We start from the raw sequence: 72,089 nt of genomic DNA, 5'->3' as shown, positions 1-72,089 counted from the left end.
TATGATTATGTGATCAATTTAAAAAGGACAAATTCTCCCTTTAAACTCACATGATGATTGAAGAGTCTGTGATTTGTGTCTTGTGTTCAGTTTCAGTTTCAGTGTCTCCATCATCATCATCATCATCATCCTCACAGACTGAGATCAGTCCAGGTCGCTCTGTGACTCTCTCCTGTCATTTGTATTCATATGATGGATTCTCCTGTGATTCTGAGGGACTTCATCTGTTGTGGATGAATCAGACTGGTGTTGATCTGAAGACAGACTCCAGATATCAGATATTATTCTCATCAGATCACTGTATCATCACTCTGACTACAACACTCCTGAATGAAGATGACAACAGAGAGTGGAGATGTCAGCTTACTCTCAGAAATCAACTCCAGACCTCAGTCAGATACACTGTCAAGTATTCAGGTGAGAAACAACTATTACTACTGTAAAATATGATGTTAATGTCCTACAGATGAACATCTGAACATTCATCTTCTGATTTCAGTCAGCAGCTCAAACTCTGAGAAGAAATCAAGCCAAACTACAGCAGCAGCTCCTACACAAGGTTCATGATCACATGATCACTGTCACACTGATATGAAGCTGATCTAGTTTGTAAAGAAACGTCTTGATGTTGTGCTCATGCACTAAAGTATGATTTTTGTGTTTCCATTTTGTTTTTAATAGATGTAACATCAACTACATCAACACTGACTCCAGATGTCACACCAATCTCTCTGAATCAAGGTGTGTATGAACACACTCATTTCTGAATCAGTATCTAAATGAACTGAATCTTCATCTGATCACAAGCTTTCAATCGAGACGTTTAATTTGTAATCCACATCACGAAAACGAATGTGAAAAGAAACTATGTTGACGTTGTGTTCATGCATTCAAATATGATCTTGTTTTTAATAGTTGTACCATCAACTACAGCAACAACACTGACTCCAACCTCTCTAGGTGTGTATGAAGATCATCCTCATTTCAGTGCTTGTTTTCACACTCTGGAGTTTTTCTAGAATCAGGATCTAAATGAACTCATTGTAGTGAAAATGAGCTCAGTGGACATCAGTATTAATATGACTGTAATATCGTCTCTCTCTCTCAGTGATTGTGATTGTTGTCGCTTCATTCGCTGTTCTCCTTCCTGCTCTTATTCTCTGGATGATTTGCAGAAAAAGAGACGGTGAGTATAGATTGTGTCAAGAACTAATACAACGCAGGATGTAGTTGTAAACCAGAACATGTGGTTTATTCTTCACTCTGTGCACTTCTCTTCTATCTATGTCTGTGTTCCCTGCACCTAACACTCGAACTCCCCGCCCTCTCACGCATAGCAGCAACCTTAAAGGGCTATGCAACATTTAACAACTCTACATCCCTTCCCTTAAGCTAACACTCACTAACTGAGCATACAAAACATAATGTTCAAAACTAGCTGGGAAATAAGTACAACATGTAACATTGTGGTTTATAAAAAAACTAAAGAGTAGGTGTCCTTAACCAGTTACATACTCCTGATAACGTGGGTTGGGGTGACTGACTCTCCCTGAACGAGTCACTATAGGCTGGGCAGTCTGGGCAGCAGCGCCAGTGCTGGATGCTTCACTCTGAGATGGCAACACTGCAGATGACTGGACGGTTGTATGAGGTGAAGCTGGTGAAAGGGGGCTATAATCATCCTCTCCACATTCTGCAGGTGCAGGCTCTTGAACACGGAGAAGGAGATGTCGGTTTCTTGTGTACCTGTCTGCCCTGAGATGTTACCACATAGCGGTTAGGCTGAGAAGCAGGGCCCTGTACAACCACCAATTTGTGGAAACCCTGAGCTGTTCTGCATCCTTACTGTCTGTCCCTGTTGTAAGGGTAAAAGGGTGTGGGCTTTGTGGTCATAGTATGCTTTGCTCTCCTTTCTCCTCCTGGTAAACACAAGCCTTGACATGACGGCATACAGAGGGCTTCAGTCCTGTCTTTCAGCACTGGAAGAAAAGTTCTTGTACACCTGGAGAAGAGGAGCTGGGCAGGAGATGGCAAGTCAGCTCGTGAAAGATTATGCAGATGGAGTAAGGCAGCCTGTATGAAACATTTCTCAAGCAGATGTTTGGCGGATCACACTGCAGTGTTCTGCAAGGTCTATTGGACTGCAGGTAATGAGGGCTGCTCCGAATGTGCTCGAAATCCCACGTATGTGTAAAATCAGAAAAGTTGCTACAGACAAACTGCCTGTGCATTAGTCTGTTCATGAGCGTCTGGGGAATGCCATGGACTGCAAAGTGTCTCTCGAGTTTCACAATTATGGTGACACTCCTCGTGTCAGGTAGATGGTCAAGCTCAAACCAACCAGAAAATGAGTCTACTAGAACCAGGTGAATTTTGCCATGCCATTCAAATATGTCGGCAGCAGTGAACATCCAGGGAAGGTCAGGAACATTGAGCAGATGCATGGGTTCTCTTGAGTGATGGGGACTTGAGGGCATTGGAAGGAGCACAACGAGAGAGTGCTCTCTCTATATCACCATACATTGTCGGCCAGGTACATTGTTTCTTTTGCCCTGCGTTTTGTGGCTTCCAAACCTGGATGGCCTTGATGTAGCTGAGTCACATAGTAACTTTGTATTGATGATGGTATCAGAATTCTCTGTCCTCTAAAAATTCCAATTCACAAATTCCTCTCTCATTGCAAAGAATGGGCGGAGATCATGTGATAGCTCTTTGAAAGAGCTTGGCCATTATCATGTCAACAAGTCTTTGGCATGTAGGATCAGATTTAATTACAGATTGGAGTTCTTCTGTCCATTGCAACAAGAGGACTTGAAGCGTCATTACCTCTAGCAAGTCGTCAGAGAGAGGAGGCTCAGTGGAGGAGAGATGAGCACGTGATAGAGCATCAGCAATGAAGAGTTCCTTGACCCGTTTGTAAATCACATTGAGACTTGAGCATCATGCTTTGAAGACGTGCCGAGGCAGTGTGCAGTGGCTTTTTGAGGATTGTAATGAGAGGTTGGTGATCCGTTTCCACGGTGACGGGTCGGCCGTAGATAAAGTCATGAAACTTCTTTGTCGCAAATACTAATTCTAATATTTCTTTCTCGATTTGGGCATACCGAGATTCGGTGGGTGTTAAGCCACGTAAGGCAAAGACTACAGGATCACCCTGCTGAAGACACACAGCACCTAGTCCATGTTGAGAAGCATCAGCTGAGAGGACAACGGGTTTAGTATCATCGAAGTATTGCAGAACTGGGGGACTGGATACAACACCTTTCAACTTTTAGAAGGCAAGAATCCTGCAGCTCGAGCCATGATGACCATTCTGCATCTTGTGGGCCAAAGTGGGCCTGTAATTTCACTATAGTGTGGAATGAACTTTGATAAATGGTTTGTCATGCCAAGAAACCGTTTCAAGGCCTGTTTGTCCTCAGGTTTTGGCATTTGGTGGACAGCTGTAGTCTTGTCAGTGTCAGGTTTCATGCCGTCAGCAGTCAGGAGGTGGCCTACATAAGAAATTGAGGTGACAGGAAATTTGCACTTATTAGGGTTTAATTTCATGTTGCATGCACAGATTTTGGTTCAGTCGCTCATCATGTTCTTGTAGTGACAAGGATGTCATCTACCACAATTTGACATGGCTGTCCGTCAAAGAGATGTTCCATGGTTCGCTGGAATACTTCACTACTGGTAGAGATCCCATAAGGCATACACAAGAGTCTGTACCTGCCAAAAGGCATCATGAATGTGGTCAGCTTAGATGATGCCTCATCTAAAGGGATTTGCCAAATTCCGCATTTTGCATCAAGGATGCTGAAAACCTTGGCCCCGGCATGTCAGCAATAACCTGTTCAATAGTTTTTATTGGATGATGTGGCCTCAGGAGTGCTGGATCTATACATATCCTTACAGAGCCTTCTTTCTTTTTGGCAGCGACCGTTGCAGACACCCTTTCCATGGCATCGGTTTCAGGGGCGATGATGCCCAATTTAGTCATTCTCTCGAGTTCTGACATGACTTTCTCCTTCATTGCAATGGGCACTTTTTTTGGGTGCACATCATAGACTGTAAGAAAATATGGACGTAGTGTCCGTGACGTCACCCATAGAGTTCTGAACAGCAGTTTTGACGCGTAAATGAGGCCGCGGCCATCTTAGCTGCACGTGACCGCACGTCACTCACGGATAACTGAAAATGGGCAAAGAGGCGGGACGAAGTTGGAGCCCATGCGACTTGTTGCTGAAACCACGCCCGCCCTAGCTATCTATCTTAGATACTATCTAAAATATTAATAAAGATAGCAATATCATTAGAAAGTACTAAAGGATTTACTGTCAATCTACGGTGCTTTTTTTACGATAACGTTATAGATGCACCAACACCAATAGGCTAATTAATTTGTGTGGGGTGTGCAAATAACACAAATCAAATGGGATTTCATACCTTTATAATGAAATAGAGATCGCGAGATGAATCCAATCCGTCCTTGGGTAAATATATATATATATATATATATAATCCGTGGTTATATCTCTAAAATGTTCTCTCAAACATGGTATCCAAAGTATAATTTTTCAAAATAATGCAGCATATATATCCAAGCAGTGCTGTATGTATCCTCCAGATGTATCTCAGAATAAAACTTTTAGCCAATGCCACGACGATCCAACAACGTGTGTTCTGCGAGCACTACACAAAATGTTCGAGTATGCAGCAAGCCATATATTGTATAAAATAATCCAGAAAAAAGCACAAACATGCCAAATTCAGCTGAAATGACGTAACATGACGGCTCACAGACAGCAGCGGAGTCACTCAAGTGACCACGGCCTTAATTATGCAGAACTTTAAGGCTTAATATAATTTAAACAGATGAGCTATAAAAAAATTCACCCCCCTCAGAATTGTCATGAAGGGCAAAATTCGCAGTATAGACCAAAACCACAATATGAACCAGACTGTAAACTTGTTTTTTTCTGCTGTAAACTTGGCTAATTTAACATGATGGTCAATGAGATTCTGCTCACTTCTGCAGCCTGTCCCTAGCGGCCAGTCGATGAATTGCAGTTTAATTCACTTCCGTATTGGCTTCACGAGAAACAGGGGGAGGTTGCCGCTTGGTGCACATACAGTGGGCGATACGGACTCGTCTAATCGCATGTGATAAACAGGCAGTTTACCAAGTGCTGTGGTGTCAAACAAGTTGCTAAATTCCTGTACCTCTGGCTCTTGGTGTTGGACTGCATGCACATGTGGTCCTTACTGTATCAGGCCCATTGCTAAGCTGTCTTGCAGTGTGAGACAACTGCTCGGATTGCAATCTACAACGTGGAATTTGAGCTGGCCTTGTTCACAGTCTAATATTGTGGTGCCTTCAGTCTTGATAGTTTGCCCACCGTATGCAATGAGGTTCACTTTTTCATTAGTTTTTATGTGAGCTGAGGGTACAATGAGGTGTAGCTGTTGGGCAGATATAACGTTGCATTTGGCACCTGTGTCCACTTTCAGTCGAAAATTAGCGGATCAGTGCGGCGGATACCCTGACCCACGTTTAGACTCTTCTGACACCACGTAGATTGTCAAGAACTGATACAACGCAGGATGTAGTTGCAACATCAAATAAATATTCTTCAAAGTTTTACTTGTTTTTACATGTGAACATGTGGTTTATTCTTAACTCCGTGCACTTCTCTCTACCTATGTCTGTGTCGCTGCACCTAACACTCAAACTCCCCGCCCACTCACGCATAGCACAAACCTTAAAGGGCTATGCAACATTTAACAACTCTACACAGAGTTTTTACAGTTTCTTATATCATGTAACAATAAGAATTATATTATGCACTAGAATTCTTCTAAAATCAGTGTAATTGGAGACTGTATTATGTGTTTGATCATCAATATTCTCTTGACGTTATGTTTCAGATAACAGAAGAGGAACTGATGACTCTGAGGTGAGTATTGTAGGTCGATCCATGAGTTATTAGTGTTTATAAGCTCTGATCCTGAAATATGACACTCGTATTAGTCAGATTATATAATGACAGGTTAGTGTATTTGAACTGTTTCTGCTCTAACACTCACAGATAAGAATAAATATGATGAACCAACGACACAATCAACATTTACATTCATCTACTGCCAGTGAACAATATGATTCATCTTCAATAATCTGTGTATGTTTGTGTATATTTGACACTGTGGTGATTTTCCTGTAACATCCATTCATGTCACAAGGATCTGTCATCATAACGTCATTGTGGAAACTTGGCATCAATAAACCACACAAGAGAGGAGAATGCAGGAGGAGGATTTTACTAATAACTGCTCTTTTTACAGGATCAAACACGACCTGTCTATCCAACAGGACAGAACACTCTTCCTCAACAGGTAAATTCACACTCAACATAAGCACATACACCCCCTAGAGGACACAACTGGAACTGCCAGAATTGAACTCAGTCTACTGCAGTCATGTCTGAATAATAGATTTAATCTAAACTTGTAGATGAAGTTGTCACATGATGCTCGTTTTACACATATTTTACCTGAAACATTGGCACCTGTGTAAAGTGATGGAACAGCCTTCAATATCTTGGTTTGCCATATTTCCATTGGTGTCTAGGAGCAGACAGATGATCATGTGACTTATTCTGAGGTCACTGCGTACAGTAAAAACCAAGACCAAAAGAAGAAGGTGAGAAACACTTCCTTGATGTTGTCCAGCTTCTCTCAACATGATAGTTTGTGTTTTCTTCTGAATTTGTGTCATGAATTGAGCTCAAACATCATGCTGTAATAATTGTGTGTTGAAACAATAACTGTGATGTTCATTCAGGTTCGCTGTGATGATAAAGTGACTTATGCTTCCATCAGAGGAGCAAAAGCTGGATCTCAGGAAAACTGCAGTGAACTTTATGCCTCTGTGAACAAGAACCATCACAAATCAGTCAAATAATGACACAAAAACCACATGAGCAGAAGAATATGAATCTAATAGAACTGAGTCCTAATGGTGTCATTCAGTGCCATTATAAATACTTTCAATGTCTTTTACATGTTCACAAACAAACCCAAGTGATGCTCTGATTTATTTGTAGTTACTGCTTATTTTTCTCAGTTCAGCATGTTTTTTGTATAGTTTCTGTCTGCTTGTTGATCAGTTAATGCTAGTGTCTTTATTATTCATTCAGAGCTGCAGGTTTGAACAAAGTCTAGAAAATGACGACACTTTTACTCCCTCACATCATTCTCACTTTCATGTCAATTCTCACTTTCAAATAAATATTCTTCAAAGTATTTCTTGTTTTTTACTTCTTGTTTTGTTTTTCTCCTGCTGTCCACCTTCATAACTTGAATTATTACAATATCTGACACTTTAGTATAAATACAAACCAAAAAAAAAAAAAAAAATGGTCAAAATGAAAAGTAAAAATGCTACAATTTTACCAAAAAAATATTTTATAATGTATAAATATATACCTGAATGCATACCGAAAGAAAAAAAAAAAATGGAAAAACTGTCTTCAGGACCCAGAGGAACAGTTTGTTTGCTCCATATAGAGCTAAAAGCCATCTAGTGGCAAAAGTCATGAACTATCATGTTATATATATTTTTTTCCACGAGAGGTCAGCAAAGACACCCAGTGTGACTTTATGAGTTGTTTTAGCAAGTTTTCTTTACGAGTTATTTTGTATTTATATGAAACAATGTGCTGAAATTATATTAATAGTGCTGCAGGAATGACTTATTTTTGTAGGCAAACCTGGAAGTTACAGTACCATCACCGTGGTTACCTTGTAAACATCCGAATAGGATTTTTCCAATAGGCTTTTCAGAAAATAAGGTCTTTGATTCCAACACATTTTGTCCATCATGGTAATCTTCACAAATTAACACAACTTTTATGAATTTTGAAGTGTAAATACAATCGGCAGAAGTCAAAAGCTAAATGTAAGTAATTAACAAACACAGAGGCTGCGTCTGAAAACTGGAAAATGCTGCCTTCAGAGGACACATTTCAAGGTAGGAAGGCACTTCGAAAAATAGAAGATGGCATCCAAAAGTTGTGTTTTCTGGCCAGTTTGTGAGTAAATGTAATTTTTGACTATTAATAAAAAAAATCATTATCAGAGATGGCTGTTTAGTGTAAATTGACCAAGTGATAGTGTCGTAACTATGACAAGTTTGACAACCAGGGTGGACCTGCCAAATGAACATAGTTTCAACAGAAAAACAAAAACAAACAAAATTTAAACTGAGTTTTGCATGAATTCAGTGCCAAGGTGGACATTTTTTTTTCCATATCTCTAGATGATATTCCAACCTGATAACCTTTTGTTAGTGGTAGCTTTGTCACAGAAATCAGCCTTCAATGACACTAACCGTCGAGCCAAAGAATGAGAAAATCTTGTAACTTTATTTGAACAGAACATGTCATACAAAATAATTCTACCTTGTTCATGAACTTATTTGGTCATTGTAAACTGTTTCTGTTAAATCATCATCATCATCATCATCATCATCATCATCATCATCATCATATTCATATGAAATTTCAGCTGTCTTAATCTACTTCCATCTCTGCATCTCCACACAAGCATCAATCTTTTTTTAATTACTCACAAAGTTGTTATTGTAGAAAAAAAAGTATCAAATGAAAGAGTGGACCTTCTGCTTCACAGTGACACTAGTACCTTGCTTGTAGAACACAGATGGTAAGAGTAATCTTGATTTGAAAATTCATCAAATTAAACAAAGTTGCAATCATCTGTCATTTCTTCACTCATTTCCACACATTTCCAAGTGCTTGTAGCCTGCAAGGGTAACACATATCAAAATAAACTGCAGGAGTCACCTTTTCAGATGATGTTATTGGCTTATCTGTACAATGAATTACACTATATTGCCAAAAGTATTTGGACACCCCTCCAAATCATTGAATTCAGGTGTTTCAATCACTTCCATGGCCACAGGTGTATAAAATCAAGCACCTAGTCATGCAGACTGCTTCTACAAACATTTGTGAAAGAATGGGTCGCTCTCAGGAGCTCAGTGAACTCAAGCGTGGTACCGTGATAGGTTGAAACCTGTGCAATAAGTCCATTTGTGAAATTTCCTCACTACTAAATATTCCACGGTCAGCTGTTAGTGGTATCATAACAAAGTGGAAGCAGTTGGGAACAACAGCAACTCAGCCATGAAGTGGTAGGCCACGTAAAATCACAGAGCGGGGTCAGTGATGCTGAGGCACACAGTGTGCAGAAGTCACCAACTTTCTGCAGAGTCAATATCTACAGACCTCCAAACTTCATGTGGCCTTCAGATTAGCTCAGGAACAGTGCATAGAGAACTTCATGGAATGGGTTTCCATGGCCGAGCAGCTACATCCAAGCCTTACATCAAGTGCAATACAAAGTGTAGGATGCAGTGGTGTAAAGCACACTGCCACTGGACTCTAGAGCAGTGGAGACGTGTTCTCTGGAGTGACCAATCACGCTTCTCTGTCTGGCAATCCGATGGACGAGTCTGGGTTTGGCTGTTGCCAGGAGAACGGTACATGCCTGACTGCATTGTGCCAAGTGTAAAGTTTGGTGGAGGGGGATTATGGTGTGGGGTTGTTTTTCAGGGGTTGGGCTTGACCCCTTAGTTCCAGTGAAAGGAACTCTTAATGTTTGTTAATGGAACTTTGCTGCCGTACCATGGGTGCAGCAGGTACAATGATATTACGCAGCGTGTCTCGCAAATGTCTCCATGGTTGCAAGGCACGGGTGCAAGCAGGGGTCACAGGCGGTGCGTAATATCATTGCACCTGCTGCACTCATGGTACGGCAGCAAAGTTCCTTGATTATTACGCCAGAATGAGAGTATAGTTCCTAGCTATATCGGCCTAGAAAATCACAACTTTTCATTTTCCGTCGGTCTTAGTACACGATGTAACTACAGAAGAGTCAAGTTTTAAATAGGAAAAATATCGAAATTCTTTGGTCATTTTTGAGCGAGATGCTAACGGTCTAATCAGATTCAATGATCTATGCTAAGCTATTCTAAAAGTGGTACTGCCAGACCCGGAGACCGGCTGAATGGATTCGAAAACGGTAAAACTCAACTGTTTAACTCTAGGGGAGTTGGAAAATGAGCCTATTTTCAAAAAAGTGGAGTGTTCCTTTAAAATCTGGAAATAAAATCATTGAATTATGAGTGATAAAATTGTTTTGTTACTGAAAGGTATCCACTCATGTTTCTGAACTGTCCTCTGGAGATGGACATGAGCTGATCCCAGACCCTCTCACTTTCCTCAATATGGTTTACAGCTGGAACTTCAGATGACTGACCTGACCAGGGAAACAGGGCCGGTTGGTAATCGAGTATGCACTGAAATCATGGTGTTAACCCTTTTAAAATGCTTGTGTCATCGTCAACACGTCCAACCAAGCTGTCTTCATGTTACCGTAACTCTTCAGGCGTTTGCGGTTGCAATGCCTTCCGTCAGCAAATGGCAGCTGCTTTCAGGGAGATAGGGTGAAGGAGGATTTGAACCGAGAGATATGGAGCGCTGCAGTTTAGGGAGTTTTGGATCGCATAAATAATAGAAGAAACAAACAAAAACATGATTAGGCCTGAGTTCAATTAGGACATTTAAGTAGCTTTTATAAAGGAGCCTTATAAAAATAAATAAATAAATAAATAAATAAATAAATAAAACATTACTGGTGTGAATCTTGAGACAAAACAATGTCTCTGACATATATTAAGATTTCAGTTAAAACAGCTCAAACTGGGACTAACTTAAGCCTTGTCTGTGAAACCGGGCATTTAAATACTAGTTTATTAACTTAAATGGCAGCTGGCCAATATAAGGCAAGGCAAGGCAATTTTATTTGTATAGCACATTTCATACACAATGGGGAAGATCCATTTAGATCTGCTCTGATGGATAGATCCGTTTAGATCCACACTGACGGACAACAACAACAACAATAACAAAAAAAAAACCTCCCTAAGACTTCCTAGCTCATCCATCCAGATAGCAAAATTCTCTGTTTTTACTGTTATTTCTATTCCTAATGTTCTATTTTTATCATTCTTCTTTATGTAAAGCACTTTGAATTACCACACAACAGGACTGCTACCTGTTAAGCCACTTCAAACTGATAAACAAAGTTTCAATCTCCCTTTTTACCAAGACACCTCAAACTGCACCACACAGCCCTAATCCCCCTTCCGGAGATATCTTATCTACGCAACGCAGTTCAAATTTCCCCTTTGGAAAATTCCCCCTTTGGAAAGTGTCCTGACTGTAATCCAGAGATATCTTAACCATGCACCACAGCTCAAACTTCCCCATGGTTTGTCCCTCAAATTTTAACCTAATCACTTTCTTCCTAATTCTCCCAGCTCTTTCAACCAGACAGCAATATTTAAAATGCATTAAAAGTAAGAAATAACAAGATGATACATAAAAGATATAAAATACATTAAAAATGAAATAAAAACAGGAAAAGGAATTAAAAGAATAAAAAGATAATACGTATAATATAAAATGCAAACAGTTCGGACATAGCACAGTGCTCAATCAGCAAATGCATAGGTAAAAATATATGTTTTGAGTCTGGATTTGAATGTGGCTACTGTTGGAGCACACCTGATCTCTTCTGGAAGCTGGTTCCAGCTGCGGCTGGCGTAACAGCTAAAAGCAGACTATCCTTGCTTTGAGTGAACCCTTGGTATTTCTAACTGATGTGATGCTATTGATCTGAGTGATCTGTTAGGTTTATATTCTATGAGCATATATGCAATGTATTGAGGTCCTAGGCCATTGAGTGATTTATAAACAAGTAACAATACTTTAAAATCAATTCTAAATCCAACTGGAAGCCAGTGCAAGGACCTGAGGACTGGTGTGATGTGTTCATGTTTTCTGGTTCTGCTCAGAATCCTGGCAGCAGCGTTCTGTACGAGCTGCAGCTGTCTTATGGTCTTTTTGGGAAGACCAGTGAGGGGCCCATTACAATAATCCACCCTGCTGGTGATGAAAGCATGAACAAGTTTCTCTAAGTCTTGACTGGAGACAAAACATCTAATTCTTGTAATATTTTTGAGATGATAATATGCTGATTTAGCTACTGTCTTTACATGGCTACTGAAACTCAGGTCTGATTCCAAAATCACACCAAGATTCCTGACTTGATTTTTAGTTGTTTGACCCCTAGAGTGAAGGTACGTGTTCACTTTGAGAACTTCATCTTTGTTTCCAAATGCAATGACTTCAGTTTTGTCTTTGTTTAACTGAAGGAAGTTTAGGCACATCCAATTTTTAATTTCATCAATGCATTGGCACAGGGAGTCAATGGGGCTGTAGTCGTTAGGTGATAGGGCTAGGTAAATCTGGGTGTCATCTGCATAGCTGTGATATGCAATTTGGTTCTTTCTCATTATTTGGCTCAGTGGCAGCATATATAGGTTGAACAGGAGGGGTGCGAGTATTGAACCTTGAGGGACTCCGCATGTCATGGATATCCACTCAGACTCAAGTGGAGTACTGCCTCTTTTTGGGTGATTTCAGTCTGGCCGAGAATTGCCCCGAGTGCTCCCATAGACTTCCATTCAAAGAACTTTTTTTTCGAACTGCAATGCAATCTCTATGGGTTCCGGAGGGCTAGCACTAATCTGCCGTCATCATATGTAACCTTAACTTGTGCAGCGATTGGTGGAAACAAACATTTCTCTATTAATACCTTTTTAAGCTAAAGTGACATCCAATAATTTCCTCAGTGCATAACTTACATTTCACAGACATATTCTCCATCTATAAATGTTAGAAAGTCGAGGAAATATTATCATTTTGCAGTCAGGAGTGGACGAGCCTTCAGCAAGCACAAACTTCCGTGAACGAGCGCTGCCGCGCGCAGGCGCGCCTAACAGACGGAGTTTAATTGAATAGGAGTGCAATGATTCTGACTAAAATATACATTTTGCTAAAAATATTTGTTGTTGAAAATTTTTTGTGTGTGTGTGTGGCTAACATAATTATGCCATATTTCGAACCTACAACTAGCCTAAGTGTATTTTTTTATGAGAGCTGTAAAGTGACTATTGCAGGGTAATCAAAATAGCCTAATAATTAGTCTGTGCTTTTTTAATTTATTTTCTTTAGTGTATTTAACTTCTGCTTTAAAAAACATTTTGTTTTTAAATTGTAATGTTACAATGTTAGAATGCAGGCCTAATGTGATTTGACCCATTTTTTGCACATAATATAGCATTGGCCTATACTAAACGGTTACATTCATGTTTGTTTTCATAGCCTTCAATATGAACATTGTTTGTAGGACAATATAGGGAAGGATGTAAAATAACATTTTTATTATTAAATACAGATTTTATTTTATTTTTTATTTTTTTTTTAGATCCCAGCCCTTTGGCATGCTTTAAATACTGAATTTTTCCTGTTTTAGATAAGCAGTAATGATACGTTTTATCACTTAAATGGTTATTTAACAATTAGCCTACATTCATTCCTACATTCAATTGAGAGGCCTACCTGAAGGACATTGCAAGGGTCCAGTAGTATGCTTATCGAGTGAACAGGTCAGTGGATGATGCAGTCAACATGGGACTGCACTACATTCGGCACTCCATCTGTCAGTGGATCACCAGCTTCTTGACAGACAACTACAGTGACCGGGAGGGGACATGTTCAGTTTACTTAGTTTTGTCTGGCCACGAGAGGGAACGTGATAAACGTCGTGGCCACCACGAAATCATTCTGTTGAGGTTACCACATCCTTATGTCGTGGCCACCTGATGTAAAGTCGTGGCTTCGAGATTATATGGTGAGGGAACGATCATTTTTTCTCGTGGCCACGAGTTTAATGTGTAAACCTGCATGACCATAGCAACCTGGAATTATTAGTTATGGATTTTAATTAAGAAAGATAAAATAAGAGAATTAAGAAATTATTATATTAATATATTACTTGAATGTTGTCTATATAGTCAACATCGCGCGCAATGTAAGCTATAAATAGCCCATTGAGCGGGTTGTTGCCACTATAGCATTCAAATGAAGTTTGTTATTATAAATTTGATAACTTCATTTAATGATAAAAAATAGGTAAGAACATTAAATATTAAAGGCCTAGAAGAAAACATTTATCCATCCCATCTCACAGCCTTTTAAACTGATCGTGTCTTTATTAATAATAATAATAATAATAATATGCCTATAAATCTAAATAAAATGAATAAAATGATGAACAAAATTAAGTTTTTGTCTAGGTTATATCATTGAATGGATTCTTGTAAATATTCTTGTAACATATAACCAATTAATAATAATACATTTTTCACGGGCACGAGGGGCTACAAATGCTAACAGATCCTAATTTAGCCTATCTTCACGGCTACAGTCATAAAGTCACATTTTTATTGGCATGATCTGGCATTTAAAGTATTTACAAAATATAGCTAACATAATATAGACCTACAGAAATGATACGGGAAATGAAGGAGAAAATAAAGCAAATAGGGCTAACAATGAATAAGAAAAAATTAACCAATAATAGCCTAATAATATTAATAAATAATATAAAAATATGAAATAAAAAAAATAACAATCAGTGAAATGATTTAAAAGACTGTTGGATGTGATAAAAATATACACGGCATATTCTATTATTTATTGATAAACTTTATTCGAATGCTGCTGTAGGCATCGCACACAACACAATATGCAACATGTTAATATAATCATTACTTAATTATGCGCTTAATAATATAAATATTATTGTAATTTCTGATAATTCCAGATGCTATGTTAGTGCAGGTTGTTTACACATTTAACTCGTGGCCATAAGAAATAGATGTCATTCCCTCAAAATAATGAAGTCGTGACCATGAGAAAAATATATCCCTCACCATATGATCTCGAGGCCAGGACGTGACATCACGTGGCCACGACATAAGGATGTGGTTACCTAAACAAAATGATCTCTTGGCCACAACATATTATCACGTTCAAAACTAAGTGAACCGAACAAAACTAAGTGAACCGAACATGTCCCCTCCCGGTCACCGTAGACAACAGCTAGTGAGGCTGGGGAAAATCTCATACAACACCACTGGTCAGCACTGGCACCCCTCAAGGGTGAGTTCTCTGGCCACCCTCTACACCAACAACTGCTACGAATGGCTGTGAGAAGTCAGGAAATGCGAGAACAGGAGGCTCACAGTCTATCAGTCCCTCCAGTATCTCTTGGTGCTTGTCTGTCCACACGATTGGCATCTGAGAAGGCACTCCCCTTTTCTTTCCTTTCCACGGTCGGTTCTTTATCTCTTTGCACTGCTCTTCGTTTGTCTCAGTTTGTTTCAGCAGGTCGTACAAGGGTCCCGCGATTCTGGAGAAATCTTTTATATACTGTCGATAGTAGCTGAACAGGCCCATGACTGCTCTCAGTTGCCCAACTGTACTACAGTAGGTCTCTTCTCTTTCAGGTCTGTCACAGCAGCTGTATCGGCCGGATCCATCTTACTCCCTTCTGCAGACACAATCCTCCCAAGGTACCGCACTTCACGCTTAAATAATTCACATTTACTAGGCTTTAACTTTATTCCATACTGCCTCAATCTTTGCAAGACTTTTCTCACATCCTCTACGTGATTTTCAAAGGTGTTGCTGAAAACTAATGTGTCATCCAGATAGGGAACGCAGATGTTATCCCTCAGCTCATCCAGGCACTCCTCCATGCAGCGCTGAAAAGCCGAAGGAGCATTCATCAGGCCCAAAGGTATCCGGAGCCACTCATACAAGCCCCACGGTGTTATAAAGGCTGTTAATGGTCGACTCTCCTTGGCCATGAAGCCCTGATGATATGCTTTTCCTTGGTCAAGAAGTGAAAACCAGGAGTTCCCTCCCAAACTGTCCATTATGTCTTGTACACGGGGGATGGGTTGTCGATCAGGATGAGTTTTACGATTTAACTGTCTGTAATCGATACACAGACGTAAGATGCCATCTTTTTTTCGGATGCATACAACAGGTGAGGCATATGGTGAGTTTGATTTCTGCACCCATCCTTGTGCAATGAGATCATGCAGGTAGTTTTTCATTTCTTTCAGGGGTTTAGGCACTGACTGGTAAGTGTGTGCAACGGGAGTCACACTTACAAATGTCTTTCACATTAGCAATCAGTAATCAACATATATACCCAGTCAACATGAGTGAAAGCATATATATATATATAGACACAGTTGACTCACACATATTCCTCGACAGGTTTACAGCATCCCTCCACCACCCCGTCTCCTCACACTTCCCTGGTTACTTTCCTAACCAGAATATGGGTTCAGGCCAAATACCGAGCTCAGAGCCCTCTCTTCGGACAGCACGCCAAATACGCATACTATTTACTGTCTGAGTATTTGTAAGTGTGAACTCGTGAAATGCGGATAGTGGGTGAACACAGAGTGAATTTTATACATGTGACTTACTGGCTTTTGAGTCAAAATGGACGCTACAGTGGTTTTTCCTTTTTATTTTATCTGTTCAAACATCAGTGTTTCTGGTTTGATCTGTCTGGTGAATAAACAGCTTCTGCTGGATGTTTGTGGTTGATGCTCGTGTCAGCAGTTTGTGGCTGAAGCATTACTTCATTTTCTCTCCTGCTAATAAGATCACAATCTTCCACTCCACACAAAACCCACAAAAATCTTTACACTGAAATAAAGTGAATCCATCAACAGTCAAATAAGAGTCACAGGTCAAATATGATTGACAGATCACAGCACTAAATAACACACCAGTAGATTTAGATATCTAGTCCAATATTTCACTCTTCTGCTGTTAGTTTTCATTCAGGCCCAGAATTCATTTGAAAATGTAAAATCAGCAAAAGCTTGTTGATTTTCGTGATGTTAAAGCAAATGAACGTGTGAACGGAAACTAACTGAGGATGGGGGAGGATTCACACACACCCAGATAAATATCACAGTTCAGTGTGTTTCAGATCAATCTTAGTGTTTTCAGACATTTTAGTTACTATTGATGGCTTTTCAGTGAATTGATGAAGAAAATGTTTCTTAAGTTAGTTTTGCTCTGTTTGTGGCGTCTGGATGGTGAGTTTTAAATGTGTTTTTATGGCTTCAGTTTAGGGATGCACGATTATGACAAATAACTGTCGATTATTCCCTTGCTCATGTTTTGCTTGGTCTGCTCAAAGTTGCGCTGGATTTTCTCCTCAGCGTAAGGTCGAGAGGTCCATCTATCCCTCTTTTCCATGTTTGTAGAGTTAGTTCGTGGAGTAAATATATAGGCTGTGGTGTTGTCATGGTACTGCAATTTCTAACTTCAATAAGATATCTTGAAAAGAACCAATATGATACCATTTTCAATACCATGGAGAAAACAAAAACAATGTATATACGGTCATATAGATATTTTTAATATATATATTTTTTGTCCATCTATTGAAATAGGCAATCAAAAATTTCTTCTGAAGAGATCGCTTTATATGATAAAACTTTTAAGCTTTTTTCATATATATATATATATATATATATATGTTGATCAGTTACCATTACAATTATCTCAGATATTTGCTAACTCAATGTATTTGTTTTTACAATTAGGTAATTTTGTTACACACAGCACAAAGAAGCTTGATTTCAAATGGTAAATTGAATTAAAAAAAGACAAGTAAACAGTAATAAAATAAGAACAAATGAACAAATTACTAACAATAGCACAAATAAATACAATAGAATAAAGATAGAAATTAAATAGACTGCTTTCTTTTTTCAGGTAGGTCTAACAGTAGTAATCAAGAAATTGAATAAAGAAACAAAGTCAGTGGCGTAGCGTCTGGATATACACGTACATATGAGCCCGGGCGGATTGGGGGCCGCTATTACGGGCTTAACCCCAAAGTATACTTTGGGCATCTGTAGCACCGTCCGCATCGCGAAATTTTCGTCATTAGGAGGGTTTGCGGACGTCCACGTGCAGCCCAATTGTTGTGATGGCACGGACAGTGTGTGCTGAAAACAGCTTATGCGAGAGTGAACTGACTGCTTGAAAACAAAAGTCCACTAGTGCGCAGTGCACACGCCGAACGCGTCTTTCTGCAGCCAAATGCCCTCAAAGGCTGTGCGCGCGTCTGTGCGCGAGACAGAACCTGTGTAGATATGTTCAAAAAATTAAGTATAATAGAAATAATGTTGTCAATAACTTGCTATATGAAAATCATTAAGAATCTGAATAACTGGACCATAAAATAGTCCATGCTGTCTTAGCGATGATCTATTGTATTTGACGGGTATTCGCTTTTCTGGCATTTTTAAAGTGGGTTTCTGAAACGTATGCATGCAGTAATGTAAGTAGTACATAATTTTAAATGAGTCATATTGATTTTCTCAAAAAACTACTATGTCTGCACATTTTAAGATACTGCACAAGATGTGAACAAAGTAGCGCAATCTTTGTTTAAGGCAGCAATTTGGTATAAGCACAGCACAAGACACTGTATGCGTGAAAAATCAAACAAGATTTTATTGAACTAAATCTACTAAAACACAAACTAATCTAACGAAAAACATACACACACACACACGCACACATTCAGTTACAGGGAAATGGTAAGGTTATTGTCTGGAGATGAATGGATTCCCCAGTTGTTTAGCTTTTAACAAGTTTCTTTGACCGTAACCTGAGAGAATTAATACACTAGCAATTCAACCATAGTTTAATTTGCTTAATATAATTGCACCAGCTCAGCTTAGGAGACCTGTGTTACTTGCTTGGGCTGCTCCTGTAAGCGTGTGTTCCCTTCGTGACGGAGTTGAAGGAAGCGGCATTGTTCGGTCAAGAGTTCTGAAGGACGACGTCCCGTGAGTGTATTTGACCTTTAATAAACTGAAAAAAAGAGCTTATTTTGGTGGCTTTATTATGTGTCTGCGCTTCGTGTGAGTGCGAAATCTGCAGGAATGAATAGAATTTATCATCAGCGTAACAGTGAAAACTAACGCCATGCTTCCTAATGATATCTCCCAAGGGTAGCATGTACAGAGTGAAAAGCAACGGTCCTAGTACTGAGCCTTGCGGTACTCCATACTGAACTTGTGATCGATATGACATCTCTTCCTTTACTACTACAAAGAATATTTATATCAGCCAATAAATACGTGGATCGGCAAGCATTAGGCTACTAGATTGTCCTGATGGACTAGTTGCAGAATTTTTGTTCAGTGCCAGAGGTTCTGGGTTCTAATCCGTCCTCGTGTAATTCATTTAATTTTTTTCTAATTAAAACCAAAGCTGTTCATCAGTGATTGTATATCAAGAGCAGGGACACGTTTATGTGCATTTTGTTTTGTGATTTCACCGGAACGAATAGAGTCTCCGGCCGCAGCAGCGTTAAGTGGTGGGGACGTCCCACCCGCAAAAAAACATAATACTTTAAACATAAAACATAATATTTTGTGCAATTTGTATTTGTATTTATTCCCAGTTCATAAGGTGCTTACTTCAGCTGACCATTCTATGATAATTTTCGTTTATTTTGATAATATGCCTATTAGCCTATTTTACAGCTCTAAACTCAGTTATTATGGATTGATTAAATAAAATAATATACATATGAAGCTCAGATACTCAACAGCATTAGTTTTAGTGTGACATTAAACGTTAAAGTAAAAGTGTCTTTTTTAATTATTGATCCATATATAAATGTATTTCTCTTTTCATTCATCATCTTTTGTCTTTGTGCTGCTGCAGAATATTATTCACGTCACATTTACATGATTAAACGTATTTCAGTGAAGCTTCATCAAACCAACATCAAGTGATTTAAAGCTTTAATCTGTGAAAAACTCTGTTCTTCAGGAGTGTTTGGTGAAGAGAGGAGAGTGAAGGAGGGAGATTCAGTCACTCTAAACTCTGATCTTACTGAAATGAAGGATGATGATGTGATTCAGTGGAGGTTTGGAAACACTTTAATAGCTGAAATCAATGTAACGGCCGACAGATTCACTGTATATGATGATGTTCTTGATGGGAGATTCAGAGACAGACTGAAGCTGGACAATCAAACTGGATCTCTGACCATCACAAACACCACAATGAAACACACTGGAAGTTATCAACTACAGATCAACTCTAAGTGGTATAGTTTCTATCTTGTTGTTATTGGTGAGTTCAAAAATGTTTTCACCTGTTTTAATGATGAAGTTGAAATGAATTCATACATCATTTTGTTTCTTTTTGCTGTTTTACGCTATTGTTTATTTTAAATTTAAATGTTAAACTATTTAATTTAATAAACTATTATAATCTGTTTATCTGTGACAAACCCTGTTTCAGTGTCAGTGACGGAGGGAGATTCAGTCACTCTAAACTCTGTTCTTACTGAAATGAAGGATGATGATCTGATTCAGTGGTGGTTTGGATTGACTGTAACTGTCACGGTTGCTGATCCGCTGTCTCATTCTGTTGTCTTGTGTGCGTGTGGTTTGTCACGTAATCTGTTCGTGTGGGCGTCGCCGCTGATTGTTTGATCAGCGGCAGCTGTATCTCATCACCTCAGCCTACTTAATGCCCTGTCTTTCGTCTCTTGTTGTCAGATCGTTGTTTGGAGTCCCGCTTGTGTTTTCCCCTCGTGTTCCTCGTGAGTTTACCTGTGAGTGGAGTCTTCGTGTCTTCGTGTTCCTGTTTCCACGCACCCACGCTGGATTACACTCTCCCCGGACTTCCACTGATCTGCATCACCACGGACCTGTTTCACCACCTCATCTCACCTGCTTCACGGCCCATCGAAGTCCCTGTGATCACCCCTCTCCTGCTGCCAGCCCATTGTATCTTGTGTTAACTTTCTGGAGTGAAGCTCAATAAATGAGATTGTACTTGCATTTGCATCCGCCTTATTATTCCGTGACAGAACGATCTGACCATCATGGATGCAGCAAGTTCAGCGGCGCTGACTGAATTCATCAACCACAGTATTTCACGGATGGATCAGCAGCAGGAGAGTATCTCATCCACCGGCCGTGCTGTACAAGCCCTGGTGACACAGGTGTCCGAGCTCTCTCAGCAGCTACAAGAACTACGCAATCCCACTGCGCCACCCACGCCGCCCGTTCCCCCCTCACCACCGGATCGAGGAGACCATCCTGAGCCTCGACTGCCTGTCCCTCAACCATACTCGGGTGAGCCGAATTTCTGCAGAGCCTTTCTTAATCGTTGTTCTATGCATTTCTCTCTTCAGCCTCGCACCTTTGAGAGAGAGGAGACCAAGGTGGCATTCGTGCTCACCCTGCTCACGGGACAGGCAGCTTTATGGGGGACGGCGGTGTGGGAGAATCGGGATCCCTGCTGTTCCTCGTTCCAGGCACTCGCCGCGGAGATGAAGAGGGTCTTTGACCGTGCGGTCGCGGGCAAGGAAGCGGCTCGCCAACTCACGGAACTTAAACAAGGTCGTCGCACTGTGGCCGAGTATTCCATTGAATTCCGCACCCTCGCGGCGGAGTGCCGATGGAACGAGGAGGCGCAGTGGGACGTCTTCCTGCATGGGCTGGCTGACCGTGTCCACAAGGAGATCTACGCTTTGGACCTACCACCGGATCTCAACGGCCTCATTGAACTGGCGCTACGGGTGGATTCCCGGCTCAATCGTTTAGAGCGCCTCTCCCGGCCAGACGGCGGAGCTAGTGGCTCGGAGGTTCGGACAGGCGGCGTAAGAGACACGGTCAGTCCCGCTTTCGATCCGGAGCCCATGCAGGTTGGGAGAGCTCGGCTTTCCCGGGAGGAGAGAGAGCGGCGGAGGTCCCAAGGACTGTGTATTTACTGTGGTGGTTCCGGGCACTTCCTGAATGCGTGCCCGGTAAAAGACCGAGCCCAGTAGTAAAGACGAGGCTACTATCGGGCGGGATCTCTGCGGAAAAGTCCTCTCCATCCACTCTCCTTCCGGTAAGACTTAGATGGGCCAATCACTCAGTCACCTGTCAAGCCTTGCTGGATTCAGGAGCAGAAGGTAATTTCATGGACACTCAGTTTGCACTCAAGTTTCATTTATCCACTGTTCCACTCACTAAACAGATTACTGTCAACGCACTCAACGGCCAGAGTCTACCGGACATTTCATTCTCCACCGAGAAGATAACCATGGTCACTTCCGGCAACCACACTGAACGCATTCATTTCCTTCTCATGGACTCACCACTAGCACCCATTGTTCTCGGACACCCGTGGCTCACCCAGCACAATCCCAAGGTGGACTGGCGGCAGCACACCATTCTGGAATGGAGCACTCAGTGTCATGAGTCCTGTCTTGTGTCTGCTTGTCCGTCTGTTTCTGTTTCTGTGTTACAGGAGAAGGCAGCGGATTTGTCAAACGTGCCTGTGGAGTACCTGGACCTGAAGGAGGTGTTCAGTAAGTCCCGGGCTGCTTCTCTCCCTCCGCATCGTCCCTATGACTGTGCTATAGATTTAGTGCCCGGTAAGTCTCCGCCTAAAGGCAAATTATACTCTCTTTCTGTTCCTGAGAGGGAGGCCATGGAGAAATACATTTCTGATTCTCTAGCAGCGGGGTTCATCCGTCCTTCCTCTTCTCCAGCGGGGGCGGGGTTCTTTTTTGTGGGGAAGAAGGATGGTTCCTTGCGACCTTGTATTGACTACCGAGGGCTGAATAACATCACGGTAAAGAATACCTACCCTTTGCCGTTGATGGCTTCAGCCTTCGAGAGGTTGCAGGGAGCATCCGTTTTCACAAAACTGGATTTACGTAACGCTTATCATTTGGTCCGCATCAGGAAGGGGGATGAATGGAAGACTGCCTTTAACACCCCCAGGGGGCACTTTGAATACTTGGTCATGCCCTTCGGGCTGTCCAACTCCCCGGCGGTCTTCCAAGCACTCGTCAATGACGTGTTGAGAGATATGGTTGACCAGTTCATATATGTCTACCTGGACGACATATTGATTTTCTCCTCGTCTCTCCAGGAACATGTTCAACATGTCAGGCGAGTGCTTCAACGACTGCTAGAGAATGGGCTTTTTGTCAAGGCGGAGAAATGCGATTTTCATGCACAGTCTGTTTCTTTTTTAGGGTACATCGTCTCGTCTGAGGGAGTTCGCATGGACCCTGACAAGGTTAAGGCTGTGGTGGATTGGCCAACTCCAGATTCCCGTAAGGCCCTACAGAGGTTCCTGGGGTTTGCCAATTTTTACCGGCGTTTTATTCGCAATTTCAGCCAACTAGCCGCGCCTCTGACCGCCTTGACCTCCCCCAGAACGGCGTTCAGGTGGTCTGACGCAGCTCAGGCTGCGTTCTCCAAACTGAAAGGCCGCTTCGTTTCGGCTCCCATTCTGATTGCCCCTGATTCCACACGTCAGTTCGTGGTGGAGGTCGATGCGTCAGAGGTGGGGGTAGGTGCAGTTCTATCTCAGCGTTCTCCCACAGACGATAAGATTCACCCTTGCGCGTTTTATTCTCATCGCTTATCTCCAGCCGAACGCAATTACGACATTGGTAACAGAGAGTTGCTGGCGGTCAAGTTAGCATTGGAAGAATGGCGTCATTGGTTGGAAGGTTCGGGGGTACCTTTTATCGTTTGGACTGATCACAAGAACTTAGAATATATCAGATCTGCCAAAAGACTCAACTCCAGGCAGGCTCGGTGGGCACTTTTTTTCTGACGTTTTGACTTTTCTCTCTCGTACCGCCCGGGTTCAAAAAACATCAAACCCGATTCTTTATCTCGTATTTTTGATCCATCCGAACGCCCGTCTACTCCCGAGTGTATTTTTCCCGAGACATTAGTGGTCTCCACTCTGACATGGGAGATCGAATCGAGGGTCAAATCGGCCTTAGAAGGGGTAACGCCTCCGACCGGGTGTCCACCGAATCGGTTATTTGTGCCGGAGGAGTTAAGGTCCAATGTTATCAAGTGGGGGCATTGTTCCAACGTGGCCTGTCATCCAGGGGTTCATCGTACCATTTTTCTGGTCAAGCAACGATTCTGGTGGCCTGCCATGGCTCGTGACGTTCGCAGTTTTGTTTTGGCTTGCTCGGTTTGTGCCACTGGTAAGACTTCCAATCGACCTCCAGATGGGTTACTCCAACCGCTGTCTGTCCCTTCGAGACCCTGGTCCCACATTTCGCTAGATTTTATCACCGCCCTCCCACCCTCCCAGGGTAACACGGTCGTTTTGACCGTAGTGGACCGATTCTCGAAGGCGACTCATTTCATCCCTTTGCCCAAATTACCCTCTGCTAAGGAGACAGCGGTAACTGTCGTAGACCAGGTCTTTCGGTTACATGGCCTCCCGATGGATGTGGTCTCCGACAGGGGTCCCCAATTTGTGTCCAAATTTTGGCAAGAATTTTGTAAGTTGCTGGGGGCGACGGTCAGTCTTTCCTCTGGGTTTCATCCCCAGAGCAATGGTCAAACCGAGAGAGCCAACCAAGATCTGGAAAGAGCGTTGCGATGTTTGGTCTCCAAGAATCCTTCCTCCTGGAGCCAGCAACTCTCTATGATTGAGTACGCACATAATTCGTTACCAGTGTCTTCCACGGGCCTCTCGCCGTTCGAATGTAGTTTAGGTTACCAGCCACCTATTTTTCCCAGTATGGAATCCGAAGTCGCGGTCCCCTCCGCTCACGCCTTCGTCCAGAGGTGCCGCCGCACCTGGAGTAGAGCCCGTGAGACTCTACTCCGGGTGAGGGCGCGCACCAAGGCTAAGACCGATCGCCACCGGTCGAGGCCTCCCGTATACGTCGTGGGTCAAAAAGTGTGGCTTTCTACCAAGAACATTCCTCTCCGCTCCGTCTCTAATAAACTTGCTCCTAAATTTATTGGCCCATTTCCTGTCACCAAGATCATTAGTCCGGTGGCAGTCCGCCTTAAACTTCCTCCAGCGTACAGGAGAATTCATCCCGCTTTCCATGTGTCCAAAATTAAACCTGTGTTTCATTCACACTTTAATCCGCCCACTCCGGTTCCCCCACCGCCGCGACTCGTAGACGGGGAACCCACTTATTCGGTTAATCGTATTCTGGACTCGAGAAGGAGGGGACGCGGTTTCCAGTACTTGGTGGACTGGGAAGGTTACGGTCCGGAGGAGAGAAGTTGGGTTCCTGCTAGGGACATTCTGGATCACACCCTTATCGATGATTACAATCGACAGGTAGGTGCTCCTGGGAACACCGTGAGGCGTTCTTAGGAGGGGGGGTACTGTCACGGTTGCTGATCCGCTGTCTCATTCTGTTGTCTTGTGTGCGTGTGGTTTGTCACGTAATCTGTTCGTGTGGGCGTCGCCGCTGATTGTTTGATCAGCGGCAGCTGTATCTCATCACCTCAGCCTACTTAATGCCCTGTCTTTCGTCTCTTGTTGTCAGATCGTTGTTTGGAGTCCCGCTTGTGTTTTCCCCTCGTGTTCCTCGTGAGTTTACCTGTGAGTGGAGTCTTCGTGTCTTTGTGTTCCTGTTTCCACGCACCCACGCTGGATTACACTCTCCCCGGACTTCCACTGATCTGCGTCACCACGGACCTGTTTCACCACCTCATCTCACCTGCCTTCACGGCCCATCGAAGTCCCTGTGATCACCCCTCTCCTGCTGCCAGCCCATTGTATCTTGTGTTAACTTTCTGGAGTGAAGCTCAATAAATGAGATTGTACTTGCATTTGCATCCGCCTTATTATTCCGTGACAGTAATAGCTGAAATCAATAAACGGGACGACAGATTCACTGTATATGATGATGATCTTGATGGGAGATTCAGAGACAGACTGAAGCTGGACAATCAAACTGGATCTCTGACCATCACAAACATCACAATGAAACACTCTGGAGAATATAAAAATGATATCCACTTTTTAGTAGCACCCATTACTTACATCATTCGTTCTTCTTCTATTCATCTCATTGTCTACGGTGAGTTAAATATCAGTTTCACGTGTTTTATTTATTACAGCTAGATCTAAAGAAGTATCTTATCATGACTAATGAGTTCAAATGACTAATTCTCTTACTTTCACATGAACAGCAGGTTTATATTTAACTTTCTATTCAATAGTTTTAAATGCTCTACTTTTGATCATCTTGGTTCCTCTGGATGTTTCTTGAATCTCTTCATTCATCCTCATTTCTCTTTATTCTCTCATGTTTTCAGCTCGTCGTCTGCCTGTTCCTGTCATCAGCAGTAACTCTTCACAATGTTCTTCATCATCATCATCATCATGTTCATTGGTGTGTTCAGTGGTGAATGTGAGTCATGTGACTCTCTCCTGGTACAAAGGAAACAGTTCATTGTCCAGCATCAGTGTTTCTGATCTCAGCATCAGTCTCTCTCTACCTCTGGAGGTGGAATATCAGGATAAAAACACCTACAGCTGTGTGCTGAACAATCCCATCAGCCACCAGACTCAACATCTGAACATCACTCAACTCTGTCACACATGTTCAGGTACGGCAGCGCTGATGATATTAACGTTTATTGACTGAGCTGATCTCACTTTGATGTTTTTATTCCTCAGTCCACTGTTGTGGTCCTACTGAAGCTGTGATCCGATTGGTCCTCTCTGCTCTGGTGGGCGTGGCTACTGTCATTCTTGTGCTTTATCACATCAGATCCAGAAGAGCTGAAGGAGATCAAGCACATATTCACACATCAGGTACATGATTGATGATGACTGATTCAGCATATATTAATATTGGTGAGATTGATTCATTTATGGCTTTACATGTTCATCTTTTTCAGGAAGTGCTTAAATCTAAAGCAGAACGCTGAACTTTAAAGGTTCTTCAAGTGTGTTTTTGTCATAATAAATACTGATGATTATTTGAGCTTCTCTTTCAGTGTCAGATTTGTAAAACTCTTATTTGTAAGGCTTTATTGTTTATATTTCTCTCAGAGACACAGATCTCACTTTACTACTACTGCTGTATATTTGTCATGTGTATTTTACACTGTTGTTGATGATCAAATTAAAATAGCATCTTTTTAATGTGTCTGACGGAGTTGACACAAATTAAGTTCTGAAGTACATTTTTAGAAGAAAACATTTTCAGAAAAACCTGTTCATTAGCTGAGACCTTTGTCTACAAATATATCAGTTTATAATAATGTGTTATGAAATAATAAAAACTAACATCTAAAACATGTTTTGTCTCTTCTCTCAAGAATCAGTGAGATTAAGTTCAGACTTCTATTCTTGCCATAACTCTGATATCATTTCATGATCACTACATTCACTTGCGTCTTGTGTTTTGGTTCACTAACATCCTCCTGTCAGAGTCTCTGTAACAATTGTAGTCACACATTTATTTCAATAATAATTCCAGATTCTATAGAAATGCTCTCTGTTGCAGTTATTTGTGTGCATGTTTGTTCCAAATGTCATTTGTGCTCTAGTACCAGGCCTTAGTTTCTGTGTGGAAATTTCCTGATTTTCAGATTTCTAAAGTGTGACAAAATCTCATGAGAGGAACCATGTTTTGTATGAAGGAAAGTTCAAATGTGGGTCCAACAGACCCCAAATACTCAACGTACTTGTACTTTTTATTATGTATAAAACATTCTTTATGAACTCCTACACTATACGTTAATACTTTTAATGCCCTCTTATTCAGGTGGTTGTTACAATACTATTTTTGCATTTTGTATTGGGATATAAATGCTTTCTGCACACAAGATGTAGTCTCATGCTCTTTTATTAGTAATTTTTCCATCACATCATGGACAACAATTATTTAAATGGATATTTCACCAAGAATTCAAACTGCCACACGCGCTTAAAGTAGGCATGAAATCAGTATTGACCCTATTTACTTTGTTAGCGCATATTACTAGTCTTGTGGTGAACAATTAATCCATGCAAGTTAATACACAGAAAAAATGTGTTTGTCGTGGTAATCTTTAATCAAAATCTGAAAAGTTACTTCCGGTCTGGAATGGCGTTCCTTCTCTGATGACGTCAGTGTGACGGCTTGGGTTGTAACACTTAAACCACTCCCCTCCAACCGTTAGTCTGCTATTAGCGAGAGAAGGAGAGGAGGAGCGTTAAAATAAAACCCTGAAACAAAACAGTTCCCTTTCGATACTTCACTCGTACTGCATATGGGGAAAAGTCTCCCTCCCGAAAGCGCTCCTCCTTCCCGAAACGCCAGGGACCCCGGCCCAAGATTGTGCTGGACCCGGTGACTCCGAAGTCATCCTGATCCACCAGGGAGGAAGAGGATTGGGGAATGTCTCGTTGCGACCGGACCACCCCTAAAGCTCCTTTGTGTAGTCTCCCCTCCGCCTCGTTCAAATCCGGGCGTGGGAGAAATGCTCTGTGTTGCAAATGGGCCCACAAATGCTGCGTCCACACAAACCGCCGTTTTCACGGTGAACAATATTTTACCTTCTCAAATAGAGAGCAAATTTCCTCTTCCACTCCCCTCGGTGCACGGCCCCCCTTTAGGCGGCCTGTCATCCGACACCATTCAACCTCTTGCCACTCGGGCCGAGGCCTGGCGGGCCATCCCCGGGTTGTCAGATTGGATACTAGGGACCATAAGTCAGGGCTACTCGCTCCAGTTCGCCCGAAGACCCCCACGCTTCGGCGGGGTGCTTCAGACCTCAGTGAACTCGGACGACGCTCACGTCCTCCGGGCTGAGGTCATGACTTTACTCAGGAAGGGAGCTATAGAAATAGTCTCCCCCCCGGAGAGCGAGTCGGGCTTTTACAGCCGTTACTTCCTGGTCCCCAAGAAAGATGGCGGTCTCAGACCCATCTTAGATCTCAGACTCTTGAACCGCTCCCTCATGAGACGGAAGTTCAAGATGTTAACGCTGAAGCAGATCCTAGCACAGATTTGTCACGAGGACTGGTTCTGCTCACTGGACCTGAAAGATGCATACTTTCATATCCAGATAGCCCCCCACCACAGGCTATTCTTGAGATTCGCATTTGAGGGCGTGGCTTACCAATATACAGTCCTACCCTTTGGGCTGTCTCTGGCTCCTCGCACTTTTATCAAGTGCATGAACGCGGCGCTTTCCCTACTGAGACAGATGAGAATCCGGGTTCTGAATTATCTCGACGACTGGCTCATTCTGGCCCACTCGCGAGCCGAGCTGGAACACCACAGATCCGTGCTCCTCAGCCACCTAGAGTGCCTGGGACTCAGGGTCAACCTATCCAAGAGCTCGCTGCTTCCCAGCCAACGTATCTCGTTCCTGGGAGCAGTTTTCAACTCGGCCCGCATGACTGCAGTAGTCTCGCTCTGGCCATTCAGCAGCTCGCAGCTTCCGTTAGGAACAAAGCCTACCTCCCTCTGAAGCTTTTCCAGAGGTTGTTAGGGCTGATGGCTTCCGCCTCCCCAGTTCTGCAGCTCGGCCTTCTTCGGATGCGGCCTCTACGGTACTGGCTGAAGTTTCGGGTCCCTCCTCACGCCTGGCGGCATGGCCGCCTGTGTCTCAAGGTCAATCAAGCCTGCCTCTCAGCCTTGAAACCTAGGTTGAACCCAGAGTGGTTCAGTTGTGGAGTACCCCTTCAGGAGGTGTCACGAAGGTCAGAGCTCTCGACAGACGCATCCAACTCGGGTTGGGGCGCTCTTTGCGAGGGCAGACCGGCTTTCGGCTTGTGGTCTCACGAGGAGTGCCATCTACACATCAACTGCCTTGAGATGTTGGCAGTAATACGAGCCCTTCATTCTTTTCAGGCTCACCTGGTGGGACGCCACGTCTTAGTCCAGTTGGACAGCATGGTGTCGTACATAAATCACCAGGGCGGTCTTTCGTCCAGCCGCTTATGCGCTCTGGCAAAGCGTCTCCTGGAATGGGCCTTACCAAGGTTTCTGTCGCTCAGGGTGACGCACATACCCGGAAAGACCAATCTGGGAGCAGATATGCTATCTCGGAGCAATGTCCCCTCAGACGAGTGGATGCTCCACCCCCAGACGGTTCTTATGGTGTGGGAGTTCTTCGGGAAGGCGGAGGTCGACCTCTTCGCCTCAGAAGACAACTCTCACTGCCCAACTTATTTTTCGAAGGAGAACGATGCGCTGGCCCACGCTTGGCCCAACACCCTCTTTTACGCTTTTCCCCCGATTGCTCTGATCCCGCAGGTTATCAGACGAATCAGGGAAGACAAGCACAGAGTCCTCCTGGTGGCCCCGCTCTGGAGGAGCCAAGTTTGGTCCTCAGAGCTGTTCAGGCTTTCCACAATAGCCCCGTGGCCCATCACCCTGAGACAGGATCTTCACTTTCAGCCGAACAGGACAATCTGGCACCCACAGCCAGAACTCTGGGCGCTGCACCTCTGGTCCCTCGATGGGAGCCGGATAACCTCCCTGGGGACATGCTGAATACCATCTCTCAGGCGAGAGCCCCGTCCACGAGACGCCTCTACGCCCAGAAATGGTCGGTCTTTGTTGATTGGTGCTCTGCATGCAACAAAGACCCAGTGGAGTGTGACGTATCTCCGATACTGTCTTTTCTCCAAGAGCGTTTGGATTTGGGGCGCGCCCCTTCAACGCTTAAAGTTTACGTAGCAGCCATCGCGGCGTTTCATGCTCCTATCGCTGGCCAGTCAGTGGGACGAAACAACCTCGTGGTGCGTTTCGTGAGGGGTGCTATGCGATTGAATCCACCTCGCCCCCTCACTGTTCCCACCTGGGACCTTTCACTGGTCCTCAGAGCTCTCAAAGGGTCTCCCTTTGAGCCACTGCGTTCAGCTGACCTCAGGCCCCTGATGCTCAAGACCGCTCTGCTACTAGCTCTATCATCGGTCAAGCGTGTTGGCGACTTGCAGGCCCTTTCTGTGAGCCCTGCTTGCCTTGAGTTTGGGCCCAACGACTCCAAAGTCGTGTTGAAACCCAAGCATGACTACGTTCCCAAGGTGCTCTCGACCCTGTTCAGAGCACAGGTCATCTTGTTCTCTGCGCTCCCCTCTTCACTGGATGAGCAAGAGCTGGAGTTACTCTGCCCCGTCAGGGCATTGAGGACCTATGTTGAGCGATCGCAGCCTTTTCGGCAATCGGATCAGCTCTTTGTTTGTTTTGGCGGCCGCACCAAAGGGTCTCCGGTCTCAAAGCAACGTCTCTCGCGTTGGATAGTCGACGCTATTGCTCTCTGTTACTCCTCTATGGGCATGGATTGCCCCATAGGAGTTAGAGCTCACTCCACTAGAGAAATGGCTTCCTCCTGGGCCTGGTCCAGTGGAGTTTCCATAAAAGACATCTGTGAGGCGGCCGGCTGGTCTTCGCTGTCCACTTTTGTTAGGTTTTATCATTTGGACGTTCCGACCTTGCAATCTCAGGTCCTTTCGGTGTGATACAGCAGCCTCTATTGAGCCCCGCCTCATGCCAGTTCAGGAGTTATCTCCCCCTTTGTAGTGTAACAAGGGTTCGGCGGCTCCGGCCTTCTCACTTGTCCTCTGGTCCCCTCACGGTGTCCAAAACGAGTCCAGTCGTTCCCTGCCATGGCACGGCGCAGTTGAATTCGTTCTCCATACGTAGTACGAGTGAAGTATCGAAAGGGAATGTACTCGGTTACTAACGTAACCTCGGTTCCCTGAGATACGGAACGAGTACTGCGTTACTTGCCGTGCCACGAGGCTGCGGCTTCAGTGTCGTCGCTTCAGTCGATATGGCCTGAAATCCTATGGCCCTTTCCCCCGCCCATTTCAGCGGGAAAGTTTGCGCGCTTTGTCGCCATAGGCCGCACAGCTATGCCGCGCCGTCATTGGTTCAACAACTTGTCTATAAGTGAACCAATGACGGTGCAGTTACACTGCGTTATTGAAAAAGGCTTCAGTAACGGGGAAAAAAGGAGACTTTTCCCCATACGTAGTACTCTTTCCGTATCTCAGGGAACCGAGGTTACGTTAGTAACCGAGTACGTTTTTATTGTTTACATTTCTTTAAAAATGACAAATTTTGAAATTTGAGACTTTATTTTAACCTGCTCTGTCTTGTCTGTCGACGCGTTGTCAGTGTTCTCTTTGCTCCGCGATGTATTTTACACTGCGTGAGAACATGATGTGTGGCTGTGGCGAGATCGGCATGGCTTGTCGGACATAGCAACAGTAACTAAGGGGGCGGGTCTTTGCGAACGGTGTTATGAAATATTCGGTGTCTGAGATTTTCGGTGACACTGGGTGGAGCTTACATGAATATTCACGAGTTTCCTGTTTTGAGTTAAAGCGCCACTGAAAGTGTTAGTGGATTGTCCTTGGATCACAGAACTGTTTTCTGTAACGTGATTGTGTTTGATTGTGTCGAATGAATTTATGATTCTTTTTTATTAATAACTGTTTATGTATGCTCAATTGTTTGTAGGTTACATTGTGTCGTGAGATATACTTTAGTAGTGATTACAGCCACTGGTGGTCTATCGTTAGGAAATGAGCCAACATCGAGTTTGTTTGTTTTAGTAGGTTACAACTGTTTTGATTTTATTTTAGTTCGTTTGAGAAGATAACTTGTATAAACGTATCTGTGGTGGCATAATAAAAGTTTCAGTTGTGATTGTGTCATTCCCTATATTGCTTTCTCAGATAACCTGCATAACTTTAACCAGACATTATTATTTTTAAAACACATTGAGAGTTATATTTATGTTCCCTTTATGTTTTTGACATGCATTAATTAATTTAAACCTTCTTTATCCTTTTCTGCAAAACACACAATGCTCTCTATATGAATAGAAACATGATGAGACAATGATATTAGCTTCCCTGCAGCACTTTAACAAGGTTTTATTTGAATGCGCTTTCCACAACAATTAAAATGTTAAAATTGAATTACAAGTGGTTAAATTGATCAGCTACAAAACTAAAAGTTACTAATGCAGGTTTTATTTAAAAATATTTAGGCTATATGGAGAAGACAATTGGCAAAAGTGTGAGGAATATTATTGTTATGTGGATAATCAGACATATATACATACTACTGTGATTGTTCTGTCATTTCTTTAATTGCTTGCTCAGTTGGTAAATATTTTTAAAGAGACTTTATTAAATCCTAAAGTTAAGTGTTATTTTTTTCATTCTATAAGGAAACATTCGCAATCTTTTTTCCTACAAAATGATGCATTTCATTGACAAAAAAAAAATGAATGTGGAAAAAACATGAAGCATTGTGAATCAGGATTCAGTTTAACACAGTGGTGATATGAAACTATATGGAAGTAAATGATCAAACCTGCAGTATATTCAGGCCCGGCTCCACGGGGGGGCCAGGGTGGGCCTGGCCCACCCAATCAGAGGCTTGGCCCACCCTGGCCCCACACCACATAACAGCCAATCACAAAATTAGTGTGATATTCAATTACAGCTCCAGACCAAGCGGCAACCTCCCCCTTAGTAGTGCTGCTAAAATATATATTTTTTGTAAACATGTCTCTAAAATATATTAAACCGTTCAATACCGCTTCTCTACAGTATCCATATGACAGCGAGTTCACACACATCGCAGCCTCCTGTCACTCAGCGCAGCGGCAGGCCTCGAGACTCTCGTTCGGTCCGGTTGAAGCGTTTTTGTTATGATAACAACTGATACGACAACTTTAGCATTCATTCATTCAGTGTTTCCCATTAATGACCCTGTGCGCCGGCACCGTTTCATAATGAACCGAAAATTTAAAACATAAATTGTCTCTACATTGTATTTTGCCAATGAACTAAAATCGAAACCGTAATGGCTTTGTGCCTTAATAAAGCACCAAAATATATACAGTGATTAAGTATATACTACTTAGTCTGTTTGTGCTGCGTGTTTTAAAGAGAAGTGCGCACTTTGCTCACACGATCAGCTGGCGATTTGGTGATCAAAATTAAAGCTCAAGGATTAGAAATTGGCTACAAACTAGTATTTTAATTTTCCTATACGTTGTGTAAAGTAGCCTAACCAATATATATATATATATATATATATATATATATATATATATTAGATTGCATTTGTTACAATAGCCTATATGGATATTACTGTCATGTATGTATTATTATTTTATTGTTATAATTGTTTGGCATCCTAAAACACCTAAAACGATGTAGACTTTATATCACAACTAAAAATATGTTTGAACCCTCTTTAATGTCCAGGTACAAGTCAATGTTGTTTCTTTGGTCAATTTGCACACTGTACATGAGTTGAAGCTCTTAATTTTGAGCTTCCAAAGTGCACCAGATTGATGCATTTAACCTTAAAATGTACAAAATTTTCTTACGGGGGTGCATGCCCCCGGACCCCCTAGAGGAGGTATTGGACAAAAGTTCTAATTTCGTACAGTATAAACAGCTTGTGCAAAAAAATTTAAATAATAAATGTTGCAAATATTATTTGTGTTATCTCACATTATATTTTGTAATGTGATTTTTCAAAATAGTATATAGTTTATAACAATAACAAACAACCCTAACAATTGCTTTATCTATATCAATAGACATGTGAGATTAAAGCATTAAAGCCCCCACCAATCCGACCGGCCCACCTGGAATATCATTTGGCCCACCTTTCATCTCATATCTGGAGCCGGGCCTGAGTATATTCACAATGAAATGTATTAGTTCTATTCTACAAGCTTTACATAACAATTAACATTTTATTTATGTTAAATTAGCTGCTAAAATAATAGACCATGTAGTAATTTGCATATCTGTAATATCAAAGATGAAAGTAAATAATGAGAGTAGTTTCATTTTGAATAAAAAAAGAGCAACTGATTCTGTGTTGAAATTTTATTCACAAATGAGAAGTCACGACATATGACATATTTAATTAGCAAAAACACTTGTATTTAAACACACTTTACACAGGGTCTTTGGTTTGGTCTGCTCTTGTGATCCCAGTGATACCAGCCTTTGCTACTGACACATTCAATCTGAAATATATAATAAAATGACATTACAACAAACATGTATTATTAAAATTTTTAATACACTGTCATGTTCAAAACAAAGTGAAAAATAAAAGTGTCTGCTTTGTCTGGTGTACAGGGATATTTATTGGCAAAAGTCATATTTTGGGAATGAAAGAATATTGGCTATAGATATTATATTAGTTATCACATGCATAATTCACCGTGGCCTATTTGGATAGTCATTAAACTATATTTAAAGTAGGCTACATTAACATGTTTTCTTGCATGTGTGCAATCTTTGAAACATATTACATATAGAAATTCAAGTCTACCCAGATAGAAGTGCTTCTGCAAACTAGAAAAGTTCACTGCTGCCTTCACCACAGGAGTTTACAATTAAAGGTCCCGTTCTTCGTGATCCCATGTTTCAAACTTTAGTTCCCTTTCAGTCGGTCACGTTCGACGTACGTCAGTAGTGACCGACGAATTGGGATATCGCTAGAGAGCCCTATCAGCTTCGATTGAACTAAAACAAGCCAATGGAATTGGCGTGCGATATTTGCATAATGCGCACTGCCTCCGACAGGTGTATATAAATAGGAAGCAGATGCAATCGCACTCTGTCTTTCGCTTCGGAGCCAACAGTTGGTGTCCAGCTTTCAGACTTCACAAGAGTGAAACTAAACAGCCTTTTTGAAGATTCAGCGTCTGTTTGTGTTGGTGTTAAGGCACAACAGCGAGGTCGCGAGCTTCCCGGGGAGCCTGAGCTAAGCTCTCAACTGCTGTTTTAACAGCAACTGAATTTCCCATATAAAACGCAGTTGTTTGTTGCGATTTGGGCCGGTTCCTCCCGGTGTGTTCGGGGAGTGGTGTACCCGAACACATCGCGTCACTCCCTGTGTGCTTCAGCACGAGAGAGCTGACTCTTCCCCTTCTAAAAGGGCTTCGCAGACAGACACGGCGTCTTTTTCAAGTCTGTGCGTTTCTGGAGGCGGTCGTTTCCTATCCTCACTGACGGCCACAATCACTGTCTCTCATGTCTGCTTAGCGTGCTGAGACTGTGTTTGTGGGTGGCTCATACACTCTTGTGAGTGTATGCCCTCGTCGGCTGTTCGTCTCGCCTCTCTCGTAAGGGCTTGAACGCTCAGCGCGCCGTGTGCCGTCGAGCTGCCGGCTGACAGCGCGCGTTGCCATGGTAACCCAGCGCGTTGTCCGGCGCTCTAGATGCGCGGTCGAGACTCGAGTGCCTTATTGAGGTGGAGTCCCCTCACTTGTTCCCCGATCTAGTTATTTTTCTGAATCAGAGAAGTGCTACTTTGGTGAATAAGCCTGGGTGACCAGAGGATCACAGTGGGGCAATACCCGCCGAGTCATTCTCCGTGGGCCCCCCACTCCTCTAGTGCATCACAAACATGTTGTGACTGTGTTCGTGGGTGGTTCATGTTTAACAACATGGCCACGTCGGCGCCCAGTGCGCCGTGTGTCGTCCAGTTAGACGGCCACGTTCACTGTCCCACATGGCTGGAAGCTTCTGGGTGGATTGCTGGTCCTTCTCATGGGGGACCTAGCATCTAGTTAGTGCTCCAGCAGAGGATCAGATGTCGACTGCTACATTGGAGAGAGGGTTGTTGGGCTCTGGACATGAAGATGAGGCTGAGCATTTCACGCCTGTGATGTGCTCATGCTGAATCAGATTCAGACTAACAACCATGCTTCCCGGGCCCCTGGGGGCGTCGTGCGACGCGTGCTCGCCTTGCCCCGCCCCCTGTCTTTAGCCCGGTTGTGCATTAAAAACTTGGCAGTTTGGAAGCCTTTTTTGGTGTCAATATGGAACACCAAAGGGGCCATAATCTGCACTAAGTTTTTTCTCTCTCACTACCCTCTGTGGTGGGGTGGCAGTGCTACGGGCACACCACCTCTGCCCCGCAGGGGTCTTGGCTCCGTGTAGGCCAAAGCACTCATTGCATATGGGTAGTTCTGAGTCGGGGTTGAGCTACGCATGATGCAAGTCATAGCGCAGGCCCCTGGCCAGACAATGTCCACCACGGTGGTCCAGAAACACCCCTGGCCAGTCTTGCAGAGGTATGTCGTCGTCAGAGTACGCTTCTCGATGCTCATCTCACAAGCTGGCCTAAAACCCAGCCCGCTCAGCGCAGCCAACCCAGTTGGCAAGCGGGAAGCGGTCCTGGAGAAATGGTGACCTGGAGCTAAGGTAAACAGTTCTTCAGGGGGTGTTGCTCGCATCACTCCCTCCCCGGAGGAGGGCCGGGTGGAGAATTTTGGTCTGTTCCGCCGCTGGCTCTCCGGAGTCCAGCGGTACCCACGATGTAGAACTGTTATCTGATTCTCCAGGTCCTAAGAGGGTGTGGCTGGCAGTGTGCAAGGCCCCGCCTCGCCACTCTCAGCCCCCTCTCAGGTTCCAGTGTGATGGTTCAGGCCGCACTCCATGTGCCGTCTCCCATTCACACTGCTACCTCGCAGAGTCTGACCACACTCTGGGCCGCAACCATGCCGTCCGAGTCGGGTCCCCGTACTCTGCTTGTGGCTGTCAGCGTGTGAGGCCCCGCCTTGCCACTCCCAGCCCCCCCTCACTTCGCCAGCAGGTGCCAGTGTGATGGTGCAGGCTGCGCCCCGTGTGCCGTCTCCCATACGCACTGCTACCTCGCAGAGTCTGACCACACTCCGGGCCGCTTCCATGCCGTCCGAGTCGGGTCCCCGTACTCTGCCTCGCTGCCCCACCCCCGGTACGTCTGTGGTGCCTTTGGTCCTGCTGGCTCGGTGTCTGGAAGTGTGGACAGCACTTTCCAGCCCGTCCAGCTGGCTCATTCGTACTATCAGACTCGGCTATGCGATTCAGTTCGCCCGGCGTCCCCCGGTTTTCAGGGGTGTCCACTACACTCACGTGTCACTGGACAACGCACCTGTTCTCCGGGCGGAGATTGCTGTCCTCCTGGCGAAGGATGCAATCCAGCCGGTCCCTCCAGCCGATATGAAGTCGGGGTTTTACAGCTCCTACTTCATTGTACCAAAAAGGCGGTGGGCTACGGCCAATCCTGGATCTGCGCATCTTGAACCGGTACCTTCACAAGTTGCCGTTCAAGATGCTCATGCAGAAGCGCATTCTCGAATGCGTCCGTCCCCAGGATTGGTTTGCAGCGATCGACCTGAAGGACGCGTACTTTTATGTCTCGATTGCCTCGCCACAGACCCTTCCTACGGTTTGCGTTCGAGGGTCGGGCATATCAGTACAAAGTCCTACCCTTCATGTTGGCCCTGTCACCCCGCGTCTTTACGAAGATTGCGGAGGCGGCCATTGTTCCCCTCAAGGAACAAGGCGTTCGTATTCTCAACTACCTCGGCGACTGGTTGATCCTGGCCAGCTCGCGAGCGCAGTTGTGCGAACACAGGGATATGGTTTTAGCTCACCTCAGCCGGTTGGGGCTTCGGGTCAACTGGGACAAGAGCAAACTCTCCCTCGGGCAGAGGATCTCTTATCTCGGTCTCGAGCTAGACTCGGTCGCCCGGACTGCGCGCCTTACCGAGGAACGGGTCCAGTCGGTGTTGACCTGCCTGAGTACGCTCAGTCGCAGGACAGCGGCTCCACTGAAACTATTTCAGAGGCTCCTGGGGCATATGGGAATCTGCAGCCGCGGTAACGCCTCTCAGATTGCTCCATATGAGACCGCTTCAACACTGGCTCCGCGGCCGGGTCCTGAGATGGGCGTGGCAGCGCGGTACGCTCCGTGTCCCCGTGACACCGAGCTGCCGACGCACCCTCATCTGGTGGTCAGACCCCTCGTTCCTGTGGGCAGAAATGCCCCTGGAACAGGTGTCCAGGCACGCTGTGGTCTCTACAGATGCCTCCGCCACCGGATGGGGGGCCACGTACAATGGGCATGCAGCGTCGGGTCTATGGACGGGGCCTCAACTGCATTGGCATTCAATTGCCTGGAGTTGCTAGCAGTACGTCTTGCACTGGGCCGCTTCAAGGAGCTGCTGTCAGACAAGCACGTACTGGTCCGCTCGGACAGCACTGCGGCCGTTGCGTACATCAACCATCAAGGTGGTCTACGCTCCCGTCGCAACTCGCCCGCCATCTCTTGTGGAGTCAGAAGCATCTGAGGTCCCTTCGTGCCACTCATGTCCCAGGTGTGCTCAACCGTGCAGCTGATGAGCTCTCACGGCAGCCTCCACTTGCGGGCGAGTGGCGGCTCCACCCCCAGGCGGTCCAGCTGATCTGGCAGCTTTTCGGCGAGGCCCAGGTAGATGTTTGCCTCCCCAGAAACTGCCCATTGCCAGTGGTTCTATTCCCTGACCGGCGGCACGCTCGGCACGGATGCCCTGGCACACAGCTGGCCCCCGGGTCTACGCAAACATGCGTTTCCCCCAGTGAGCCTTCTCGCACAACTCCTGTGCAAGGTCAGGGAGGACGGGGAGCAGGTCTTGTTAGTGGCACCGTACTGGCCCACTCTGACCTGGTTCTCGGACCTCATCCTCCTCGCGACAGCCCCTCCCTGGCCGATTCCTCTGAGGAAGGACCTCCTGACTCAGAGACGGGGCACCCTATGGCACCCGCGTCCCGACCTGTGGAACCTCCACGTGTGGTCCCTGGACGGGATGCGGAGGTTCTGAGTGATCTCCCGCAAGCGGTCGCAGACACCATCACTTCCGCTAGAGCTCCTTCCACGAGGAGCCTCTATGCGCTGAAGTGGAACCTATTCGTTGAATGGTGCGCCTCTCACCGAGAGGACCCCAATCATGCTCGATCAGATCCGTGCTTTCCTTCCTGCAAGAAGGGTTGGAGAGAAGGCTGTCTCCCTCCACCCTGAAGGTGTATGTTGCCATGGTGTATGTACGTGGACAGAACGCGAAGCTTCAGGACCTCAGACCAGCTCTTTGTCTGTTACGGAGGCCAGCAGAAGGGAAAGGCTGTCTCCAAGCAGAGGATGGCCCACTGGATAGTGGATGCCATCGCCTTGGCGTACAAATCCCAGGGCGTGCCTTGCCCGCTTGGGTTGAGAGCCCACTCCACCAGAGGGGTGGCCTCTTCCTGGGCGCTGGCTCATGACGCCTCGCTGACAGATATCTGTAGAGCTGCGGGCTGGGCGACACCTAACACGTTCGCTAGATTCTATAGCCTACGTGTAGAGCCGGTAACTTCCCGTGTACTCGCTTCCACTAGCCGGTAGACGCGTTGAACCCGCTCTAAGTGTCGGCTTGCAATGCCATTCCCGCCCCCTGGGCCGGATGCGTGCATATTTTGACTCCAGTCGTGTTCCCCGCTTGGCGAACCCTGTCGAGTTCCTCCGCCTCCCCCTTCGGCTCGGACATTGCGGAGTGTCTGATGCCAGGCCTACATCCGTCGCTGACGTTGTCTGTTGGCTGGGGTCCATATGTCGTGACTCCTCTACGTGAGCGGTCCCATATGTGTAATCATCCACGGTTTAAAACTCCCTACGGGCCGAGTCCGTGTCTTTCCCTTAGCAGAGCCAGCTCTGCTGTCACCTGTCAGATGAGTCTCCCCCTACCCAGGTGGAGCCATCCCAGGGACCCCATATGCGTACTGCCCCCGGGCAAGTCCATATGTGTATTCTCCACATAAACTCCTCCCCCATCGGGTAGGTAGTGGCCTCCGCAGCGTCCCCTCTGGCTTCGCTTCCCCAGTGTAGTCTAGTTTACTTAGTGGGTATGTCGGAACAGCAGTAAACTCTCGCCCTAAGCTCGCCCCCTTCACCGTCCCAATTGGTGCGACGGGTGGCTAGAGCTTGCGCTGGGCACTGGAAGGGGTTTCGTAACTGTGGCGCTTTAGTTGGGATCCCAATTCGTCGGTCACTACTGACGTACGTCGAACGTGACCGACTGAAAGGGAACATCTTGGTTACATATGTAACCCTTGTTCCCTGAAGGAGGGAACGGAGACGTACGTCCCGTCGCCACAGTTTCTGTACCCTCGCTGTTGTGCGGACACCAGTTGTCTCGTCAGCGAAAAACAGAGTGCGATTGCATCTGCTTCCTATTTATATACACCTGTCGGAGGCAGTGCGCATTATGCAAATATCGCACGCCAATTCCATTGGCTTGTTTTAGTTCACTTGAAGCTGATAGGGCTCTCTAGCGATATCCCAATTCGTCGGTCACTACTGACGTACGTCTCCGTTCCCTCCTTCATGGAACGAGGGTTACATATGTAACCGAGACGTTAGTGTGTAATGTTGTTTTATAGATTTTATTTGTACAAATAAAATCTATAAAATTTTAAAGCTCAAAGTTCAATGCCAAGCGAGATATTTTCTTTAACAGAAGTCGCCAACATCGAACGGCCAGTTTGGACTACATCCCTCTACTTCCTTCTTTAATGACGTCACTAAAACAGTTTTTTGACTAACCTCCGCCCACAGGAATACACAAGAGTTGCGTTTGTAGAGTGTGTTTGTCGCCATGTCGTCGAAACGCTGTTATTTTCATCCCGCAGTCCAATCACCGGGTCTGATTCCGGCTCAAATTGATAGGGTAAAATTAAAGACATGTTTACAATAACACTGAGCGCGTGCATCTCCACGTTATGGTAAGAGGCGTGACTTTTCCGGGCAAGGAGCGCTCTCTCTATGGCTCTGGGTGCGCTCAGAGCTGTCGAATCACAACACAGGAACCGCTGGCACAATCAGAACTCGTTACGTATTTCTGAAGGACGGACTTCATAGAACAAGGATGTCATCAGCCCGTTTTTATGACAGTGGAAACAGCGGTATACAGATAAGTAAATTATGTGAAAAATACTGTTTTTTTACACGCGAAACATGAACACATGTTATATTGCACACTATAAACACAATCAAAGCTTCAAAAAAACACGAAAATCGGGACCTTTAATATTATGCTACCATACATTTCGGCAAACTTTTAAAACTATATGCTTAAAAAAAGGTAATACAGAAACAACAAAAACAGGCTACTTAAAACGCTATTGGCTCATTTAGCGAATCCTAACAACACCTCTGGCGAATCATTGGCTTTGTTCATAGCTAACACATGACAGACATAACACAAAATAGCTTATACAGGGAGTGCAGAATTATTAGGCAAGTTGATTTTCTGATCATATTTTTTTCCCAAGCACATTTTACCAATTCCAATCCACATCAATCTTAATAACTACTATTAATATTGTTTTTAATCATTTATAAGTGATATATAATTGTTCATGAAGGCTGGAAATGAAAAATGCCTTATATTCAGGTGTGCAGAATTATTAGGCAAGTTTTCTTTTACAGGCAAAATGAGCCAAAAAAGAGATTTAACTCAGACTGAAAAGTCAAAAATTATTAAATACTCATGAGAAGGACGCAATACTAATGCAATACTAGAAATTGCAAAGTTAAAGCATGACCAAGGGACAGCAAAATGCTCATTGGGTCAGCGGGGTCAGACAAAAACAGGTGGAAAAGAAAAGACACGTTAACTGCAAAATAATTAAGAATTATGTGTGAAACCATCAGGAACCCTTTAGTCTCCAGCGCCACCATTTTCCAGAGCTGCAACCTACCTGGAGTCTCCAGAAGTGCAAGGTGTTAGGATCTCAGAGACTTAGGTTAGCTAAAGAATCCTAAAAAATGACCTGCACTTGATAAGAATCACAAGCTGAAGTGTTATAAAATACATGAAGACTGGGTTTTAATAGGGCTTATAGACAGACAGCTTGAGAGTGACTCTTGAAGGACCAGCACCACATCCTCTTGTACCACTGTTTGAAGAATTTATCCAGAATCTGGCAGTAAGGTGTTTGAGTTCACTTTTAGTCCATCTCTTATCCTGAAATGTCTGTCTTGCAGAGATGGACTAAAAATGATCTTCCAAAACTTACTGCCAGATTCTGGAAGATAAATTCTTCAAACAGTGGTACAAGAGGATGTGGTGCTGGTCCTTCAGGAGTCACTCTCAAGCTGTCGGTTTATAAGGCCTATAAAAACCCAGTCTTCATGTATTTTATAACACTTCAGCTTGTGATTCTTATCAAGTGCGGGTCATTTTTTAGGATTCTTTAGCTAACCTAAGTCTCTGAGATCCTGAGATCTTGCACTTCTGGAGACTCCAGGTAGGTTGCAGTTCTGGAAAATGGTGGCGCTGGAGACTAAAGGGTTCCTGATGGTTTCACACATAATTCTTAATTATTTTGCAGTTAACGTGTCTTTTCTTTTCCACCTGTTTTTGTCTGACCCCGCTGACCCAATGAGCATTTTGCTGTCCCTTGGTCATGCTTTAACTTTGCAATTTCTAGTATTGCATTAGTATTGCGTCCTTCTCATGAGTATTTAATAATTTTTGACTTTTCAGTCTGAGTTAAATCTCTTTTTTGGCTCATTTTGCCTGTAAAAGAAAACTTGCCTAATAATTCTGCACACCTGAATATAAGGCATTTTTCATTTCCAGCCTTCATGAACAATTATATATCACTTATAAATGATTAAAAACAATATTAATAGTAGTTATTAAGATTGATGTGGATTGGAATTGGTAAAATGTGCTTGGGAAAAAAATATGATCAGAAAATCAACTTGCCTAATAATTCTGCACTCCCTGTATATAAAATCTTGTGCATCAATAACAGTTAGAATATAAGCTTGACTCCGTTTAACGCTAAAACATAGGCTAATTACCTTTAATGTAAGCCGAAGAACGTGCACTAACACTTTCAGTGGCGCTTTAACTCAAAACAGGAAACTCGTGAATATTCATGTAAGCTCCGCCCAGTGTCACCGAAAATCTCAGACACCGAATATTTCATAACAACGGTCAATTCGTCCTAAATAGAGAGTATGCATCAACGTCACTTTCCCGCCGGAACGCGCTCCCTCAGCTGGACTGAGTGGCAAAAGAACCTGCTGCATGACTGGATTTACAGTTTTTTACAGACGCTAGGACACATTTCTCAATACTTAGGTCACTTTTGCAAAACTCTTCACACAGTGAGCACAACAGAAGTCTATGTGGGCTAAACTGAGGATCAATTATCATTGCTTTGGCACAAAATGCATTCAATGATTACATCTCTCAAATTTCATGAATTCTTTTCTCACTCAGACACAACAACTGCCAAAACTCTATATTTTATATAAATAAAGACTAAATATGTACGTACAGGCCAATTTGCACATGCTTACATACTGTTTTCAAAACTGTTAAACTTATGTTCAAAACAATAACATAATACAAAACTGAATAAGACAGCAATTTGCTACATTTCTACAGTAATATTGTAATGAAATATATGCTGAATCTAAAAAATCAAATACTATCAAAGCAATTAGATGAAACTGAACACCTACACAAGCATTCGTTTTTCAATTTCATTATCATCCATTCAAAGAGGAAAACTTCAGGATAATTTTGTACTGTAATGTAAACAAGTTTCATGTAACAAACTGCAGTGAATTATAAACAATAGAGAAAGAAAACATTGTATAATGATACCTGATGTTAGTGTTTTTAGATTAGTATTTTATGACTGCCAAAGTGTGTTTGCTGGTGAAAACCTTTGCTAGTGTTCTGGAAGAATGAGTTGATTTGAGACATGAATGAAATGTTTTGATAGATTTAGTGCATTTTGAATGTGAAACTAACTGCTGTGCCAAGATGAAAGTTGGTTAGGAGAACTGTGTGAAGAGTTTTGAAAAAGTGGCCTAAGTATTGAGAAATGTGTCCTAACGATTGTAAAAAACTGTAATAGGGGAATCTGCGAAAACGCGAGTAAAACAAACGATTACACTAAAGATTGGGCTCGAAAGTGTTTCTTACAACTTGTCAAATAATTGTCAAACTGATTTCGACGCGGGGGAAATACATAAAGCAAATCTGCCTGTGAATATTTTATATAACTATAATATAAGTAGGTTTAAATCCGAGTAATCACTTGTATCAATGTTATATATATCGTCATATCGTCCAGCCCTAAAACTTGTATAGTTTTTGTCAGTGTTTATTTAAAAACACCCAATTATGCAGAATATAAGATGGTAAATATTTAATTGATCAGTTGTCAACACAATATATAACAGTACAATATATACGGTATGATTTTACCTCAAAATCCAACAATTTGACACAAAATGATAACTGCAAATCCATGTTTCTCTGCTGGAGTCCAGCTGTTTCTGTCAGAAGAAGTCTCGGAGTCAAATGCAAGTTCACAATGTTTATTTTGAAGAGATAGAGAGAGGGTCAGACAGAGCACAACAGTCACAGTTCACAGGTGAAGAACCACACGCGGCGTCCAGCGATGTAATCCACTCTGGTCGGTGACCGGAGAGAAATCCTCACACGACAGATGACTGAAGATGAGATTCACACCAGCAATGAAAGAGACAGCTCACCGCAACCCGGAGGAGACTGGATCTCGCCTAAAGACAAAGCGCACCAGCTTCACCGGGAAACAAGGCAGGGTTCACTCGAGGTCAAGTTCACGAACACTCACAGACGTGTGAACTCCGGGCAAAGACAAACCTCCAGATGCCGGTGACTGAATCAGAGACAGAAACTGAGAGAAAATTAATAACTGGACCAGACAGCGTGACTGTGACCAACCAAGACAATGAGCGCGCGACGAAGGACAGGACAGCGTGCTACTTAAAGAAAACAGCTAATGAGACACAACAGGTGAACACTTACCGAAACGAGTGGGAGGGGCTAGTGCACACACGAGGAACCGCCACCAACAGGTAAGTAAATAAACATACACACACACGCACCATCAATCACCCAGGAGTCGTGACAGTATCCCTCCCCCCAGGACCGGCACCGGACGGGCTCGATGAAGACTCACCCTGTCGCCGACGGAAGTCCTCGATCAGACCAGGATCCAGTATATCCCGGGCCGGAACCCAGCACCTCTCCTCCGGACCGTAACCCTCCCAGTCCACTAAATACTGAAAACCTCTGCCCCTGCGACGAGAATCTAGTAACCTCCTAACTGTATAAGCAGGAGCACCATCCACTAGACGAGGGGCGGGGGGGTTGGGGGCAGAGGCGGAGGAATTATTAGGGGCAAAAAACACAGGTTTAACCCTGGATACATGAAAAACAGGGTGAACCCGACCAAGAGTAAGAGGTAACTTAAGCTTTACCGTTACTGGATTAATGACCTTAGATATACTGTATGGCCCAATGAAACGAGGAGCCAGCTTACAAGAAGGCTCACGGAGAGGCAAATCCTTGGTGGAAAGCCATACCTTTTGTCCACACACATAACGGGGTGGAGGTCGCCGGTGACGGTCAGCCGCAGCTTTGGTTCGTCTGGAGTTCTGTAATAAAAGTGATTTAGCTCTCCGCCAAGTGCGTCTGCACCTGCGCACGAAAGCTAAAGCAGACGGAACCGCTGCGTCGGGCTCCTGTGATGGGAAAAGGGGAGGTTGAAAACCGATAGACAACTCAAACGGGGACATATTAGTAGACGCAACGGGAAGAGAATTATGAGAGTACTCGACCCATGGAAGCTGTTGGTACCAAGAGTTCGGATATTGTGACGACAGACAGCGAAGCATTTGACCGAGATCCTGATTAGCCCGTTCGCATTGCCCATTGGTCTGCGGGTGGTAACCAGAAGACAAGCTGGCTGTAGCGCCGATCTGTCTACAAAACTCCTGCCAAAAACGAGAGATGAACTGAGGACCCCTATCTGAAACTACATCAGTCGGAATACCGTGTACCCGAAAGACGTGATTAATCAAAACCTGAGCCATCTCTTTGGCAGAAGGGAGTTTAGGTAGGGGAATAAAATGAACCGCTTTAGAGAAACGATCCACCACAGTCAATACGACAGTGTTACCATCAGACGTCGGTAAGCCGGTGACAAAATCAAGGGCTATATGAGACCAGGGGCGGGAGGGCACGGGCAAAGATTTAAGCAAACCAGCGGGAGGTTGATTAGAAGTCTTGTTACGAGCACAGACTGAACAGGCTAATACAAACTGTCTGACGTTCGTAGCCATGGAAGGCCACCAGAAACGTTGACGGATGGCAGCCAACGTTCTCCGAACTCCCGGATGGCCGACAAACCTGGATTCATGACCCCACCGGATGACATCGGAACGTAAACGCTCAGGAACCCATAGACGACCCGCCGGACACCCCTCCGGAACTTCCCCCTCTCGGCCGGCCTCCCTCACCCGCTGTTCGATTCCCCACACGAGGGCACCGACCACTCTCCCTTCCGGAAGAATGGTTTCGGTCCGCTCAGACTCAGAACCTTCGAACAGACGGGAGAGAGCATCCGGTTTAGTGTTTTTAGAACCTGGCCGGTACGAGAGGGTGAAGTTAAAGCGGTCGAAAAAAAGTGCCCAGCGAGCCTGTCTGGATGTTAATCTTCTGGCTGAACGGACATATTCCAAAATTTTATGATCCGTCCAGACCAGAAAGGGCTCCGAGGTTCCCTCCAACCAGTGACGCCACTCACCCAATGCGAGTCTAACCGCCAGCAGCTCCCGATTACCTATGTCGTAATTTCGTTCCGCTGGGTTTAACCGGTGAGAGATAAAAGCGCACGGATGCACTTTCCCGTCAACGGGAGATCGCTGAGATAAAACGGCGCCTACCCCGACATCAGATGCATCCACTTCCACTATGAATTGCTTAGCCGGATTGGGAATAGAAAGAACAGGCGCAGAGATGAAACGGGACTTTAATTCATCAAAGGCTACCTGAGCCTCCTTATCCCAATGGAAACACACTTTAGAAGAAGTGAGAGCGGTAAGAGGTTTAGCGATCTGACCAAAGTTTCTGATGAAACGCCGGTAAAAATTGGCGAAACCCAGAAATCACTGAAGCTCCTTACGAGTGTCGGGCACTGGCCATTCGGCGACCGCTTTAACTTTAGCGGGATCGGGACGAATCTCTCCCTCGGCTATGACGAAACCCAGAAACGAAACCGACTCCTTGTGGAACTCGCACTTCTCCGCCTTAACAAAGAGCTGATTCTCTAAAAGCCGTTGTAAAACCTGGCGAACATGCTGGGTGTGTATCTGCATAGAGGGAGAAAAGATGAGAATGTCATCGAGATACACAAAGACAAACTTGTTAATCATGTCCCCCAGCACTTCGTTGACCATGGTTTGGAAGACAGCTGCTGCGTTACAAAGGCCGAACGGTAAAACGCAGTATTCCGAGTGCCCTGATGGTGTATTAAAAGCTGTCTTCCACTCATCGCCCTCTTTGATGCGTACCAAGTGATAAGCGTTGCGCAGATCTAACTTGGTAAACACGTGCGCTCCCTGTAACAACTCGAACGCTGACGACATTAATGGCAAGGGGTACTTATTCTTAACAGTAATGTCGTTCAGCCCTCTGTAATCAATGCACGGACGAAGAGACCCGTCTTTCTTTTTAACAAAGAAAAATCCAGCACCAGCTGGAGACGAGGAGCGGCGAATGAGACCGGCATTTAAAGCTTCATTGATGTACTTATCCATAGCCTCTCTTTCTGGTTTAGAAAGGGAAAATATACGACCCTTAGGCGGAGAAGTACCTGAGAGAAGTTTGATTTCACAATCATACGACCGGTGAGGAGGTAGGGAAGTAGCCCGAGCCTTACTGAACACCTGATACAGATCGGAGTACTCCGCCGGGACCCCGAGAGATCAACGGCCAGAACCTGAGAAGAAGAACAGACGACAGGAGAAGGAGCAGAACCAAGACATGAAACATGACACGAAGACTTCCAAGACAACACAACACTGTTCTGCCAATCAACGTGAGGATTATGTTTGGTCAGCCAGTCATGACCTAAAATGACTGGTGATTGAGAATCCTCTAACAAATAAAATTCAATCTCCTCACGATGATTGCCAGAGACAAACAAACTCACAGGGGGTGTGCGATGGGTGATAACAGCCATATGCTGACCCTTTAAAGTCCAGGCGGAGAGAGAGGAAGACAGAGGGATAAAAGGAATATCCCACGATGAGGCCAAAGCGGCATCTAGAAAGCTTGCCTCCGCACCAGAATCCAACAACGCCTGTGAATGAAAAGAAGTCAGTTTAAAGTTCACTATTACAGGTAGTGTAGTGCAGCTTATGGGAGACTTTAATGACGACACGCCCACCGAAACGCCCGAAGTCATCGGCGGGCAGTACCTTTTACCGGACATGCAGCAGCGATGTGCCCCGCCTTACCACAATACAGGCACAATCCACAGGACAGACGACGCTGTTTCTCAGTAGCGGTAAGGCGGAGCTTGCCCAGTTGCATGGGCTCCTCCGCTTGGAGAGATGACGATGCGGTGGTTTCCTCCGACTCAGAGACGGCGAGATGTCGAAATGATCGGCGGAGGTCTCGTTGACGGTGGCGAGTCTCGATCCTCAACGCCAGGTCGATCGCCGTCTCGAGAGATGCTGGGGGGTCCCTTGCAGCGACCTCGTCCTGGATGGCAGGATTGAGACCTTCGAGAAACTGAGCCCGAAGTGCCGCGTCATTCCAGCCGCAGGTAATAGCCAGCGTTTTGAACGCGATGGCATGTCCCCGCGAAGCGATCGATCAAACAAACTCAGCATCTCCGTCTCGAGAGCCTCAAACGACATCGTGCACGGAGCCCTGGCCCCCCATGCAGCCATTCCCCACTGTCTCGCTCTACCGGTGAGTAGTGTTAAAACGTAAGCCACCCTAGTAGTAGAAGCGGCGAAACGCCGGGGCTGGAGAGCGAAAACAAGGGCACACTGCTGCAGGAAGTCCCGACAGGTGTTGGGGTCGCCATCGAAGGACGGAGGTGTCGCCGCGTGTGGCTCGCGGTCTGCAAATGTAGTCTCAGCGGGTACAGAGGAAAGACGCTCACCGAGCGGAGAAACAACCTGCCGTGACTGAATCAGAGACAGAAACTGAGAGAAAATGAATAACTGGACCAGACAGCGTGACTGTGACCAACCAAGACAATGAGCGCGCGACGAAGGACAGGACAGCGTGCTACTTAAAGAAAACAGCTAATGAGACACAACAGGTGAACACTTACCGAAACGAGTGGGAGGGGCTAGTGCACACACGAGGAACCGCCACCAACAGGTAAGTAAATAAACATACACACACACGCACCATCAATCACCCAGGAGTCGTGACAGTTTCTGTGAATTATAGCGATACATTTGCTTCTTTTTTCTGTAGCTTTCAGCAGTCTGTAAATATATACCTCAGGTTTTGTGTCAAAGCTATTTGTACAGTCAATCGCAAAGCTCTTTCCCGTTTTGGAAGTGTGTTTTTCGCGGCATTCACACTGTCATAACAACCGATACAACTGCGGTTACGCCCACTGAGTGGCAAAAAGAGTGAGTGGTGGCAGCCCATTGGTTTTCAGCGTGAATGCCGCGAAAAACAAACAAAAAACACGTCTAAAACAGAAAAGAGCTTTGCTTATCAGGTAATTTAAAGCCATTAACTCTCACTCTGACTGATTCCCTTACCAGTGCGCTGACTACTGAACTAGGGAGCTGATTGAGACGCACCCAGAGATTTAGTTTAGATTTATTTCTCTTTCTGTTAACTATTCTCATCGTCTTGTTCAAACACACAGAAAAACTGAGACACTGTTGTAAATAGCCTCACACTATTATAAAGATGGTGTTTATTATACCATAGGCAGTTATTGTTCCTGTTATTGTCCTCTAGATGGCAGTAGTACCAAATATAGGGGTAGAATGAAAGAGTATTAGAGAAGCTAAGCACGTTAAATTTGAGTGCTTTAGAAATAAAGAGGCTACACGGCAGTTCATACAATTATTTTTCAGAGTGTTTATTTAACAAACACCACAGACATGAAGAAACATTCAGAGTGAAACATGAAGATACTGAGGAACAAACAGGCTGGTTTCATTCTCAAAGCTGAACTCATTCATTTGATCCTTATTAAAATGTCCAGCTCCACAGAAATGAATGATATTTTTGAAGAATGTCATATGAGTGAGTGTGTTACATTAAAGTCAGCATGAAATCAAAATTGACCCACTTTGTTAGTGCATATTACTAGTCTTGTGGTGAACAATTAATCTGTCCAAGTTATTACACAGAAAAAAACTGGTAATCTTTAATTAAAATCTGAAAAGTTGTAACATATATCTTGTAACATATAACCAATTAATAACAATATATTATTCGAACTTCATTTTAAAATTGCTGTCATGGGCACGAGGGGCTACAAATTATAACAGACCCTCATTTAGCCTATCTTCACGGCTATAGTCATAAAGTCACATTTTTATTGGCATCTCTGTGATATTTAGCTTATTATTCTTTGTGACATTTTTTCTCTGGCATTTTTTAGGGTGTTGGCAGCATCACAGACAAATACCAAATACAAATGTTGTATGCAACATTTTATATTTGTTATCCCCAATTACTCTCTTTCTTTAGGGGAAGTTTAAACACGAGATTCTGGAAACAATCTTTAGCGGGACCCATCGGGTCGGAAAGAAAATCACTATGGCTGCGTTTACACTGGCACAAAAAATCTGATCTTTTGCTCACATCTGAAACAGATCGGAATTAGTTGCACACGTGTAAACACAAAAATCCACATGAGATCCGATTTTTTCGCATCCGATCTGAGCCACTTCCAAATGTGGTTTTAAATCCGATCTCTGGACATGCGACCTAAGTCTAAAAACACGCATATCCGATTCCCATTGGAATCCCAAGCCACCACACGGCGAGGGCGGCACGTTTTCTTACTAAAAGGTAGCTTTTATGTTGTATTATGAAGCAGACGTGCTTGTATGCACTCGCACTAAAAATTCGCAGCTTTATTATTGAGGTGGGAACTTTATATGTCTAACGTTATCTATTTTTATTTTTTTTTAGAAAGTAATTGCGCGCACACACACACACACACATGCATTTTGCAGCTGAATTTCAACCTTTGCCCGTTTAATTTTAAAGTTACTTTAAAGTGAATTTTAAAGTGCTTCAATGTAGCTTCACTGTAGCTACTCTAGAGTTTCTCTCTCGCGCGCTCTCTCCCTAGCTTGCTTGAATTCATTTAAAAAAAAATGGTTCTATAACTGATAACTGTAGATAAAATATCAAACGCAAATTACCTTTATTTTCCGGTCTATATCCGTTCAGTCAGAATTCGCACTGCAATACCTCCATGACACTGACTGTTAACTTATCCATTCTGACTCAGTGTCGGCGCTATGGTGGGGCATTCGAGGGCCGTGCCCCCCCTAGCGGTCATTGATGCCCCTCCTACCACAGGCCATGGCGTGGCCCCCCCAAAAATAACTTTTAGTTATTATTTTAATACTAAATGTACAAATTGTAACTTAAATGAAATAAAATGAAATCAACGGGGAAAACATTAATTTTGGTTGTTCATGACATGTTACTAGGCTTGGTCATCACAGGTCAATGCTTATTGGTCACTGAGTAAACTTGTTACATTTGATTTTCAGCGCGCTGCGCGCATAATCCATTTCAGTTTGTCCGTCTTTATCATAGACATTTAGCGCTAACTGTTAGCCTTATTATAGACAAAAAAATGGATTTACGAAAACACTCGTCGCCTGCAACTCTTCTGAGGGTAAGTCGTTTGTTCATTTCACTTATTAAAGCCAGCCCTGGCTTTGATAAGGCCTACTATTGTGTATGTGTTTTATTCTTGGCTGCCTGTAAGTCTTACAGGTAAGATATGAGCCCGATCACACGAAAATGCGTATAAATAGTACGAGATTGTAATCTCGTAGAATTTGGCGTGCTTATGGTACGCACTTTATGGCAATTTATTTATAGGCCTATATATATTCTACGAGATTACACACTCGTACTATTGATACGCATTCTCATGTGATCGTGTTGGCTTATGTCATTTCTGCCATGGTGCGTGGCTTATCCAATTGGCTACCTGCTGCCCGAATGCGTGCCTCAGTTATGTCAGCGGTCCTGTCCTGTTACTTATATGTTGTAAAGGGGTGTTTTTGATGGAGGCTATGTTGTCTAATGTTTATAACCAGTGGTAGGCCTACATAATGGTTTTCTGGAAGTGCATAAACTGTTGAGAGGTGGATGAACTATTTCTGACATGTCAGAGATGGGTAAACTGCATTTATTTGCGTATAGCCTCCACGACAGCCCTACGCTGTGTGTGACTGAGCTGAATTTCGAGTAGAGAGAGGGCATAACTTTATGCCTTTTCTGCCTTTTAATGTGACTCCACTCCAAACGCTGTCTTCATTTTGTTTATTAAACGCAACGTTTTTAATTTCAAAAGCATTTCTAAATTCAGTTCATATTTCCAACAAACGAAATTTCAAGCCAAAATAACGAAATGTAAAATAACGAAAAATATCGCAAAAGTTTTGCGCAAATGTGTAATGGAAACGCGGCTACATGATATAGAAATTAACAACAACAAGAATAAACGAAACTCGCAAATAATAATATAATAATAATAATAATAATAATAATAAAACGTGTTTCTCTTATTTATTGCATTTCTGCTGTGTTGGACTGTGATGTCGCCACTGCGTAAAAATATTTCTCAAACGGCAGTGCCCCCCCGCCGATGATCCAATGCCCCTCCAGTAGATCTGCTCTGGCGCCATGGCCACTCAACATGAAATATATAAATAATAATTTTCAAAACCCGAGTATCTACTATGTGCATGTAAAACTATCAATGACAATCATTTTGGGACAGAAAGTAATGTAAACACAGATATCGGATACCAGTCGCTCTTAAGTTAATGTAAACACACTGGCCAAAAAATCGGATATGGTCAAAAGATCGGATCTGTGCAGCCAATTTGATGTTTTATTAACAAAATTCGTGAGGAGCAACGATCATCACGTCACTTCAGCCAGCTGTTAGCAATCAGTAATCAACATATACAGTCAGCATGGGTGAAAGCATATAGGCTATATATATAGACAGTCAACTCACCCATATTCCTCGACAGGTTTACATCCCTCCACCACCCCGTCTATGGGCACACTTCCTGGATCTAGTAAGAACTCAACACAGGCAAACATTATACATGTGACTTACTGGCTTTTGAGTCAAAATGGACGCTGCAGTGGTTTTTACTTTTTATTTTATCTGTTCAAACATCAGTGTGTCTGGTTTGATCTGTCTGGTGGATAAACAGCTTCTGCTGGATGTTTGTGGTTGATGCTCGTGTCAGCAGTTTGTGGCTGAAGCATTACTTCATTTTCTCTTCTGCTAATAAGATCACAATCTTCACTCCACACAAAACATCTTTACACTGAAATAAAGTGAATCCATCAACAGTCAAATAAGAGTCACAGGTCAAATATGATTGACAGATCACAGCACTAAATAACACACCAGTAGATTCAGATATCTAGTCCAATATTTCACTCTTCTGCTGTTAGTTTCATTCAGGCCCAGAATTCATTTGAAAATGTAAGATCAGCAAAAACTTGTTGATTTTTGTGATGTTAAAGCAGATGAACGTGTGAACGGAAACTGATGATGGAGGAGGATTCACACACAACCAGATAAATATCACAGTTCAGTGTGTTTCAGATCAATCTGAGGGTTTTCAGACATTTTAAGAGTTACTATCGTGGGCTTTTCAGTGAACCGATGAAGAAAATGTTTCTCAAGTTAGTTTTGCTCTGTTTGTGGCATCTGGATGGTGAGTTTTAAATGTGTTTTTTATGGCTTCAGTTTAGGGATGCACGATTATGACAAATAACTGTCGATTATTCCCTTGAAATTGTAATTGCGATTATTAATTAAGATTATCACAATTTACATTGAATGATATTTTGAATAGCTTTATTGTTTGAAGCAATAATCATGTTTTGCTTGGTCTGCTCAAAGTTGCGCTGGATTTTCTCCTCAGCGTAAGGTCGAGAGGTCCATCTATCCCTCTTTTCCATGTTTAGAGTTCGTGGAGTAAATATATAAGCTGTGGTGTTGTCATGGTACTGCAATTTCTAACTTCAATACGATACCTTGAAAAGAACCGATATTCGATACCATTTTCAATACCATGGGGGGAAAAAACAATGTATATACTCTCATATAGATATGTTCAATATATATATATTTTGCGCACCGTCCGCATCACGAAATTTTCGTCATTAGGAGGGTTTGCGGACGTCCACGTGCAGCCCAATTGTTGTGATGGCACGAACAGTGTGTGCTGAAAACAGCTTATGCGAGAGTGAACTGAGTGCTTGAAAACAAAAGTCCACTAGAGCGCAGTGCACACGCCGAACGCGTCTTTCTGCAGCCAAATGCTTTCAGAGGCTCGCACGCGCGTCTGTGCGCGAGACAGAACCTGTGTAGATATGTTCAAAAAATTAAGTATAATAGAAATAATGTTGTCAATAACTTGCTATAGCCCATCTATGCTAAATGTACTGAAAATCCTTAAAGGGATAGTTCACCCAAAAATGAAAATGTGATGTTTATCTGCTTACCCCCAGCGCATCCAAGATGTAGGTGACTTTGTTTCTTCAGTAGAACACAAATGATGACAAAATGTGAATAAATGTAACCCGTACTCACTGGGGTGTATACTCTTTATTCAGTGAATTAAAATGCACATAAAAACTGATGGAAAAATATGTAGAGAAGGAATAGTTATCAGGAATAAAACACGTCCATTAAAAAAGTCTGTGACAGAATAATTATTCAAAACTGGAATAATCTTCGGACTCATCACATCTGAAACGAGGCTATGCTCATTCTGAAATTACAGAGCCAGAGTCGAATCAGTCGAATTCAAAAGAGTTGAAAATCCGTTTTTTGACATTTTTGAAATAGAGCCGCAATGCAAAGTCAAAATGATGGAGGAACGCATATACTGTAGTGCTTTTGTTGTCATTCCTAGAAATGTTTTTTTGTCTGCATATTGATGTGACAATTTTTTACAAGTAATCAAAATGTAAAATAACATTGGATAATCTTCACTGAAAAAAGTAAATGCAGATTAATCAATTAAAGTTACAGAAGTTAATCAGTCAAGAGCAGTAAGTGATGTTTTCTTTGTCTTTTGTTGTTTGATTAACATTAACAACAGAGAGAGCGGCACGTTTATTCGGCTACTGTCCCTTTAAGACATGACGAACGCACGGACACATTCTTCCTGAACTGTGTTTACTTTAATACTCACCAAGATGGGCATTGTGACATTGTTTATGAGTGTATTTGACCTTTAATAAACTGAGAAAAAGAGCTTGTTTTGGCACTTGTATTTCAAAGGTGGCTTTATTATGTGTCTGCTTTTGTGATTTCACCGGAACGAATAGAGTCTCCGGCCGCAGCAGCGTTAAGCAGAAAGTGGTGGGGACGTCCCACCCGCAAAAAAATCATAATACAAATAAATATGTACATGTGTAGTTTTGTGCAGTTTGTATTTATTCCCAGTTCATAAGGTGCTTACTTCAGATGACCATTCTATGATAATCTTCATTTATTTTTATAATATGCTTATTAGCCTATTTTACTGTCAGATCAAGTTTGAATTCAGCTCTAAACTCAGTTATTATGGATTGATTAAATAAAATAATATAAATATGAAGCTCAGATACTCAACAGCATTAGTTTTAGTGTGACATTAAACATTAAAGTAAAAGTGTCTTTTTTAGTTATGGATCCATATATAAATCTATTTCTCTTTTCATTCATCATCTTTTGTCTTTGTGCTGCTGCAGAATATTATTCACGTCACATTTACATGATTAAACGTATTTCAGTGAAGCTTCATCAAACCAACATCAAGTGATTTTAAAGCTTTAATCTGTGAAAAACTCTGTTCTTCAGGAGTGTTTGGTGAAAGGAAGAGCGTGTCAGTGAAGGAGGGAGATTCAGTCACTTTAAACTCTTCTCTTACTGAAATCAAGGATGATGATGTGATTCAGTGGAGGTTTAGAAACACTTTAATAGCTGAAATCAATGTAACGGCCGACAGATTCACTGTAAATGATGATGTTCTTGATGGGAGATTCAGAGACAGACTGAAGCTGGACAAACAAACTGGATCTCTGACCATCACAAACACCACAATGAAACATATTGGAGTTTATCAACTACAGACCAACAATAAGAGTGATAATTTCCATCTCGCTGTCATTGGTGAGTTCAAAAACGTTTTCACCTGTTTTAATGATAAAGTTGAAATTAATTGATACATCATTTTGTTTCTTTTTGCTGTTTTATGATATTGTTTATTCAAATTTAAATTTTAAACTATTATGAACCATTATAATCTGTTTATCTGTGACAAACCTTGTTTCAGTGTCAGTGATGGAGGGAGATTCAGTCACTCTAAACCCTGATCTTACTGGAATGGAGGATGGTGATCATATTATGTGGAGGTTTAAAGAGACTGCAATAGCTGTAATCATTAAACGGACCGACAGATTCACTGTAAATGATGATGTTCTTGATGGGAGATTCAGAGACAGAGTGAAACTGGACAATCAAACTGGATCTCTGACCATCACAAACACCACAATGAAACACGCTGGAGAATATGATTATATCCTCTTTTTATTAACATCCCCTGTTCAATTGTGGCGTTATTCTTATATTCATCTCATTGTCTACGGTGAGTTAAATATCAGCTTCACGTGTTTTATTTATTACAGCTAGATCTAAAGAAGTATCTTATGATGACTAATGAGTTCAAATGATAATTCTCTTACTTTCACATGAACAGCAGGTTTATATTTAACTTTCTATTCAATAGTTTTAAATGCTCTACTTTTGATCATCTTGAATCAGGCTATCTTCCGTAATCAGGGTATCTTCCGTTCATTCATGTTTTGATTTGATATTGAAATCAGAAAAATGAGAAAACCGCAATTTTTTTTCGTTTTTCATTTTTAAAATGAAAACGAAAATACAAAAAACGTCTCGGTTACGTATGTAACCCTCGTTCCCTGAAGGAGGGAACGGAGACGTACGTCAGTAGTGACCGACGAATTGGGATATCGCTTAGAGAGCCCTATCAGCTTCGTGTGAACTAAAACAAGCCAATGGAATTGGCGTGCGATATTTGCATAATGCGCACCGCCCCCGACAGGTGTATATAAATAGGAAGCGGATGCAATCGCACTCTGTTTTTCGCTGAGGAGACAACTGGTGTCCGCACTACAGCGAGGGTACAGGAACTGTGGCGACGGGACGTACGTCTCCGTTCCCTCCTTCAGGGAACGAGGGTTACGTACGTAACCGAGACGTTCCCTTTCAGTCGGTCACGTTCGACGTACGTCAGTAGTGACCGACGAATTGGGATCCCAACTAAAGCGCCACAGTTACGAAACCCCTTCCAGTGCCCAGCGCAAGCTCGGCTACCCATAGCACCAGCTGGAACGGTGAAGGGGCGAGCTTACGCCGAGAGAGTTTACTGCTGTCTTACCGAATACCCACTAAGTAAACTAGACTACACTGGGGAAGCGAACCCGTAAGGGACGCTGCGGAGGCCACTACCTACCCAATGGGGGAGGAGTTTACGTGGAGAATACACATATGGGACCGCTCACGTAGAGGAGTCACGACATATGGGCCCCAGCCAACAGACAGTGTCAGCGACGGATGTAGGCCTGGCATCAGACACTCCGCAATGTCCGAGCCGAAGGGGGAGGCGGAGGAACTCGACAGGGTTCGCCAAGCGGGGAACACGACTGGAGTAAAAGTATGCACGTATCCGGCCAGGGGGCGGGAATGGCATTGCAAGCCGACACTTAGAGCGGGTACAACACGTCTACCGACTAGTAGATGCGAGTACACGTGAAGATACCGGCTCTACACGTAGGCTATAAAACCTAGCGAACGTGTTAGGTGTCTCCCAGCCCGCAGCTCTACAGATATCTGTCAGCGAGGCGCCATGAGCCAGCGCCCAGGAAGAGGCCACCCCTCTGGTGGAGTGGGCTCTCAACCCGAGCGGGCAAGGCACGCCCTGGGATTCATACGCCAAGGCGATGGCATCCACTATCCAGTGGGCCATCCTCTGCTTGGAGACAGCCTTTCCCTTCTGCTGGCCTCCGTAACAGACAAAGAGCTGATCTGAGGTCCTGAAGCTTCGCGTTCTGTCCACGTACACACGCAGAGCGCGGACGGGACAGAGCAAAGCTAGGGCTGGGTCTGCCTCCTCCGAGGGCAGCGCTTGCAGGTTCACTACCTGATCTCTGAAGGGAGTGGTAGGAACCTTGGGCACGTATCCAGGCCGGGGTCTCAGGATGACGTGAGAATCACTGGGCCCGAATTCTAGGCACGCTTCGTCGACCGAAAACGCATGCAGGTCCCCTACCCTCTTCAGGGAAGCCAATGCAACCAGAAGGACAGTTTTTAGGGACATAACCTTCAGGTCGACTGATCGCAAAGGCTCAAAGGGATGACCCCGGAGAGCTGTGAGAACCAGGGTCAGATCCCAAGAGGGTACGGAGGAAGGGCGAGGAGGATTCAGTCTCCTTGCCCCCCTCAGGAACCTGACGATCAGATCGTGTTTCCCCAGGGACTTACCCTCAACTGCATGGTGATGTGCAGCGATAGCGGCAACATACACCTTCAGGGTGGAGGGAGACAGCCTTCGCTCCAACCCTTCTTGCAGGAAGGAAAGCACAGATCTGACCGAGCATGATCGGGGGTCCTCTCGGCGAGAGGCGCACCATTCGACGAACAGGTTCCACTTCAGCGCGTAGAGACTCCTAGTGGAAGGAGCTCTAGCGGAAGTGATGGTGTCTATGACCGCTTGCGGGAGATCACTCAGAACCTCCGCATCCCGTCCAGGGACCACACGTGGAGGTTCCACAGATCGGGACGCGGGTGCCACAGGGTGCCCCGTCTCTGAGTCAGGAGGTCCTTCCTCAGAGGAATCGGCCAGGGAGGGGCTGTCGCGAGGAGAATGAGGTCTGAGAACCAGGTCCGAGTGGGCCAGTACGGAGCCACTAACAGAACCTGCGCCCCGTCCTCCCTGACCTTGCACAGGAGTTGTGCGAGAAGGCTCACTGGGGGAAACGCATATTTGCGTAGACCCGGGGGCCAGCTGTGTGCCAGGGCATCCGTGCCGAGCGTGCCGCCGGTCAGGGAATAGAACCACTGGCAGTGGGCAGTTTCCGGGGAGGCAAACAGGTCTACCTGGGCCTCGCCGAAACGCTGCCAAATCAGCTGAACCGCCTGGGGGTGGAGCCACCACTCGCCCGCAAGTGGAGGCTGCCGTGACAGCTCGTCGGCCGCACGGTTGAGCACACCTGGGACATGAGTGGCCCGAAGGGACCTCAGATGCTTCTGACTCCACAACAAGAGATGGCGGGCGAGTTGCGACATGCGACGGGAGCGTAGACCACCTTGATGGTTGATGTACGCAACGGCCGCAGTGCTGTCCGAACGGACCAGTACATGCTTGTCTGACAACAGCTCCTTGAAGCGGGCCAGAGCAAGACGTACTGCTAGCAACTCGAGGCAATTGATATGCCAATGCAGCTGAGGCCCCGTCCAAAGACCCGACACTGCATGCCCGTTGTACGTGGCCCCCCATCCCGTGGCAGAGGCATCTGTGGAGACCACAGCATGCCTGGACACTTGTTCAAGGGGTACTCCGGCCCGCAGGAACGAAGGGTCCGACCACCGGACAAGGGTGCGGCGGCAGCTCGGTGTCACGGGGACACGGAGCGTGCCGCGCTGCCACGCCCATCTCGGGACCCGGCCGCGGAGCCAGTGTTGAAGCGGTCTCATATGGAGCAATCCGAGCGGCGTGACCGCGGCTACAGATGCCATATGCCCCAGGAGCCTCTGAAAATCTTTCAGTGGAGCCGCTGTCCTGCGCTTGAGCGAGCTCAGGCAGTTCAACACCGACTGGACAAGGACGCGCCGAGTCGGTCGAGACGCGAGTCCGTGCGACCGAGTCTAGCTCGAGACCGAGATAAGAGATCCTCTGCCCGGGGGCGAGTTTGCTCTTGTCCCAGTTGACCCGAAGACCCAACCGGCTGAGGTGAGCTAAAACCATGTCCCTGTGTTCGCACAACTGCTCTCGCGAGCTGGCCAGGATCAGCCAGTCGTCGAGATAGTTGAGGATACGAACGCCCTGTTCCTTGAGGGGAACAATGGCCGCCTCCGCAACCTTCGTAAAGACGCGGGGGGACAGGGCCAGCCCGAAGGGCAGGACTTTGTACTGATATGCCCGACCCTCGAACGCAAACCGCAGGAAGGGTCTGTGTCGAGGCAGAATCGAGACATGAAAGTACGCGTCCTTCAGGTCGATTGCTGCAAACCAATCCCGGGGACGGACGCATTCGAAAATGCGCTTCTGCGTGAGCATCTTGAACGGCATCTTGTGGAGATACCGGTTCAGGACGCGCAGATCCAGGATTGGCCGTAGCCCACCACCCTTTTTCGGTACAATGAAGTAGGGGCTGTAAAACCCCGACTTCATATCGGCTGGAGGGACCGGCTCGATTGCATCCTTCGCCAGGAGGACAGCAATCTCCGCCCGGAGAACAGGTGCACTGTCCAACGACACCTGAGTGAAGTGGACACCCTGAAGACCGGGGGACGCCGGGCGAACTGAATCGCATAGCCGAGTCTGATAGTGCGAATGAGCCAGCGGGACGGGCTGGGAAGCGTGATCCACGCCTCCAGACTCCGAGCCAGCGGGACCAAAGGCACCACAGACGCACCGGGGGTGGGGCAGCGAGGTAGAGTGGGATCCAACTCGGACGGCATGGGAGCGGCCCGGAGTGTGGTCGAACTCTGGGAGGCAGCAGTGCGTATGGGAGACGGCGCACGGGGCGCGGGCTGCACCATCACACTGCCACCTGCTGGAGAAATGGGAGGGGGCTGCGAGTGGCGAGGCGGGGCCTGGCACACTGGCAGGCGCACCCTGTTGTGACCTGGAGTTTGAGGAAACTGCTCTTTTTGTGATAAAGTGGGTACCGCTGGACTCCGGGGAGCCAGCGGTGGAAGATAGACAGACATCACAAATTCCCCCCGGCCCTCCTCCGGGGGTGGGAGAGAAGGTGGAAAACTCTCCCGAAGAGCAAGATCCTTCCCCTCCAGGTTGCCCGTCTCAGGGCCGTGACTTCCTCTTGCGTTTGCCACCTGGCTTGGCTGAGACGGGCTGGGCACCACGTCCGCGACCGGCACCCTGCTGCTTGGCTGGTGTAGGCTGCTGCTTTGCCGAACCAGCAGGGGCGGAGGACGACGCAGGCGGGCGCTCTCGGCGACGAGCGGGCTGAGGCTGAGCCACGGGCGGGTGGGTGGAGGCAGCAGCGGACCGCCGTGGCATGACGTGTTTGATAGCCTCAGCCTGCTTCTTCTGTGCGGCGGCCGACCGGGGACACGGGGGAATTCAGGAACCGCTGCTTGTCGGTTTCCCGCATGTCCGCCAAGGTCAGCCAGAGATGGCGTTGCTGGACTACCAGGGTAGACATCGCATGACCAACAGCGCGTGCTGTCACCTTCGTCGCCCGGAGGGCAAGGTCGGTGGCAGCGCGCAGCTCCCCAAGCAGTTGTTGGTCAGGCCCTTCCTGGGGCATCTCCGACAGCGCTTTTGCCTGGTACACCTGCAAAAGGGCCATCGCGTGCAGGGCGGAGGCAGCCTGCCCACAGGAGCTGTAAGCCTTCTCAGTCAGACCGGCTGAGAACTTACAGGCCCGGGACGGGAGGCGCGGCTCACCACGCCAGCCAGTGGCCGTTGGACACAGCTGCATCGCAACGGACCGCTCGACTGGCGGGATCCTCGCGTACCCCCTGGCTTCTCCGCCATCCAGGGAGGAGAAGGCGGACGAGGGACCGGGCCTCGCACGAACACTATAAGGTGTTTGCCAAGACCTGGTCACCTCATCGTGCACTTCCGGGAAGAAAGGCATTGGGGCGGGACGCTGGACCTGACCAGCGCGACCCCCCCCCAAATACCAATCATCCAACCGAGATGGGCCGGGGCAGGGTGGAGGGTTCCACTCGAGCCCGACAAACAAGGCGGCCCGGGAAAGCACAGCCGTCAACTCGGGATCCGACTCGGCCACCGCTACCGTCCCGGAGGGCGGCAGCGCGTCCGGATCTTCCTCCCCCGAGGACCCTGGCTCACCTTCCGATGCAGAGATCTACATCCGGTCCGCCGCAGGCGCACCAAAGGTAACGGCTGGACAGTCCGTAGAGGGCCCAGCGGAAACCAACGGCGGCACGACGGGTTGCGGTGCTGATGAGGCGGCAGGGGCCCGCGGAGCGTTTCCGCTCGGCGGGGAAGCCCTGACCGTAATCCTCAGGTCACCCTTCCCATACACCGCCGAACCGTCCTTCCGGCCCGGGCCGGAAAAAACGGTCGAACGGGGCATAGGAGAGGGGACCCCCGCTTCCTGAGACCTCAGGAAGGAGAGTCTAGACCTCAGCACCGCGATAGTCATATTCCCGCAATGGGAACATGAACCATCCACAAAAGCTGCTTCAGCGTGCTGAACGCCCAAACACGAGATGCAGCGATTGTGCCCATCAGCAGGGACCAGGGAACGACCGCACCCAGTAACGCACAGACGAAATGACATACTGTCAGGGTTCGTCTGTAAAGCTCTTTTAGAAGGGGAAAGATCAGCTCACTTGTGCTGAAGCACACAGGGAGTGACGCGATGCGCTCAGGTACACCACTCCCTGAACACACCGAGGAACCGGCCCAAATCGCAACACGCACACACACTTTTAGAGTGTTGCTGTTACAACAGCAGTTGAGAGCTTATAGCTCGGCTCCTCGGAAACTCGCGACCTCGCTGGAGTGCCTTCACAACCAACACGAACAGCGCGCTGTTAATCCTCTTCTGAGGCAGTTTTAGTTTCAATTTAAACAAAGTCTGAAGCAGGACACCAGTGTATGGCTCCAAAGCGAAAGACAGAGTGCGATTGCATCCGCTTCCTATTTATATACACCTGTCGGGGGCGGTGCGCATTATGCAAATATCGCACGCCAATTCCATTGGCTTGTTTTAGTTCACACGAAGCTGATAGGGCTCTCTAAGCGATATCCCAATTCGTCGGTCACTACTGACGTACGTCGAACGTGACCGACTGAAAGGGAACTGACTTGATTTTTCTTTTTTTGTTCTGTGGTTGGGAACAAATAGGCAGTTTGAAAATTCGATCTCTACATGTGGGCGGGAATGAAACGCCTCTTTCCGCTGATCGGTCAACAAGACGTCAAACCATGTCGTCATCAGTTGTTCATCGGTCCCGCTCAACAGAATAAAAGTCCCTCGCTCTACAGCTGTACGGATTCTTAACGCGTTTATTCTACATTTAATCTCGTTCTATTGAAATATTAATTTACTTTGCTGCTGCACACAATTACCCCCATTCTACAACTTTAGCACACTGCCTGTTTTATTGAAGTGACCAACTATAAAAATCTAGCGAAGCTGCTCAACGCACTGGCCAGCGAATGTATAGGCATACATTGAATTAAAAAGTGCAAATCAGTAGCCGATGTAAATATGCAGCAGTCATAACTTTTGTTTTAGACAACACCCTGAGTTTTGGACATGGGATGAATTTGAAATATGACAGATATGAAAATATATTACATGTTATTAGTTCATCAAAGCGGTGCTATAGAGAGATGGACGTAAAATGCGAATTGGATGATTTGATGACAGAGGAACTCGTTTATGCCAATTTGAAATAGGCTATCACACATTTAAAAAAAGTAAAATAAATAAAGGGAAAAATGTTAAAACAGTGTTAAAAAATAACCATTATAGTGCTCTCTTAAGAAGATATCAATTATACTTTATCAATATTAGGCTATATATCAAAACCCTGAAATAACACTAACAATAATGAGATAAAGAGTGTTTTTATAGCCTATTTATTGTCATCTGTCTGTGTCAGAAATTAACTTTGAATTAATTTAATAGATTTTCAGGGGATTTGGGGATTTTTTCCTAATCTTATTAAATATGTATGCTTTCTTTTATGTTAAGTTCTTAAATTTAGTCAATTAAATTAGAATAATATGACGCTATAGGTTGTTACCAATTAAATCAGTATCAAACAGAGGCTTGCAGAGGTGTCAAAGAAGCACCACCTGCAGTTGCTTTTAGATTTATGAGTTGTTAGATTGCTCAGAGAGGGCAGTATATGTGTAGGAATTAAAGTTTAGTCGGCAGAGAAATTAAAACACCGGTTTGTGTGACATTCATTAATACTCAGTATTAATGAATAATGAAATAAACTCAGAATACTGCCTTAAACAAAAGTTATAACTTTAAGAAAAGGAAAAAATAGCATGTTGCCTATTTTATATATATATATATATATATATATATATATATATATATATATATGATACACAAGGATAACTGAATATTTGACATTTGACATGTCCTACACTTCTCTATGAAAAAAAAAATAGAAACAAAATAGAATAGGCATAATATTCATAGCCTATCTATCATTTCATATCCATCCCATGTTGTCTAAAACAAAAGACATTTTTACACTCAATGTTTCAAAGTTGTAGGCTGGGGGTAGTGTGCAGCTGCAAAGTAAATTAATATTTATGAGATAAACTAATATTTCTCATGATGAATTAATGTCTACACTGAATTAAGCCCCGACTCGAACGATTTGTGTCAAGCCATTCACTAGTCTGGCTATTTGATGAGAAAGAGATTAAATGTAGAATAAACGCGTTAGAATCCGTACAGCTGTAGAGCGAGGGACTTTTATTCTGTTGAGCGGGACCGATGAACAACTGATGACGACATGGTTTGACGTCTGGTTGACCAATCAGCGGAAAGAGGCGTTTCATTCCCGCCCACATGTAGAGATCGAATTTTCAAACTGCTTATTTGTTTCCAACCCCAGAACGAAAAAAGAAAAATCAAGCCAGTTTTTTGTTTTTTCGTTTTCATTTTAAAAATGAAAAACGAAAAAATGTGCAGTTTTCTCATTTTTCTGATTTCAATATCAAATCAAAACATGAATGAACGGAAGATACCCTGATTATCTTGGTTCCTCTGGATGTTTCTCGAATCTCTTCATTCATCCTCATTTTGTCTTTATTCTCTCATGTTTTCAGCTCGTCTGCCTGTTCCTGTCATCAGCAGTAACTCTTCACAATGTTCTTCATCATCATCATCATGTTCATTGGTGTGTTCAGTGGTGAATGTGAGTCATGTGACTCTCTCCTGGTACAAAGGAAACAGTTCATTGTCCAGCATCAGTGTGTCTGATCTCAGCATCAGTCTCTCTCTACCTCTGGAGGTGGAATATCAGGATAAAAACACCTACAGCTGTGTGCTGAACAATCCCATTCAGCCACCAGACTCAACATCTGAACATCACTCAACTCTGTCACACATGTTCAGGTACGGCAGCGCTGATGATATTAGCGTTTATTGACTGAGCTGATCTCACTTTGATGTTTTTATTCCTCAGTCCACTGTTGTGGTCCTACTGAAGCTGTGATCCGATTGGTCCTCTCTGCTCTGGTGGGCGTGGCTACTGTCATTCTTGTGCTTTATCACATCAGATCCAGAAGAGCTGAAGGAGATCAAGCACATATTCACACATCAGGTACATGATTGATGATGACTGATTCAGCATATATTAATATTGGTGAGATTGATTCATTTATGGCTTTACATGTTCATCTTTTTCAGGAAGTGCTTAAATCTAAAGCAGAACGCTGAACTTTAAAGGTTCTTCAAGTGTGTTTTTGTCATAATAAATACTGATGATTATTTGAGCTTCTCTTTCAGTGTCAGATTTGTAAAACTCTTATTTGTAAGGCTTTATTGTTTATATTTCTCTCAGAGACACACAGATCTCACTTTACTACTACTGCTGTATATTTGTCATGTGTATTTTACACTGTTGTTGATGATCAAATTAAAATAGCATCTTTTTAATGTGTCTGACGGAGTTGACACAAATTAAGTTCTGAAGTACATTTTTAGAAGAAAACATTTTCAGAAAAACCTGTTCATTAGCTGAGACCTTTGTCTACAAATATATCAGTTTATAATAATGTGTTATGAAATAATAAAAACTAACATCTCAAACATGTTTTGTCTCTTCTCTCAAGAATCAGTGAGATTAAGTTCAGACTTCTATTCTTGCCATAACTCTGATATCATTTCATGATCACTACATTCACTTGCGTCTTGTGTTTTGGTTCACTAACATCCTCCTGTCAGAGTCTCTGTAACAATTGTAGTCACACGTTTTATTACGGTCTTCCATTAAGCCGCTGGTGTCGGTGGCAAGTAAGCAAGTTAATCACGTGTGCCCATTAAGTCCATACACGCAGATGTTAAAATGCAAACTGTCTCTTTATTTTGTTCCAGTCAATAAACACTGCTTCCAATCAGTTTCCTGTGAGCTCTCGTTCATATACTGTTCTTAAGCATAAAGTTCTTAGCACGGTTAGCACGGTCAAACGGTGCGTTCCAAACGGGATATATCGCCCTCCGAAGGGCACTTCGGAGTGAAAATAATCATGGCCGCCATATTGAAGGGTCCTTCCAAACCAAAGTGCTCAAAACTGGCCACTTCAAAGGGCCCTTCGGAATGAAGGATTTCGAAGGGAACAACTGATGGACACTTCGGGCCCCCATGATCCTTTTGCACAGGTAAGTTGTTTGACGTCACAGAATGGGTACAGGAGGTTAGGAGTTCGATTTTAACTATAAAGGTATGTATAATATTTTTCTGTACTATAATATTTATATGAGTTAGATTTGGTACATTATTATGGTCAAAATGACATTGTACTTCAAAAAAAAAAAAACTTTACAACTCATTTATCAGTCCATTCAAATGTTTCAAATACATAGATACAATATAGCCTAAATGCGATAAACCTAAAATAAATAAATAAATAATAACGTTAAACAAAAGGCACAGCTTGCACCATTTATCCTCCTTGATTGTCTCGTTAAGATGACGCTGAAGTGCGTTCCAAAAGAACAGTTTTTTTTACCCCTACACCCTTCATACCTTCGAAGCTCTCACTCCGGAGGGTAAACCCTTTGAAGGGATTAGGGCATAGGGATGAGCCCTTCCGAATGGAACGCAGGGAAAAACTGTTTGCCTCTCAGCCACCAAACACACCTGTTATCTCATTAACCCCGTGCTCTAAATATACAGCCACATTAGAGTGACACCCAATGGACAAGACATGAATTACATTAAAATGGCTCCTACACACCGGCCCCTTAATTGCTTATGGCAGGCAGACATAACAATTACACAAAATACATAAAGGAGCCATATTACAAACATCTGATAATAAATTGTGACAATGTTACAACCACAAACTCTTACTCCCCTTAATCAGTTGTCTTCAATAAAAGAAAGCTTTTAACAAGTCTAAAACACTACCGTTAGTTTTAATCATTACTGCATGTACTAGACCCTTCGAAAAGTTTAATTACTTGATCTACTTGTCATGTCAGCTTCAAAGAGATTTTACAATGACAAACCCATCTATGGTGGATATAGTAGCTTTGCAACTCTTTTCAGTGCCAGCAGTTCTTCCCTTTTGAAACGCAGCCTATTCAGCAGCTTTTTCAACTTGATCATCCAACCAACTAATGCTTCTATTTTACAATCTGTATGTGATAAAGTGATTGTTAGGATTTGGTGTATCTTTTAGATCTCTTGACTTTGATTCCTGATCTGCATTTTCCAGACATTGGTTCTCTTGAGTCTGGTCCTCATCCTTGACTTTACTTTGACATTCCTGGCTTGCTTGTGTATTTTCCTTTAACAAAGCAAAGTTCACCTTTGGTTGGTCGAAACAGTTTCTTTAAAAGAGCATAAAATGCCGCCTTAAAATCCATTTCATCAGAATCAAATGATTCTCCTTCCTTCTCATCTTCCTTAAACCTTTGAACAACACAACCTGCCTTTATCAGGATGTCTTCACCAACTACAGCCATTTGCACAAAAGCTTGATCTTGGATTGATCTTTCCACCTTTTTTACCTTAAGTTCTTGTTCAGAGGCATTTGACTCTACAAGTGATTTTTTTTGTGCTGCTTCCTTGGCAAATGGGTGATATTCCTGTATATCCTGAATCTTAACTGACTTGTCCATTATTTCCACAAGCCTCTGATCCTCTCTGCACATTTCCTTCTCCACCATGTTGTTTTCATTGAAGTCATGTTTAGACTGATTTTGAAGCAATTTCTCAAGCCTTCCACTAGAGATCCTGTTAACAATAACAGAAGGTGTACCAGTACCTTTCCTGCAGTCACTGCTCTTCTCTGAAAGTCCATTAACAACCCACCCCAATAGGGTTCTAATGGCATATGGTCCATTACCACAGCTGTTTATTACCTCCCATGGCTCCAACACTTGGGATGCATTACAGTTTTTTTCAGTCACTAACAAGCGTTTGTCCAAGCAGTTGTCACATTTTCAAAACTCTAAACACAATTAGCACAGCATCGGTCAATTGTGGCCATACCATTCACACATTTCATGTCGTTTTCACACAATATGGAGTCATTGAACACATTTCCACAATGCTTACATTTTCTTAACAGACAAGCTATACCTCCCAACAAAATTATGGATTGTTTTTGTAGTATTTATGAATGTTAACACACAACATCCCACAATAGCAAAAACAATATTCCAAACCTTAGATACAGTATAAAAACCTCTGCTTCTGCAATGATATCAGTTCAAAAACAATATATCTTAGCTGATAATAAACAAACAATTGATTAATTGACACACAGCTGATTTATGTTGTGTAAATTGGGCCAACCACAGCTGATTCCAGTCTGGCTTAGACTCAATGGCAGGGGTTATTTTTTTCTATTATATTGACACTTATACAATAAAAGGAGGACTTTGAGGAGTGATGTTTTTGGAAACAGAAACAGAAAAAGACAAACACTGTAATGTCTGGACGAGGAAGAGTAAGAGCAAGGGGGCCAGGGAGAAGAGCAGGCCCAGTGAGAGATGCAGTGAGAGGTGCAGGACCAGTGAGAGATGCAGTGAGAGGTGCAGGAGCAGTGAGAGGTGCAGGAGCAGTGAGAGGAGCAGTGAGAGGTGCAGGAGCAGTGAGAGGAGCAGTAAGAGGTGCAGGAGCAGTGAGAGATGCAGTGAGAGGTGCAGGAGCAGTGAGAGGTGCAGTGAGAGGAGCAGGAGCAGTGAGAGGTGCAGTGAGAGGTGCAGGAGCAGTGAGAGGAGCAGGAGCAGTGAGAGGTGGAGTGAGAGGTGCAGGAGCAGTGAGAGGTGCAGGAGCAGTGAGAGGAGCAGTGAGAGGAGCAGGAGCAGTGAGAGGAGCAGTGAGAGGTGCAGGAGCAGTGAGAGGAGCAGGGAGAGGTGCAGGAGCAGTGAGAGGAGCAGGGAGAGGTGCAGGAGCAGTGAGAGGTGCAGGAGCAGTGAGAGGAGCAGTGAGAGGTGCAGGAGCAGTGAGAGGAGCAGGGAGAGGTGCAGGAGCAGTGAGAGGAGCAGTGAGAGGTGCAGGAGCAGTGAGAGGAGCAGGAGCAGTGAGAGGAGCAGTGAGAGGTGCAGGAGCAGTGAGAGGAGCAGGAGCAGTGAGAGGAGCAGTGAGAGGTGCAGGAGCAGTGAGAGGAGCAGGAGCAGTGAGAGGAGCAGTGAGAGGTGCAGGAGCAGTGAGAGGAGCAGTGAGAGGTGCAGGAGCAGTGAGAGGAGCAGGAGCAGTGAGAGGAGCAGTGAGAGGTGCAGGAGCAGTGAGAGGAGCAGTGAGAGGTGCAGGAGCAGTGAGAGGAGCAGTGAGAGGTGCAGGAGCAGTGAGAGGAGCAGTGAGACGTGCAGGAGCAGTGAGAGGAGCAGTGAGAGGTGCAGGAGCAGTGAGAGGAGCAGGGAGAGGTGCAGGAGCAGTGAGAGGTGCAGGAGCAGTGAGAGGTGCAGGGAGAGGTGCAGGAGCAGTGAGAGGTGCAGGAGCAGTGAGAGGAGCAGTGAGAGGTGCAGGAGCAGTGAGAGGTGCAGGAGCAGTGAGAGGAGCAGGAACAGTGAGAGGAGCAGTGAGAGGTGCAGGAGCAGTGAGAGGTGCAGGAGCAGTGAGAGGTGCAGGAGCAGTGAAAGGAGCAGGAGCAGTGAGAGGAGCAGTGAGAGTTGCAGGAGCAGTGAGAGGTGCAGGAGCAGTGAGAGGTGCAGTGAGAGGTGCAGTGAGAGGAGCAGGGAGAGGTGCAGGAGCAGTGAGAGGTGCAGTGAGAGGTGCAGGAGCAGTGAGAGGAGCAGTGAGAGGTGCAGGAGCAGTGAGAGGAGCAGGAGCAGTGAGAGGAGCAGTGAGAGGTGCAGGAGCAGTGAGAGGAGCAGTGAGAGGTGCAGGAGCAGTGAGAGGTGCAGGAGCAGTGAGAGGAGCAGGAGCAGTGAGAGGTGCAGTGAGAGGAGCAGGAGCAGTGAGAGGTGCAGGGCCAAGGAGAGGGCAAGGTAGAGGTGTAAGAATGTGTGGTGGTGGCATTCCAAGGGCTGCAAGAACAGTAGTCAGTGATGAAATTCGTGCCACTATCGTTGACCATGTAATCAACCATGGTCTTTCACTAAGAGAGGCTGGTGAAAGAGTGCAGCCCAATTTGAGGCGGTCAACGGTTGCCTCCATTATACGCAGCTTTCAACAAACCAACAGGTAAGTATTGCATTTTACATGGATTGTTTCTATTCTCACTTGACATGTCAATAAGGTCATACAGTAATGCATATGTCGAATTTTTTGTCCCTCTAAGGAATGCAACGTCTTCCACCCTCTGGGGGAAGAGGAAAGCTCCTAAATAATGATCAAGAGCTTGCCATTGTATAAATGGTTGTTGCAAATAATGCAATAAAACTGCATGAAATTCAAACTAGAATTGTAGAGGACCATGAGATATTTGACAATATCGATAGCATCAGCCTCACAACGATTACGCGGACATTGTCCAAACACAGAGTGCGGATGAAGCAGCTCTACACTGTTCCCTTTGAGAGGAACAGTGAGAGAGTCAAGGAGCTACGACAACAATATGTCCAGGTATAGTGTATATTCAATTCAATGTCCAGTTCTATAAGCTTTGCACTTTGCAAGTAGGTAACCTATACAGTAATAGGTTACAGTACAGTATGGTATATAGTAATGACATGATTTACATAAACTTTGTTTCAGAGAGTTATGGAATTGGAGGCCAACCAGGCCCCTCATGAATTCATATACATAGATGAGGCAGGATTCAATCTGGCCAAAAGGCGTCGACGTGGACAAAATGTAATTGGAAAAAGGCACTTTCTAAGGTTGGCGAACAGTTTTGGAGAATTTGATGTTTCCCCATTCAAAGAGATTGCATGATGCCCAGGATGCCCGAGAGGCGTT

General features: G+C 44.6%; 2 protein-coding genes and 1 pseudogene across 2 annotated transcripts in view; all 3 read left to right on the top strand.

The window, feature by feature from the left end:
• Window positions 1-7,287, top strand: part of LOC125273815 — a 12,302-nt gene extending 5,015 nt beyond the window's left edge. The window contains exons 3-11 of the mRNA XM_048199505.1: window positions 91-417; window positions 500-559; window positions 682-741; window positions 916-960; window positions 1,109-1,186; window positions 5,914-5,942; window positions 6,328-6,378; window positions 6,614-6,685; window positions 6,827-7,287. Of these exons, the coding sequence (XP_048055462.1) occupies window positions 91-417; window positions 500-559; window positions 682-741; window positions 916-960; window positions 1,109-1,186; window positions 5,914-5,942; window positions 6,328-6,378; window positions 6,614-6,685; window positions 6,827-6,946 (842 nt within the window). The 3' untranslated portion in view covers window positions 6,947-7,287. The remainder of the gene's footprint in view (window positions 1-90; window positions 418-499; window positions 560-681; window positions 742-915; window positions 961-1,108; window positions 1,187-5,913; window positions 5,943-6,327; window positions 6,379-6,613; window positions 6,686-6,826) is intronic.
• A 10,580-nt stretch (window positions 7,288-17,867) lies between these two features.
• Window positions 17,868-27,462, top strand: LOC125269120 (SLAM family member 5-like). Its single transcript, XM_048191923.1, has 5 exons — window positions 17,868-18,018; window positions 19,869-20,174; window positions 26,153-26,446; window positions 26,517-26,654; window positions 26,741-27,462. Exons 1-5 carry the CDS (start codon window positions 17,868-17,870, stop codon window positions 26,749-26,751), a joined length of 900 nt encoding a protein of 299 aa, XP_048047880.1. The 3' UTR covers window positions 26,752-27,462.
• Window positions 27,463-54,277: 26,815 nt separating this feature from the next.
• On the top strand, window positions 54,278-66,823 carry LOC125273795 (annotated as a pseudogene).
• The last annotated feature ends 5,266 nt before the right edge of the window (window positions 66,824-72,089 follow it).

Source organism: Megalobrama amblycephala, linkage group LG1, assembly GCF_018812025.1.
Source record: "Megalobrama amblycephala isolate DHTTF-2021 linkage group LG1, ASM1881202v1, whole genome shotgun sequence".
Classification (NCBI taxonomy): domain Eukaryota; kingdom Metazoa; phylum Chordata; class Actinopteri; order Cypriniformes; family Xenocyprididae; genus Megalobrama; species Megalobrama amblycephala.
Note: the sequence above shows the minus strand (reverse complement) of the source record. Positions and strands in the feature narration are given on the sequence as shown.

Bases quoted from the DNA above. Each gene is read 5' to 3' on its own strand.
- LOC125269120 (XM_048191923.1), top strand. From the start codon at position 17,868: ATGAGCCCGGGCGGATTGGGGGCCGCTATTACGGGCTTAACCCCAAAG. The intron at 18,019-19,868 runs GTGTGTGCTGAA...TCTGTTCTTCAG, and splicing joins TTGTTGTGATGGCACGGACA to GAGTGTTTGGTGAAGAGAGG. The intron at 20,175-26,152 runs GTGAGTTCAAAA...TCATGTTTTCAG, and splicing joins TTTCTATCTTGTTGTTATTG to CTCGTCGTCTGCCTGTTCCT.